The sequence below is a fragment of the Odocoileus virginianus genome, chromosome 23, assembly GCF_023699985.2.
Source record: "Odocoileus virginianus isolate 20LAN1187 ecotype Illinois chromosome 23, Ovbor_1.2, whole genome shotgun sequence".
NCBI classification, from domain to species: domain Eukaryota; kingdom Metazoa; phylum Chordata; class Mammalia; order Artiodactyla; family Cervidae; genus Odocoileus; species Odocoileus virginianus.
Genome location: NC_069696.1, coordinates 38,650,261 through 38,712,664, shown reverse-complemented (window position 1 = coordinate 38,712,664; position 62,404 = coordinate 38,650,261). Strand labels below are relative to the sequence as shown.

General features: G+C 52.8%; 1 protein-coding gene across 1 annotated transcript; it reads left to right on the top strand.

Annotated features, from left to right (window-relative positions):
* Window positions 1-1,742: 1,742 nt before the first annotated feature.
* On the top strand, window positions 1,743-33,402 carry CYTH4 (cytohesin 4). The gene is made up of 13 exons (XM_070453933.1): window positions 1,743-1,882; window positions 11,122-11,204; window positions 13,116-13,180; window positions 14,861-14,927; window positions 16,389-16,507; window positions 18,474-18,554; window positions 20,141-20,253; window positions 22,293-22,441; window positions 27,481-27,592; window positions 28,977-29,053; window positions 29,516-29,587; window positions 30,113-30,267; window positions 31,468-33,402. The coding sequence occupies exons 1-13, from the start codon at window positions 1,864-1,866 to the stop codon at window positions 31,538-31,540; spliced, it is 1,185 nt and encodes a 394-aa protein (XP_070310034.1). The 5' UTR covers window positions 1,743-1,863; the 3' UTR covers window positions 31,541-33,402.
* The last annotated feature ends 29,002 nt before the right edge of the window (window positions 33,403-62,404 follow it).

Genomic DNA, 62,404 nt, shown 5'->3' with positions numbered 1-62,404 from the left:
ATTTTTTTTGTGCCTGAGGCCCAGATTTGTTGAGAAAGTTCTAGCTTACCATGAATATAAATTCAGTAAGTTTCCTAAGAGACAAACTTGAGTTAGGCAAGAGCCAGTGGGCAAGGGGTGGTGGAATGGGGGCAGGTTTGGAGAGTCCTGAGAGTTCTAGACCAGTAGCGAATAGGCCCAGCCACTGGTCCTGAGCTGGCCACTCACTCAAATTCCAACTTGGTCAAGCATCTCCAAGGAGCCCCAGTTTTCTCTTTTCCACATGTCTCCATCCTCAACACGCCACTCAGGGTAGCTGGGCCACAAGGTTTCTCAAAACCTTGCCTTGAAAATCACGTAACATCACTTTTGCCACATTCTAGTGGTTGAAGAAAGACAGCCCAGCCTAGATTCAAGGGGAAGAGAAGCAGACACCACCTCTCAATGGGAAGAATGGCAATGTCACAATGCAAAGGGGTGTGGAGACAGCAAATGGTGGAAATCTTAGCCAGCTTTTGCATCAACCAGGCCATCTCATCCGTGCGCCCTTCACTCATTCATTCATTCATCCATCCCTTCATTGTATACATGACCACCCACTAGGCTCCCAACATTTCCCAGACATGGAACACAGAGGGGACCTTGTCTTCATGGGGCCTCAAGACTGATGGGGAAACAGATAAGCAAGCCAACATGTGCCACAAAGCTACATGGAATGAGTGTTTACAGATCTTTATTTACACCATACTCTTTTCTGATAAAGGATTGAATCAGCCTGCCCAAAAAGGCACAAGCAATAAAATTATGCATTTTAACCCCCAAAGAAAACTGAAACCAAAAGGAGAAAGAAGATGGTGTTTACTGAATAGCCAAGCACCTCACACATATTCTCTCCCTCCATCTTTTTCATAAGCTTGAGGAGAGATTATTATACCCCTTTTATAGTTAAGTAAACTGAGGTTCATGGCAGATAAATAACTCACTCAAGTTCACACAGGTCCTGAATGGCAGGGCTGAGTCTCACTGCTGAGTCTGGCCTCAAAGTCTGTATGCGACAACAGCAGCTGTCAAAGAGCTTTGGATTTGATGGAGCTTCCTAGCAGCCTGGGGGAAAAGGGAAACAACATATTGCCCAGTGGATAACTAGATAAGAAAAAGCTAGGTATTTCATTGAGGGGAAGCAAAGCCCTGCTTAGCATTGAATTAATTTTTCTTTGCTCGAGGAAGAGTTGGTGAAAGAGAATTTATGGGGTGGAATTGATGGGGCTCAGCTTGGACCGTCTAAGTTGGATGATCCCTTAAAAAAAAAGTTATATGTATTTGGCGGTGCTAGGTCTTAGCTGCTGCTCACAAGATCTTTGTTCTTCATTGCGGCATGCAGAATCTTTAGTTGCAGCATGTGGGATCTAGTTCCCTGGCCAGGGATTGAACCCGGGCCCCCTGTGTTGGGACTGTGGAATCTTAGCCACTGGACCACGAGGGAAATCCCCTGAATAGCCCCTAAGTTTATAGGCAGGGAGGTTCTGTCCTCCAGTAACCATTTTCGTCTCTGTGTGTGTGTGTTTCTCTGTGTCACTGTCTTCCTCTTTTTACCCACCCTCTCATCCCTCTGTCTCCTTTGCCTCTATTCCTCCCTTGCCTACACTCGAAATGCAAAGAATCCCCACCACTCAAGCTCTGCTGGTTTTAGGAAGTGCTGCTACGTCAAGAGCCTGCGCACCAGACCCCAGCGCGGCAGGACTTCCTCCCCACGCTGCGCTGGGCGGAGCGAACGGGAAGGGGCCTGGTGTGTCTGAGGTGACACATCCCTGCCTGAGCAGCCCGAGTGGCAGCGGGGTCAGCGGGCTGCGGGATCGCAGGCCACCCTCCCCCGGGGGCTTCAGAATGGACTTGTGCCACCCAGGTAAGCACCTGGGCCGACCTGTCTGGGCCTCACTTTCCTATTCTGTAGAATGGGGGTAATAGTGCCTGCCTCACAGGAAGCAGCATGTATAAATAGGTATAACACAGGTGGGACCTGCAGAAGCAGGCGACAGATATTTATGAGCTCAGCCTAGGCGCCAAGCTGTGTTGTAGGTACTGGGAGTCCAGCAAACCAAGCAGGCATGGCCCCTGCCCTCATGAGCTTACACTCCAGAGAAGGAGACAGACATATATGAATGTGCTATCAGGTGATGACAAGCAGGATGAAGAAGAGTAAAGTGAGATAAGGAAGACGGGAGAGGGTGGCCAAGAAGGCCTCAAGAAGAGGCACTGTTTGAGCAGAGACCTGTAGCAGAGAAGGAGGTGATCCATGTGGGTTTCTGGGGAAAGAACATTCCAGGCAAAGGAATCATCAGTGCAAAGGCCCTGGGGTGGGACTGAGAAAGGTGGTTTGTGTTGAGGATGATGATGTTGGTGAGGATGATAACTGTCTGGGTGACATAACAACCCTGCAGCCCGTTTGGCCTCTGGTGGGTGATGGTTGCCTCTGAGGAGGCTGAGGACTCCAGCTTTCCCAGTGGAGGGAGGCAGGGGATGAGCAGCAGGGGCTGTGGCTGAGAGTCTGCCTGGTAGGCAGGCAAGGAGGCTGAGCAGCTGGTATGAGAGCAGAACCAGGCTGTGTTGTGCTGTGTTTCTGTGACTCAGAAAGGGCTGGGACTAAGCCTCTGTGCCCTGCATCTCAGAATGTTCCAGCATGGCCTGAACTCCAGAAGACATAGGCTGCCTGGAGCTGTCCAGTTCCCCAGGTCCAGATGACATGAACTCTGTTAGCAACAGAGCCGTTTCTTCAAACAAAACCTAAGACAGAGCATTCTGACCCCGCCCCCGGGGCCTCCCCTTGCCCCAAGGGTTCTGGGGAACACAGTTAGAGAACCACTGATCTGTTTCAACAGCCCTCATTTACCTGTGTGCTCAGTTGTTAGGTCGTGTCTGACTCTTTTGTGACCCCATGGACCGTAGCCCGCCAGACTCCTCTCTGTCCATGGGATTTTCCCAGGCAAGAATACTGGAGTGGGCTGCCACTTCCTCCTCCAGGGGATCTTCCCGACCCAGGGATCGAACCCATGTCTCCTGAGTCTCCTGCATTGGCAGGCTCGTTCTTTACCCCTGAGCCACCTGGGAAGCCCTCATTTACAAATGGAACAAAAGGAGGGATGCAGTCTTGCTGAGGCAGGATGACTCCACACCTGCCGGCTGCCTGTTCAGCACTCTCACCACAACCCCTGTGCTTCTCCTGGGGGCTTTTGGGACTAGGTGGCTCACAGACTGCATGTCTTCAGTGAAAACTTCTTAGTGGCAATTAGGGGAGCAAGAGGAGCCCCAGGAGGATCAGTGCCAGGCTCAAGGTCACTCAGCAGATGCGAGGGTGACAGGAGACAGTGAAGTAATTCCCGCCCCCCACCAAGTACCTGTCTTTGCACCATTATTCTTGGGATCTTCAGATACAAAAATCTTTGGGATGGTTTGTCCCCACCATGCAAGAAGGTTGTCCTCAGGAGACTGAAGCTCACAGAGGTGAACTGGAGGACAGGATGGAATTGCCCAAAGTCAGGCAGCCAATAAGTGGCAGAATAGGGACAGGATCTGAGAGGAGCAAGAGCCCCAGTTTAGCCTGGGCTGTGGGGGAGGGGTGGGAGGGGCGGGGCCTCCCAGGGAAGGCCCAGAGGTGAGTCTCTGCTTCAGGCTGGTCCTGGGAGGACAGGGATCCTTCGGAGTCACTGCAGGCCGTCTCTTGGAAGATCTGAGGATTCCACTGATCAGTTCATCTATTCATTCATTCATACAATAAGCAGTCCTTGGGTATGCAGGTCCTGGGCTGTGCGATGCTGGAGACAGCAATGACCAGGCCACAAGCCCAGCCCTGAGGGAGATGCTGGTCTGGGATGTGGGGGAGGGGAAGAAAAATCCTGCAGGACGGTGACCCAGGGCAGATGTGCAGAGGGGCGCAGATCTGCAGCCTGGGACGGAGACACTTTCCACCCAGGGCAAGGGAGATCTGGGAGGACTTCCTGGAGGAAATGAAGGGAAGGAAGGTCATTTCTCTGCTACCCAGACTGGGTCTTTATTGGAGCTCCTTCGCAGCCTGGTGACCTTCCCTCTGTGAGCTCAGGTTTGTCATCTCTAAGTGGGCACCGTCATACCAGCCTCACCTAGGGAAGCGACCTGGTTCAGATTCCCCCCTCTGCACCAACCTGCCAGCGGTCACGATGGGCCTCTTCCTTCTGTGGGTTTCAGTTTCCCCACTCGTACAATGGACGGGATGGTGGCGAAGGGGCTGCCTCCCCACCTCCAGCTGTGGGTGTCTGATACCCGCAGGTCCCCTCCCCCGGGTCTGCTCAAACGCTGAGCGGTCCGGGCAACAAAGCCCCGGTGTGACCAAAAGCAGCCGTGGGGCTGGTGCAGCAAGACTGCAGGTTAAAAATAGAGGCAGCTGGGCTGGGGGAGGAAGCCACACGATGCGATGGGCCCACAGGACCTTGGGGGCTGGGGCGAATGTAGCTCTGCCAGCCGCCCCCCACCCCAGATCCCCTTGCTGGATTCTGAGGAGCCTCTGCCTTCAAGGCCCCTGGATCGCACCCCCTCCTGCCCTAGAAAGGGGAAGCGGGTCCAGCTGTCCTGGAAGTGGGGCTATGAGCAGATTTCTAAAAATATGCTGGGAAAGAGGAAGGACAAAGGGGAAGTAGAGAGGAGCTGGGGAGCTGGCTGGGGCGGCACCTGGGCACACTCAGCCAGCCTGGGCCTGGAACACGAGAGGCGGGGCGGGGGCTGGGGGGACAGCCCAGCTTGGTGAGGGGGAGTCGTTGGTGAGGGTGGCCTCCCGGAGGTGTGGATTTACAGCCCAGTGAGGAGTAAACAGATCTCTTGGCAGCAGCAGTTGTTACTAATATTTTAATGTTCTTGTGTTTTTTATCATTATCATCACTATTTTTATTATTATTAAAAATCCATCTCCCACGAGCCACACCAGTGCCTGAAACTTCATCATCACCTGAATTGGAATCAGCAGTGACCCCTCTCAGGCTGTGCCCTTGTAACCCTCTCTGAACCTCAGTGTTCTCAGCTCTGAAATGGGGAGAAATCCCCACTTTTAAGCAAATAGGTGAAGGGTCAGAAGGCCCCTGTCCACCACGTGAGGACAGCAGCAGGTTCGGGGCGGTCAGCACTGTTTCGGGGTTGGAGGGGGTTTAGATGTACTTGGCCAGCCGCCAGCTGTTGGGGTCAGGACCTGACAGAAGGGGACAGTGGCTTGAGAAAGTTCAGGAACACACCTGCCAAACCATGAAAAGAGCTGCATGAATAAAAAGGCAGGACTTCCTGGCGGTCCAATAGTTAAGACTCTGTACTTCCAAAGCAGGGAGCATGGGTTCAATCCCTGGTCGGGGAACTGAGATCCCACATGCCATGTGGCCAAAAAGTTTAAATCATTAAAACAAAATTGAGCCTTAAAAGAAAAATTTTTTAAATAAATAACCTCTCACTACCCCATGTCATTCCACTCTCCCAGGTGGAAAAAAATAGCACTTTCCCCAGCTCTATGATGTTGGCCTCGTTTTATTTTTTTACCCAAAAAGAGAAGGGGGCTCAGGCTGTAGACATCACCCTGCACCTTGTCTTCATCCTCCTTGGCGGTCAGCAGTTCTGAGTCAGAAGACCCACACTTAGCGTCTTGAGGGGGTTTTGACAATCTGCACAGAGATGCCTGGATGCAGAAGACGGGTGTCAAGATGGGTATCAAAGCTGTGGCCCCAGAGCCCCAGATGGGCTAGGGTGTGAGCCACAACTCTGCCACCTTCCAGCTGTGTCCCCTTGGGCAGGTCACTTAACCTCTCTGAGCCCCCGGTGCCTCATCTATAGAATGAGATTTAGAAATACCCGACTCCAGAGTGGGGGTCAGGATCAAACAAGATAGTGGATGGCAAGAGCCTGGAGTGCCCAGGGCCTGCAACACAGTAGGTGCTCAACCAGCATGTCTTTCCTTTGCCAGCAGCTTGGCTTGTTTGTGGAGCAAGATCCTAGATTTGCTGCAGGGATAGGGGGGTTGGTGGTGCACAGATGGAGCACAGGAGGGCCCCAGAGGAGATGGAAAGAATGAATAGGAGCTGCTAGGCAGGGAGGAGAAGGAAGGGCATTCTTGAACCAAGGAACAGAATGTGCAAAGGCCTGTGGAGGGAAAGAGCAGCCAGGAGGCCCTCAGGCCAAGGGCAGGGGTGGGTGCAGTGTGAGATGAGTGTCGGCCAGGTAAGACGGGGTCTTCTTTTTAATATTGATTTATTTGGCTATGCCAGGTATTGGTTGCTGCATTAGGGATGTTTAGACACAGCATGCGAACTCTTAGTTGAAGCATGTGGGATCTAGTTCCCTTACCAGGGATCAAACCTGGGCTCCCTGCATTGGGAGTGTGGCGTCTTAGCCACTGGACAATGGGACGTCATGGGAGACTGGATGGGAGGGACAGAGTGGAGGCAGGGAGGCTTCAGGAGGCTCTAAGTTATCTGGAGAGAGTAGTCCAGCGTCTGGGTGAGGGTGGAGGTTATGGAAACAGAAAGAAGATAAACAGGGCTTGGTGATGAAGGAGACACGAGGGTGAGAGTGATGTGTGTGTCAAGGTGCTTCCTGGGGTTCTGGCCAGGGTATCTGAGGAGCCATTCCCATAGCTTGAGAACTCAGAAAGAAGGCCAGGTTGAGGGGACATTCTAGGAGTTCTGCTTTAGTTGCAGTGACAAATAAGCTGATGGTCAGGACACAAGAGGGGTGGAAGGGTCTGAAGCTTAGGGCAAGGAGTTGGAGCTGAGGGTATGGGTGTGATTCCTTGGCCCAGGAGGAGAGGGGGTATTAATGAGACCCCATAGGAAGAGAGGAGAAGTCAGCATGGCACCCAGCCACGGGATCCCAGTGGCTCATCCTTGACCATCTACCTTGGGGAGCATCCACAGAAGCGTGGAATTCCTACCTGGCTTCTACCTGACAAGCAGCCAGTCAGGAATTTACTTGGCTTCCATCAGCAGGTGTACCCTGGATGAGAAACGGGCCTTCAGGACACAAGCCCCTGCCAACAGGAAAACAATGAAAAGCAAACAAACAAAACATGAAAGCTTGATCTTTCACCCCAAAGTCAACTAGAAGCGATTGGGTTTTTCCACTGTGGAGCTCAGCCTCCCTCCACTCCTGACAGAGGAGTTCCAGGTCGCAGTCTCTAGCACGGCCTCCCCTGCAGTGACCATGGCCCCGCCCCAGTCTCCATGAAGATGGCCCCTCACTCTGTCCATCCCTGCATGTTTCCAAAGGCATGCAGAATCTACCTCTCCTGGGATGGAGGCTTAGGTGTGGGAAAACTAGGGTTCTGATGCCAGCACCACCACTTCCTGGCTGTGTGACCCAGAGCAAGTCACTTCACCTCTCTGGGTCTCCGTGTCTTAAACTGAGAAAGATCCACTTAGAGGTTAATGAGATGCTTGCTTTGCCACTTGGTGTAAATGCTGCCTCCCCTCACCTCCACCCCACTCCCACTTGCAAACCAGGATCTGTAGACCTCATAGATGCAGGGAGAGAGAGGAAAACTCCCAAGTGGGTCACTAGAAGGACGGTACCACTCCTGGTTCATGAATCCCAGTAGATTACCTCTTGGGGTCAAAGCACCATCTAATGGTCGTTGATTTAGGGTGTGTAGTACATCTTCAAGGATGGTGCCTCATCCGAGTGGTTTAACACCTCCAACTGACAGCTCAGCTGCATCTTCAACAGGCTGCTCTATCACTCCATCAGGCCAGCATCTCCCAGTGATGAAATGTATGAGAGGACCACTGGGTCCTTAGGCCACATGCTCCTCCCCCATCTCCTTCAGTGTAAAGAAGGCTTCTTGGTCCAGTGGGATGTTTCACAGCATTCTGGGTCAGCAGATTGAGCCTTGGATAGCAGTGTTGGTCCATGCTCTGTGGGCAGGAAAAGCCACCATAAGCAGAATGGGGGATCCAGTGTAAAAGATTTGCTGCCAAGTTGCTGGCTGGTCTTGTCGAAAAACAGTGGGTTGCTGGCCGGTCTGATATGGAATAGTGGCAGTAGCTTGGGGACCCTGGATGAGTGGGTCCACACAGAGCCTCCAAAGAGGCCACAAGACTGCTTCATCCATGTACCATGGTACCAGCACTGGGCTAGCCAGGCAGAGACTGGCTGCTGTCAACTGGTTGAGTCATTCTCTCTGCCTGGTGATTTAGTGACTCTTCTGTGGTGGTGGTTTCCTGGGGAACATCAGTGTGTTTACAAAAATCTTCACATTCTGCCCACTGCCATAGGGCCACCCACTTGCCTCTTCCCCAGGCCTTTTTGTTCTCAGTCTTCCTTCTTTCTGACCAGTCAAGGCACCTTCTTCTACTCATGAATGCATGTATATTCTCACGTCACACTGCTTCTCTTTCCACATGAAATAAATGCCTTGCCCAAAGCTCTGCCTACTGGAAGGACTTCTCACCATCGTCCTTCTGGAACACCTTGAGCAGGGTTGTAGTTCATTAGCTATTCAGTTTTACTTGTAACCTGAGCCATCCATCCCAGAACTAAGTGCAGCATGTTTCTCCTTTGGTCACCTAAGGACCCATCCGTGAAGACATAGTATGAGCTGAGGGACCAGGTATAACAGCAGTGGATGGCATGGGGGTCTGGGTCATCTGTCCCTGGGGCTTACTGGATCCTTCTGTCTCTAAGGATTGCTGTTGGGCTCACTTGACTTTATCACTTGGTGGGTCAGACAGATCCATCTTGGCTGCTTGATGAGGGGATCATTACCATATATACTTGCTGCAATGTTGCAGAAGTCTTCCTTCTCGGGGCTTGGCCTCTCCTTCAGTCAACAGGGCTTGGGTCTAAAAACTGGCTTGGTCCACAAACCAGGCAAGAGGCCTTGACTTTTTATATAGTGACTGCCCTATGGGAGCAGTGTATCCGTGGGTGAGGCAGCTCCATTGGGGCTGAGGTAAATTCTGAGGAGGGACTCAGCTGTGAGTCCTCAGCAGGTTACACACACCCACACCCAGCCACTGAGGCAGTGGGTGCCTTGGTCCTGCAAGGGAGAACTGGGAGGCCCAACGTGGCATCCATTATATGTGTGTTGTACCCTTACCATATGTCACATACTCAGAGTGTTTGGCAAAAGTCAGCATTTTTAATCCTGACAACCACCCTCTAGGTTATGGTTCATGTTTCAGAGACAAGGACACTGTATTAGTTATTTCATGTTTGGCTGATGTAACAAAAAGGCTCAGAATAACAGTGACTGAGACATCCTCAAAACTTATCTCTCTCATTGAAAAGTCCAAGGGGTAGCTGGTGGAGGTGAACATGATGACTCTTCTCCATATGGATGCCTGGAGCCCAGATTCCTTCTAGCCTGATGCCGTGCCATCTCGATACCCAGCTGACATCTCAAAGTCCAAAATAGCTGCTCAGTTGACAGAAGGGGGATGTCGGGAAAGGGATCCCTTGATATTCTCTCTGCTTTTATTTGGAAGGGATCACGTCTGTACTTGCAAAACCTTTAAGAAATGTGATCAGGCACTTCCCGAAGTGAAGCCTCGAGAGTCAAGAGGATTTGGATGAACAGACAAGAAGAGGCATCCTAGGGTGGAGAAGCTGTAGAGGCCAAGGCGGGGAAGTAAACTGTTAGACCATCTGGGGGCAGGCTGCACTGGCGGGCTCTTGTTGAGAATGGTGGGGAACAAGGCTGGCTAGAGAGGCCTGGGAGACTGTGGAGGCCCCAGGACCAGGACGAGGATTTTCTCCTCTAAGGAATCAAGATTCCACGGAGATTTTGACCAGGAGAGTGTTATGGGACAGAAAGCAGAGCAGGGTGAATAGAGGTGGGTCAGCTGCCCCAGGTAGGGAAATGGTCATAAGCACCTTGCACGGGACACTGGAGCACCCGTGTCTCCTTTCATTCATTTCCAGGTGAACTGTAGTCATCCCAACCCAAGTCCCACCTTGGCAGCAACTTGCCCCTTTGGAGCCCTGGCCAGCCCACCTCACCTCTCTGAGCTTGAGTGAAATGTCCCCCCAAATCCAGTTTCCTCATTGTTATAGTAATGATATCAGGACCGCCCTACTGAAGGCTCATTACCTAGCCTCTCTTGAAGGTACCTGTGGACATGTGACAACAGCTGGCCAATGGGATATCAGGGAAAATGATTGTCACCTCCTGGTCACATAAATATACGAATAGATGAGAGATACATGATCCGATAAAGAAATAAAGTTACAGCGAAGGATGAATGCCTCTGGCAAGTATGGCACTGAGGACTTGCTATGTCAGGCTCTTTCTAGGTGCTGTGTGTGTGTGCTCAGTCATGTCCAATGTTTTGCGGCCCTGCGGACTATAGCCCACCAGATTCTTCTGCCTGTGGCATGCTCCAGGCTGGACTGGAGTGGGGTGTCATTTCCTCTTCCAAGGGATCTTCCTGACCTGGGAATCGAAACCTCATCTCTTGGGCCTCCTGCTTTGGCCGGTGGATTCTTTTCTTTTTTTTTAATGTGTTTATTTTTTGGCTCGGCTGAGCTTTGTTGCCGTGCAGGCTTTTCACCAGGTGTGATGCTCAGGCTCCTCATTGCGGTGACTTCTCTTGTTGCGGAGCATGGGCTCTAGGGTACAGGCTCAATAATTGTGACACACAGACCTAGCTGTTCCGTGGCATGTGAGATCTTCCCGGATCCAGGATTGAACCCGTGTCTCCTGCAATGGCAAGTGGATTCTGTGCCACTAGCACCACTGAGGAAGCCCCATGCTAGGTGCTGAGGATATGGCAATGAGCAAAATTATTGAAGTGCCCGTTGTCATGGGGTTGAGTGGAATGAGTAGAACACAAGCAATGCAAGTAAACAGAGGGCTGAACGAGTCTGAGCGAGTCTGTACCCAGAGGGGCAAAAGAAACAAAAAGCTTGGTGGAAGGCGAGGGTGGGGCAAGAACTGCTTTAGACAGAGCAGTCAGGGAAGGCCTCGTGGAGGAGGTGGCATCTCAGCCGAGGCCTGGGTGAAGAGGGCAAGCAAGTCATGGGTTTCTGGAGGGAAAAGAGCCCTGGGGAAATGAGAGACAGCTGGGTGGTTCGGGATGGAGCTGAGGGATGGAGGGGAGGGCTGGAAACGAGCCAGGGGACCACCAGTTCTTCTCTCTCCAGACCCAGGGGAGCTGAGCAGCGGGGAGGCGGAGGAGCTGCAGCAGATCAAATGGCACCGGAAGCAGCTTCTGGAGGACATCCAGGTGTGCTCACACTCAGCTCACAATACACACGCTTTTGTCCACACGTGTGTTCATGCCCTTGAACCACGCCCACACATCAGCAAACACTCTTACTTGCTCCTGACCCAGCCAGGACCAAGAGCAGGTCTAGATTCCAGCCCACTCAGAGCTTTGGCCTTGGCCCTTAGGAGTGGGAAGGACAGAATTTGCAAGGGAACTCCCCACTCCTGGCTCAGCTTCCAGGGCCCAGGGAGAGCCAGGAGAGCAGGGCAGAGAAAGGGAGCAATCGATTAAGCACCTACTATGTGCAGAGCCCCACCTGCATGGCCTCCATCTGGTCTCATCCCCACCCTGGGCCTCAGCTTCCACCCTCCTAACATATAGACCATTTAGTCAAGATAACGCCAATAACTGCCTAGCACTTTGCCACCTCATCAGCTCTCAGACATTAGTTCATCTGATTCCCAGAAACTTTCTGAGACAGGCCCTGCTTCTGTTCCTGGAATGAGCCACCCAGCTCAGTCCTGCCCCTGGGCCTTTGCACTCACAGTTCCCTCTGCCTGAGACTCTCCAAGCCCTCCTTAGAGCTCCTCCTTCTCCTAGTTCATTCTTGGCTCAAATGTCTCTCCTCTTAGGGGCCACCCTGTCTACCCTGGCTGTAGTTGCTGGAACCCCACCCTCCACCCCACCACGCATATACCTAGGATTCCAGAGAAAGACAAAGGCATGGGGTCATTCCCTCAGCAAGTACCTACCACCTGACAGGCTCTTTCTAGACCACTGCTCTGACCATGTTCTGTGTGGTCATTTCAATTGTCCCAAGATCCCAACCCCACTCTACCATGAGCTCCATGTAAGGGGAGCCTGGGTCTGTTTCCCACCCCTGCATCCCCAGCCCAATGGTCAGAGCATAGTAGGTGTTCAATTAATAATTTTGCATGGACCCACCCCCCATTTTATTTGTGGAGAATTCACTTAGTGACTGGGCCAAGATCACATGGACAGGAGCTGACTGGGCTTAGAAGCTCTAGGTTCCAGGCTGCCCCTAGGTCCCAGGACAAACCCCTAGGAACCACCCCCCACCCCTTCCAAGGTCTTGGGGGAGGAGAGGGAGGGCTGGGGTGCCTTCAGGGGCTCTTGCCAGGTGCTCATGCTGCTGCCCTGCAGAGGGATGCTGGATGAGCTGCCACAACTCCCCATCTACCCAGTGGTGGTTGTTGGCAGAGTTAGGGGGTCTCCTGGAGATATGTTGGACACGTGATCTCACCACTCTGGGCCTCAGTGTCCTCTTCTGTAAATTCCGCTGGAGTTGCAAAGTCCCCGAGAAGAGAGCCTGGACTGTCTTATGCCGTGGTGCACCCAGAGAATCTGGCTTGTAGTGGCCACAGAGTCTAGGGCGGGGTAAATGGATAGGGGGAGGGAAACTAGAGAGGAGTTGGGCCCTGATCACAGGGCAGGAATTTGTCCTTCCTGACACGGAGGTAGTAGGGAGCCATTGACAGAGTTTGAGCGGAAGAAGGGCAGACACCAAGCTGTGCTTCAGAAAAATGGCAGCTGGGAGGAGGAGGGCTTGTGGGGAAGGTTTGACTCAGGGCAGGACACTTTAGAGCAGCAGAGGCAAAAGATAGGAAGACTGGAAATAGAGTGCGGACTGGGGACTCCCTCACCCTGAGACAGGAGCCCCGGGAGAATTAGATATAAACAGAGGCAGTAACCTTGGCTTTGGATTTTGAAGATAAGAGACATCTGGAAAAGGGATCTTCTTGCGGAGGGAGCCTTAGTGACAGCTCAAGACAGAGGTCTGGGAGTCACGCCCAGGGTGGGAGTGGTTGTGTTGGGGTGGGGGTGTGACGGAGAGGGCTGTGAAGCCCTTTCTGTCCTGGCCTCCACCCCCTGACTCTCACTCTTCATAATGCCCCTGCCACTCCACAGAAGCTGAAGGATGAGATCGCAGATGTGTTTGCCCAAATCGACTGCTTCGAGATAGCAGAGGAGAGGTGAGGGGCCGGCCGGGGACCCAGGGAAGCTGCCACGGTGTTTTCTCAAAGATGTCACATGTCATGAGAGTGAATGAGCCCAGGCCCTGGTGAAATCAGGGATCAGACCCCCAGAGGGGAGGCTCTGGGGTGAAATAGGAACGCGGCAGCTCTGACAGTCCAGCCTCTGGTCTGGTCTGGTCCTTGCTTCCAGACTGTCCCCTCTCTTCAGTATCAATCCCCGTTCTCCTGCCTCCTCCACCCCAAGTCTCTCCCAGCCCACCTGACCCTGCCCCTGACCAATCATTGCCCAGGAGGATTCTAGGGAGGGTCAGGGAGGAGGAAAACTCAGCCCCAAGGATGAGGACTAGGAAGCCAAAGGCCTTATGGGAACAGAAGCCACGCCTATGGTCAGGCCAAAGCTGGTCCACCCCACCCCACCCATGGGTGTCATCCACTCCACCCCTTCTGTGGGAAGACACCCCCTGTCTCTGTAACCTGCGGTTGGTCCTCTCCCTTCTCTGGGCTTCAGTTCCCTACTTGTGCAATGAGAAGTTTGGTCCATTCATAACCCCTAGGGGCCTCAGGGCACTGACTCTATGTTTGGTGTCTCAGAAGATCCCCACCCTGCCCCTGTCAGCCTCATTTCTCTGATGCCTCTGATCTCCACCTTCCAAGCAGGACACACACATGCACACAGATGCACACACACACACACACGCACACAGATGCACACACACATGCACACAGATGCACACATACACACATGCACACAGATGCACACACATGCACACAGATGCACACATACACACATGCACACAGATGCACACACACATGCACACAGATGCACACATACACACATGCACACAGATGCACACACATGCACACAGATGCACACATACACACATGCACACAGATGCACACATACACACATGCACACAGATGCACACACATGCACACAGATGCACACACACATGCACACAGATGCACACACACACATGCACACAGATGCACACACACGTGCACACAGATGCAAACACACACATGCACACAGATGCACGTGCACACACATGCACACACATACACACACATGCACACAGATGCACACAGATGCACACACACACACACACACGTGCACAGCCCCCATGTCTCTAGATCCTCTGCTTCAGCCCCCAACAATGACAAGAACATAATATTTACACAGCTCCTACCACCCGTTGTTTTCAATGCTTTAACCTCTCAACAATGCTTGGGATGCCAGGGGTGGAGTCACACCCCATTTTACAGAAGAGGAAACTGAGTCCCAGAGAGATGAAGTGACTCCCCCTGAGTGGGATTTGCACCAGGAGTCTGGCTCCAGAGCTTATGCTCTCCTCCCCACCCCCCACCCCACCCACCAGCCTCCTTGTTACGTTGCTTCCACTCCAAGCCCTTCTAAATCCTCTCCCCTGGGAGCATCTCTGGCTCCCCAGGTCACAGCTTCAGAACTGGTTAAAATGCTGGCACTGAGCCCTTTGGAAATTGGGTTTCCTGGCTCAGGAAGGGGTCCAGACCCTGCATTTCTCACATTCTCCCAGGTGACTCTGACCCCACTTGGAGGTCCTTAAGGAATGCTGGCTCTAGCCAAGGAAAGCATCCTTGGGGATTGGAAGGGTGCCCTGGGGTCCAGGGGTGTCCAGGCTGATGTCTTTCCATCTACAGCCGCATGGCCCAGAGGGAGAAAGAGCTGTGCATCGGGCGCAAGAAATTCAACATGGACCCCATGAAGGTGGGCAGTGCGGGGCTCGGGTTGGGTGGGTCAAGGGAGCTGCACGCTGGGCATCGCCACAGTGTCTCCTTCTTCCCCTCAACCAACACAATTACCTACTTTCCAGAGGAGGAAACTGAGGCCCCGCTGGGCTCAGCATCTTGTCCAGTGCCCCCACACCATTAGGGCTGGGGGCTCCGCCACCCCACAGCCAAGTAGCCCCGAGGCCTAAGGTGGGAGCCAGGAGGATGATGGGGGCTCTGTGATGTCTTTGAACTTGGGGTCCCATGACTCTGGGCCCCTGTCTCCTAGTCTGTGAGTGGTTGGGCCTTTGGACTCTGGGGCTCAGTCTCTGGAAGTGTCTTTTAGTTGCTCAGCTTAGGCAGCCTGTCCTGAGAGGCTGGCATAGAGCCCTGAATGCTCAGATCTCAGCTATGGTCTAACCCCCACCCCCACTGGCCTCAGAGCAACCGCAGCCCCCACCCCTCGCCCAGCTAGGTGGCAGCTGGGCTCCTTTCCTGCAGGAACCGAGGCAGAGGAAGCCACAGCTGACACGCCGAAGTGGGGTCTGGGCAGCCATAGGGTCCCTGGAAATTTACTGCTCTGGTTTAGAAGGCTGCCTCTTCAGCATCACAGATCTCCTGTGTTCCCAGACACAGAAACGGACCCCTTCTCATCCATGTGGACCACACAGACCACACACACACACACTCACATTCCTGCCTGAGTGCCCCTCAGAGAGGGGCCTCTGAGGGGTCCCCTGGGCCATCTACCTGTCACACAGAGCCTTCCACAGCCTATCCCCACTCTTCCAAGCAGCCTCTTCTCCAAAAGGAACAGGGATGCAAAGGCCTCATCACAGGAAACCAGAGCCCAAACCCTCCAACTCCTAAAATTAGAATGACAGACTTTGAGTGCCTGGGTTGTGAGGTGAGATGTTTTGATATTGTCAAATCCGAAAAGCGGGGCAAGGCACACTCCCATTTTCACACAGCAAGGGGAGGAAAGGCACTGCCGGGGTGTCTACCTCCGAGCCGTAGCAATTTCCTCTCCTTTTGATTGAGCTGGGTTTTTCCCTAATTTTTATACAATGGACATAGATTACTCGTGAGAAAAAAGTGAAACACTGTTTTTAAATAATACAAACATTAAGCTGAATCATTCAATTTTAAAATTATAAATTCACCGAATCATCAAAGCATATGATCAGAGAGTGGCAGACTGAGGGGGGTCTGGGGGAGCAGCTGGCATGAACTTGGTTCATGGCAGGAACACATGTCTGTTTGCACACCTCTGCTGATGGGGAACTCATCACCTTACAAAGGCAGCTTCAGTTAAGGAGGGTCACAAGTTCCCAGAACAAGCTGTGCCAATGCTAGAATTCCAGGCCCCAGGGCTCTGGCCACGGGGGCTCCCTCTCTCTCCCTTCCCAGGCCAGCCGCTGGGTGGGGGCTGCTCACAGGCTCTGTGTACCACCTCCAGGGCATCCAGTATCTCATTGAGCACAAGCTGCTGACCCCCGACGTCCAGGACATCGCCCAGTTCTTGTACAAGGGCGAGGGACTCAACAAGACAGCCATTGGCACCTACTTGGGAGAGAGGTAAGGAGGGTGGGACCTTAGGAAGGCAGGGAATGAGGATGTGCAGGTGTGCACAGGTACGTGTGAGGGGTGGGTCGTGTGTGCAGGTAACTAAGGAATGAAGCATGTTAGGAAAGTCGTAACTCCTGAGGCTTGAGCAGGTTAAGTGACCACTCTCCTTCCAGACCTTGAACCAAAGCATGTCTGCCTTCATTCCTTCCTTCATTCATTTAGAAAACAAGTAGATATTTTTAATATCTACTGTGCTTCCTGCATAGCTCAGTCGGTAAAGCATCTGCCTGCAACGTGGGAGACCTGGGTTCAATTCCTGGGTCAGGAAGTTCCCCTGGAGAAGAAAATGGCAACTCACTCCAGTACTCTTGCCTGGAGAATCCCATGGACAGAAGAGCCTGGCGGGCTACAGTTCATGGGATGGCAAGAGTCGGACACGACTTAGTGCTATCTTTACTAGGTGCACCAGGCAGTGTTCTAAGTCCTGGGTTTATACCAGTGAACAAGACAAAGCTCCAGGGGCGGGGGTGGGGATAAACTGGGAGTGTGGGATTAACAGATGCACAATACCATACATAGCAGATTAACAACAAAGAATTACTGTGTAGCACAGAGAGCTATATTCAATATCTTGTAGTAAACTACAATGGAAAAGAATTGAAAATAAAGAATATATATATGTGTGTGTGTGTGAAAAGTGAAAGTGAAAGTTGAGTCGCTCAGTCGTGTCCGACTTTTTGCGACCCCATGGATTGTAGACTACCAGGCTCCTCCGTCCACAGGATTTTCCAGGCAAGAGTACTGGAGTGGATTGCCATTTCCTTCTCCAGAGGATCTTCCCGACCCAGGGATCAAACCCAGGTCTCTCACTTTGTAGGCAGACTCTTTATCATCTGAGCCCCCAGGGAAGTCCCTATATATTTATGTATATATATGCAAATCATTTTGCTGTACGCCTGAAAATAACACAGTTGTAAATCAACTATACTTCAATTAAAAAGAAGAAAGCTTCTGCCATCAGGGAAGGTACATTCTAATGGGGAAGACAGGTACCAAAATATGTAAAATAAGTTAGAAAAAATTAAAAGTTCTTTGGAATACAAACAAAGCAAGAAAGGGAGATGAGAAAGTTCTGAGAACCGTGCTTCAAAGACTGTGACTTTAAATAGTGTGGACACAAAGGGTCTCACAGAGAAGGTGACCTTTGACTGAAATTTAGAGAAGGTAAGCAGTGTGGCTCTGGAGGAAGAGCATTTCAGGCAGAGGGAACAGCACATGAAAAGGCCCTGGGGCAGAAGCCTGCTGAAGGAACAACAAGCCAGTGAGACAGGAGTAGAAGGATGGAGGGTGGGAGGAAGTAGTCAGTGACAGGTGGGGATCCCTGAGACGGTACTGGGCCGAGGGGTACTCTGAGGGGATCCCTCTGGCTGCTGGGGGAGGGCATAAACCGTAGAGGACAGGTACGGAGCTGGGCCAGCAAGCCAGCACCCCCTCTCCCAGGCATCTCAGATAACACTCTCCTTCTCCTGAGCAAGCCAGGAATGCAGCTGGCAAGAAGGGCAGGGCTTTCTGACTTCAGATCTGAGAAGACAGAGGAAGTAGGGGTGGACATGGTTCTCTCCATTTTACAGATGAGAATACCGGGGCTTGGGGAGGTTGGGTGGTTTGTGAGGGGTCACCCAGACAGAATGTGACTCAACACAGGCCACTCCGAATCCAGAGCCCCCATCCTGACTGAGGTCAGTGCTGGTAAGCCAGGAGGGTGTGGCGGGGTCTGCTGTGAGTGGGAGGACATGGGTGTGCAGATCGTGGTGAGAGGACGGTGATGCGGGGTCAAACATGTGAACAGACCAGAGTGTGGCTGGATTCAGAAGGAGGATGTCTCTCCCCTCCTCAGCCTCCCCCACCTCAACCCCTCTAGAAGGGGGTACAAATGCTCAAATGTGTCCCACCCTCCCTTCTGTCTCCTCTCCAGAGACCCCATCAACCTGCAGGTCCTCCAGGCCTTTGTAGATTGCCATGAGTTTGCTAACCTCAACCTCGTCCAGGCCCTCAGGTGAGTGGTCCAGGGGGCAGGGGCCTGATTCCCAAGGGGTTGGAGGGGTGTTGGGGGAACCATCATCCACATGGCTAACAGCACAAACAAAGCATCAGGCTCAAGAATTAATTAAAGAGGGAATTCCCTGGGGATCCAGTGGTTCAGACTCAGTTCTTTCACTGCTGAGGGCTTGAGTTCAATCCCTGGTCAGGGAACTAAGATCCTGCAAGCTGTGCAGTGCGGCCAAAAAATTGTTTTTAATAAATAAATAGAAGTAATTGATGACAGTATCCCCAAAGAGAGCTGAGGTTAAATGAGATAACAGGCATGGACTGCCTGAATCAGCACCTGGCTTGTTACTACTACTACTACTACTACTAATGATTATATCATTATTATAATAATGTTGAATCATTTTAATCATTATTACTATTATTATGACTGCTATTCCCACTGATTTTTGAATTAGTGCTTATTTTATTTCTTTTATTAATACAGCTTGGTGTGTACTACATTTATTATTACTTATCATTTTCTAATTAGGATATTATTTTTGCTACTCATTTTTATAGTGATGGGAGGCATTAATATATATGGGTAAGGAGCACATACTCTGGAGCTAGACTGCACAGTTCACACCCTATATCTGCTACTCACCCCTGGGGAAAGTGACATACACACAAAAAAACCCTTTCTGTGTCTCAGTTTCTTTATCTGTAAAATGGGGTTAATAACAACACCAACCTCAGGGTGGTGAGGACTAAGTAAGAAAGTGCTTAGAATTGATCCATAGTAAGGGTTTAGTAAGTCTTGCTGCTGCAGATGATGTCTGGAAAATCATCTCCTGAGTAGGGGCATTTGATCTAGGTTTGGACAGATGATTAGGAGTTTGCAAGGCAGAGAAGGAAAAAGCCACCACTATCTAAGCAATGTGGCCTTCCCTCCAACTCTCATGCTTTTTAAAGGAGAGGGGTAGGTTGAAAGTCTCCAAAATTCATTCGTTCATTTATTCATTTTTTTCATTCTCTCACTCATTTAACAAGACTTTACTGAGCAGGCACTGGCTCAGAAAACACAGTCCCAGTGTTCAAGCCTCAGCAGGAGATGTGAGAGGAGCAGGCATGGCCCTTGACCTTGGCGAATTCAGTTGGAAGCTGTGGATATCATTCAGTTCCAAGAAAAGGAAGCTCAGCCAAGGAAAGACAACCTCCCCAGGGTCCCACAGATCCCAGAGCCCAGTGGCCAGGTGGAGAGAGGCCTTAGAACCTGAGAATCCGCATTGGTCCCCTCATGGGCTGGGGTGGACTGGGCCACAAATGGTGCTAGGCCACAGATGGGCAGAGAAGAGTGTCCACTAACCTCCTATATTCTAGAAGAAAAGGCATTTCTTGGATCCTTCCTGCAGACTTGGTGCTCACAGCACAAATTCCACTGACCCTTCCCATTAGTCTAGATGTCAGGTGCAGAGTCTCCCATTTACAGGATAAAGAGACTAAGCATGAGAGAGGCAGAGCAGTTTATTGAAGGGGAGGAATGGGGGGCCCTCTTACCCCCTCTGAGAGCCCTCCACCTCCACTGCCCATGGCTCTGTTCCCTGACCCCAGACAATTCCTGTGGAGCTTCCGGTTGCCAGGTGAGGCCCAGAAGATCGACCGCATGATGGAGACCTTCGCCTCCCGATACTGCCTCTGCAACCCCGGCGTCTTCCAGTCCACAGGTGCCTATGTGGGAGGGGACCCCGCCAGGTGCGAACCTACCTCCTGAGGCACCAGGTCTCTCCCAAGCACCCAGACCCTGGGAGCCCAGATCCTGTCACCAGCCTTCACTGAGCACCATATCTGTGCCAGACCCTCTGCTGGGTGTGTGTCAGGCAGAGCTGCCTACACACACATCTCCCAAGGGCAAGATCCTTGGGAGAGAAGACAGGAAATAGTGGCGTGGGGTGCTAAGGTATCAGTGTCTCATCTGAGGGTGGGGGTGGGGGATTCAGCATGTCCAGGCTGGCTTCCCAGAGGACCTGATGTCTGAATGGGGTTTTGAAGGATGAATAGGAGTTCTTCAGGAGGTCAAGGGGAGAAAGGGTCTTTGGGACTGGGGTTCTAGTCTGAGCAAAGGCATGGAAGCAGAAACAGACTGGGCAGGATGCACGGGGCCAGGGTGGATAAGATGGATATCAGCAAAAGTCAGTCCTCCACACTTCCCAACAGGGTGGGAGAGAAATGATGGCAGGCTTGTCCTGGTCTCTTCTCTGGATCTGAAGGTACCATGGCAATAACCAAGTCCAAGTACTAAGCAGTCCCCAGACACTAAGTGCTTTACCTATGCAAGTCATGTAATCCTTACATCTACTCTGTGAGGTCAGCAGTGTTCTCATCCTTGCACATAAAGACTCAGAGAAGTGAAGGGGGCTTCTTAGCAGTGTGTCTATGGACAAGTCCTACAGAGCATTTGCCCACCTTGTGGTTATACATAAATTAGGGATTTGCTTGCTTATTATCTATCAGCTCCACAATTTTAAACAACCCACAAGTGTGGGGACCATACAGATTTTTTCACCAGTGAATCCCCATTCTGTAGCATTTATTAGTTATTCAATAAATATTTGTAGGAAGGAAGGAATTTTAAAGCACCAGATTTGAATCACCGTTGAACTACTTAATCTTGTGACCTGGGACATGTAATTTACTCTCCCTGTGCCTCAGTTTCCTAATCTGTAAAATGGGTGGGGGCAGTAACAGTGCTGGCCTTGTTAGTGTTATCAGGGGATGCAAAGAGCTTAGCACAGGGCAAGCACCAGCAACATTAAAGCCACTGTTATCAGAGGTAAAATCGTTAATGAACATGAAGCTCTTTCAAAGTTAAACCTTCTAAAATATTGCAGGGACTTCCCGTGTGGCATTAGTGGTAAAGAACCCGCCTACCAATGCAGGTTAGACATAAGAGACACAGGTTCGATCCCTGGGTCAGGAAGACCCCCTGGAGGAGGGCATGGCAACCCACTCCAGTATTCTTGCCTGGAGAATCCCATAGACAGAGGAGTCTGGCGGCCTACAGTCCATGGGGTCACAAAGAGTCAGACACAACTAAAGCGACTTAACACACCTCATATTGCAGATGGGGAAGCTGAGGCTTTAGGAACTCAAGCGCTTTTCAAGGTCAACCGGAGAGCTGGGGTCACAGCTGAACTTTGCTGGCTCAGATTCAGGGATTTAAAACATCACAGAGTAGCGATCATCTCCCTCCCAAACGCTCAACCCAGCCTGGCTCCTGAGCGCAAGCACGTGAAAGTCTGAATAATAGAGCAGGAGCTCGGCTCTGGGAGCCCACAATGCTAGCAAGATTACCAAGCAGCACGTGACCAAGCCCTGAACAGGGTAGCAAACAATAAGCATCCTCTGAGTTCCAAGGAGGCAGAGAACAGAGTGGGCCGGAGGGCAGGAAGGGCTCAGCGGGGAGGAGGGCTGGAGCAGGAGACTAAAGAGCAGGGGGGTTTAAATGGGTAGAAAAGGGGAGAGGAGGTCGTGCCAGGCAGGGGGCCCAGCAGGAGCAGAAGTGCCGGGTGGGAGGCACACAGGGGCCCGGGGAACTGACAGCTGAAGCTTGTTTGCAGCAGGGAGCTCTGGAAGAGTGGGAGGTGAGGTTAGGACGTGAATGCCAAGCCGGGAGGACAGGGTGGACCTTCAGGGCATTGAGACAGCCAACTCTCCGTCCCGGAGTGGTTAGGGCCAGGACTCTGACCGCTGTCGCGTCCCGCAGACACCTGCTACGTCCTGTCCTTCTCCATCATCATGCTCAACACCAGCCTCCACAACCCCAACGTCCGGGACAGGCCACCCTTCGAGCGCTTTGTGTCCATGAACCGTGGCATCAACGACGGCAGTGACCTGCCTGAGGAGCAGCTGCGGGTAAGAGGGGCGTGGCCCCGGCCAGCTGGTCTCCAGGCGTCCAGGAGGAGCCTGCCTTTGGGCGGATGACCCAAGAGGGGCTCATCTAAGAGAGGCCTTTCCAGGAGGGGGCCCTCCCAGGTCAATAACTGTCTTGAGATGTGCTAAGTTGCTTCAGCTGTGTCTGACTCTTTTTCGACACTATGGACTGTTGCCAGCCAGGCTCCTCTGTCCAGGGGATGGACCGTCACAAAAGAGGTTGGTCCTGAAATGGGCTTTCGCAAGCGGTCCCATCTTAAGAAGGAAGTCCAAGACTGAACACCCAGGAGGTCCGCCCGGACCTCAGCCTTTGGGGAGCTCTAGACACCCATCATTCATAACTTCCTCGAAATGGTGCCTCACACCACCTAGTCTATTTCTTGGAATCCCAGAGTCTTAGACTTTCAGTGGGTCAGAGCAGAAAATTCCCAGTCTCTGCTCAAACCCCTCCCTCTTACAGAGAGGAAGAAGCTGGTCTTCCATAGGCTACACATCAGCTCCAGAGTCGAGCGGAACCCAGGCTTCCTATCCCATCCTAAACAGCCCCCACCCCTGCCACACTGCACCAGGCTCTGGCCTGGCATGGGGCATCCAGGGATGAATCAACCCAAGTTCAGTGTCTGGTGGGAAGATAAAAGGACATGTGAATTACAGCCCTGCCTGATTCAAGCTATGCTGATCATAGGAACCTAGCTATGGAGACCCAGCAGACAATACTATCACTCTCCCAGGGGCAGGGAAAGAGTGCCATCCTGGAAGACTTCACAGAGGAGGTGACTTTTGAACTGGCCTTGAAGGTTGAGTGGGAGTTTGCCCAGAGGAGAAGCAGGGGAAGGGCATTCCAGAAAGAGGAAGTGGCCAGCACTTGACTTGGTAGGGAAAGGGAGGGGCATCCGAGGTAGCCATCTGGGTAGAGACAGACAGTGAGGGGCACCAAGGTGGGGCCAGAGTGCCCAGGGCTTTGAACTACAGCCTGCAGAGTTTACCTGCTTCCTGTGGGCAAAGTGGAGCTGGGAACTATCTTAGAAAGACAGGAGTGAGATTCAAAGCCTGGCTCAGCAAAAATGAAATGACAGTTCATTTCTAGGATTAGAGGTGCCCAAAGCTCTATAGAGTTTCAGTTCCCTCTGGGTCAGAGTCTGGCAGGAGGGGAGGAGAGTGTGAACCCCACCCTGGCAGCTTAGCACCCTGTGTATGTTCTGCAGCAGAAGTCTGGTGGGGGTGGGGGAGAGCCTGGATCTGGAATGACTCTGGTGTTCTTCAGGATTTGAAAACAGCTATGCCCTTAGCCCTTCACCCTCCTCGATCCCCAGAGAAAATTTATTTTGGAGGGGGGCATGATATGAAATTGGAGAAGGAAATGGCAACCCACTCCAGTATTCTTGCCTGGAGAATCCCATGGACGGAGGAGCCTGGTAGGCTACAGTCCACGGGGTTGCAAAGAGTCAGACACAACTGAGCGACTTCACTTTCACTTTTTTCACTTTATGATATGAAATGAGGGCTTGAGAGTAGATTAGAGCTCAGGTCAAGTCCCATCTCCCCGTTGTTCGCCTCCTGGATGACCTTAAGTAATGACTCACCCTCTCGGGGCCACCATTTCCTCAACCAGGAGAACGGGAATAATGACGCCTGCGTCACAGAGCTGCTGTGAGTAGTAATTTTTAAAAACGTAAAGGGCATAGCCCATGCCAGGTACATAGCACAAGCTCTAAATGGTAGCTTAGGTCGCTATTAAGAATCATTAATAATTATTTAAAATCCCCAGCCCTTAGTAAACTGCCTGAAATGTGAAAGGCCTTTGAAAACTTATCTCATTGTGGTACTTAGAGCAGGAAGCTGGGCACACCTGGTCTGGCAGGTAATGAGTTAACAGCCTGCCAGCACCAGCCCTGTTGGATCTCCCAGGTGCCACTTTATTGCTTCTGTCCCGGGAGAGCCTCCTTCAGCAGCTCCCTCCTTAGGTATTTTTCCCAATTCAAGTCTTTTGTTAATAACAATGCGCTGCATTTGTATAGAGCTTGTAACTTTCTTCTCATAGGGCTTTTGGGTCTATTATCTCAATTTAGCTTCAAACTCTGCCTGGGAGGTCTGGAAAGGGTTTATTATCCTCCTTGGCAGCCGAGAGGCAGGGAAAAGAACAGAGCGTTGGAGTCACAGCCACATCCAAGTGCTAGCTCCTCCATTTTCTAGTTGTGTGACTTTAGGTAAGAGGCTTGACCTCTCTGAGCTCCCAGCTTATGGGATTAGTGTAGACATGTAAGGTATTTAGCACAGCACCTATGTCTCTGGGCTGGCTAATGAATCCAGAAGCTTTCAGGGCACAAAGAGACCCACACTGGCCTAGTCCTTGCTCTTCAAGGTTTTTACAGAAAGCTGCTGTGGACTGGGGGGTCTTCTTGCTTTCTTTTGGGGCTTCAGCATCCCCATGTGTAAAGCAAGGACTCAGCTTTAAGTATCTTTAAGTATCAGTTTGTGGCTTTGTGGAAGGATTCTCCAGGACAAATAACATTTTTAAGTGACCTGATTTATGAAATTAAATTGACACAGACACATCACCTAAAGAGAGGTCACTCTGTGACCATGAGGATACGCAGGTGGGAAAGGCTTTGGAGAGGTGCCTGATGGGAGCGGGGGCTCAGGCAGGTAAGCGAGTCTTGCCCTGGCCATCCTGATGGGGACAGGGCAGAGTGCCTAAGAGACTCAGGGCAAAGGCATAGGCTGTGGATTCAGAGGACAGGAGATCAAATCCCAGCTCCGCCTTTATGACTGCGTGTCCTTGAGTGTGAGCCCCGGTTTCTCCATCTGCAAAGTGGGCTGATGACACTGACCTTACATTGTTCTCCTGAGAAGCAGACAAAGCACTTCAAGTGCCTGGCTCCACTCACCATGACACAGCTGCCCAGAGAGGGACTTGGGGTGGAGAAGGAAAAGAAAGAGAGGAGAAGGAGGAGAGCTCATCCACCCTCTGGTGTCACAGGTGGAGAAATCAAGGCCCAGCAAAGGAAACAGTCAGTTCAGGGCATCTTTTGCTGTAGGTAGGGCCAGACCTCCTGGGTTCTTGTCCAAGCATCTCCTTCAGAAATGACTGTATATTGGGCTCCTTAAGTTCTCCTGACAACCACAGGCATCAGGTACCATTCCCACCCCACCCCACCCCCAGGTTACAGCAAAGGAAACTGAGCTCCAATAGAGGTAGCTGGCCAGGGGGGCTAAGTCTGTGAGGAGTCTGGGTTCAAACCCACGGCTACCTGAGCCCTCCCCTCTGCAGAGACCAGAAAGGAAGATTTGGGAATGCAGATGTTGACTTGTTTTCCAGCTTCCAGTTTCTTCCTTGGCTGGAGGAATGCTCAACTCATGTCAATGAAAAGATGGGGGACTGATAGTCAGCTTCAGGTTCGGCTAGATCCAGGTGCTTCATTGAGGAGGGCTCAATCTGGTCTCTCCATCTCTGAGCAATCTCCTTTTCCAAATTGACTTCCCTCTTAAACAGGCTTTCCCCCAAGCTCCCCAGAGAGGACCTGGGCAAACTCCAGGTTTCCATCTTGCTTAACAGTTTAGAGTCCCAGAATGAAGGCTTATTGGTTGGTGTGGGTCACAAGTCCCTCTCTGAATCAGTCGCTGTGACCAGTAGGAAGAAATGTTCTAACTAGCCAGATGGGAGTCATTCCCTGTCTCCTGGAGCCGCGAGGGAGTGCTGGGTGGGCAGTGTCAAACCCCTGAGCAACCTGGACAGAAGGTAAGGGGGTGATTCTCCAGAGGAGAACAGAGTGGGTGGGGAAGGGTGGATGCAAGGCCAGCACAACCACTGGTGAGTGGCTGTTGTTTTTCTGATCATGTCTACCCAGCCAGGAGAAGACAGCCTGATTTGGTGGTGGCAGGTGCAAGGGTGTTTTCTTACAGGAGGTGAGGGGAGCCTGGTTTTACAAGGTACAGGAAATGTGGGTGAACAGAGCTTCTTTCCTTGTGGGGGCAGAATGTGTAGGCTGTAGGAGGCCCGCAGAAGCTGCCGGGGGCTCCCCGTGGGTGTCGTGAAGGATGAGGCCTTGTCTGTCCCCCTGCTTGCCCCCTTGGGCCTTCAGAATATTTGTATGGGCTGCCAGCTTTGCTGACAGAGAACAGGTCTTAGAGAACAGAACTCCTTCAACCAGCCGGGGCTACTAGGGAAACCTCAGGGCCAGGCTGGGCCAGAGAGGGAGGGGCAGGGGCTTCCTGGCTGCTCTAGGAATGTGGGGGCTCCAAAAAGGGAAATTGGTCCCTGCCCTTCCCCACTCAACCCACTGCAGCCAGCTGAGTCCTCTCCATCAAACCCAGGAAAACCTGCTACAGGCCAACACCCTCCTCCCCTACTCTCTTACCCTACCACCATCCCTAAGCTCCTGGATCAGAAAAGATGTTTAAAAACCAGCAAACACCATTTCTAAAACTTTGGGGAATCGAACAGTATTTGTGAAATTTTTCATTTAACATTTCAAGGAAACCATCTGAACAGCAGCACACACAAACACAACAGAAGGAAATGATTTCATTATGTCGATGATGGTGACCCACCATTGTGCCTGGTTTTAATCAGCAGAATTAGACAATTTAGAATGTTTTTCCCAAACAGTTGGAAATCTGGGCAGGTTGTCCATGGAAGGCAGTGTCCCACAGCAGGGGGTTCAAAACACAGAGGGATGATCATTGCCAACATCTACAACTCTCCCGCAGGGAATTCTCAGCCTGGCTTACATACCTCTGGTGACAGGGAACCCATTGTCCTACAAAGTTGCTTCTTCCATATTTCAGCAGCTCTAACCTCTAGAAAGTCCTTCACGGAGAACTGAAATCTGCTTTCTGGGAAATTCCCATGCCCCAGAAGAGATCTCTGGTGTCTTCCTAGGAGAGGGGTCTGTAAGAGCCAAGATCAGCTTCCCACCTTGAGGCACATAGAGTCACTGACCTGCCCGAGGCCACATAGGCCAGACCCAGGCCCTGGATAAATGTCACAGCGGGTCTCTCCCTCCCTTCTCTTGGGGCAGAACCTCTTCGACAGCATCAAGAGCGAGCCCTTCTCCATCCCCGAGGACGATGGCAATGACCTCACCCACACCTTCTTCAAACCCGACCGCGAGGGCTGGCTGCTCAAACTGGGTAAGACACACACTCCTGCACTCTGGGGCACATGCACTGATGTGCCTACACAGTCATGCAACACGGCTGACACACACACCCATTTGACTTGAAGCCTCGGGTGGTGGAGTTGAGGACCTCCTGAGCCCCAGGGCAGCAGTCACCTTGTCCGAACCCTCCCTCCGTCTGTCCTGGGGATGAGGGGACAGTGGGGGAGGGAACAATGAGCAAGAAGGGAGACGAAAAGCTGACAGATTCAGAGATAAGCCCTTCAACCGCAGATCTTTCTTCCTGAAGTGATTCTGAGGAAGCCCAGGCCCAGTGAGGTTAAAGGACCAGCCCAAAGCCACATAGCCAGCCAGTGGCAGAATTTGGTGGGCAGATGGTTGGGTGTCCTGAAAGACGGGGGGAGGGAGTGTGAGAGGATGTGGCTTGGGGAACCTCTCCTCAACAGGACTGGGGGCAGGGAGGGCCTTGGGCCTGCAGAGGGGAGCTGTGGTGGGTGCCATGGCAGCAGCTGCTGTAAGTTCTAGCAGCGGAACTGTAGGACCTGGCCATCTGAGCCTGCCACCCCCACACATGCTGGGCACCTCTGGGCAAGGGCAGCCAGCCAGGCACAGAGGCTTTCTAAGTCAAGGGAGGACAGACGCCGTATGTGGGAGCAGGGCCCTGGCCTGAGGGCCCACCCAGACCCTCCATCTCTCCAGGCCCACCTCCCAGTCCATCCACCTGCAGACTGCAACCTCCTTTTCTTGCCCAGCTGACAGTTTTCAGCCCCAGGGCAGCTCCCAGCTCCTCCATCCATCCTTGGCCTCAGTTGCCATAGCTGTGGAATGGTAACAGTCATCCTTGGGAGGATTAAACATGTGGGGAAATGACCATACACCTGGGCTCTGGGGCTCAGACACTGGGGTTCAATTCCCAGCTCTGCTGCCAGACCTTGAGCAGATGACGTACCCTCTCTGCCCTGCGGTCTCCTCATCTGTAAAACAGGGTTAATAACGGTCCGCTCCTCATAGGCAGTCATAGGGATTAATAAGTGAATGTTTCTTGAATCCTCTAGAACATTGCCTGGCAAGTGAAAGATGAAAGGCTTAGCATAGCACCAGGCAGGGAGCGGGCCAAGAGATGAACAGAGTGGTGGGGACAGGAGGAAAGTGCAGGAATGGCCAGCCTGCCCCTGGGGCCAGACTAGAGAGGAGCGCTGGGGCAGCCTGGAGGTGATGGAACCCCTCAGGTTTTAAGTGGGGGAGAGATAGATGAGGGGGAGGTGTGGCAAGCTAGGGGTTAGGGGGCCAGGGTGGGGGCCCAGAGGTGGGCATCAGAGGCCCTGCTCTTCCGTGGAGAGAAGTGCTGGAGCCCAGGGCAGAGGAGGGCTCACTAGCTCCATCGCTGGCTCTTGCAGGCGGCCGCGTGAAGACCTGGAAGCGACGCTGGTTCATCCTGACGGACAGCTGCCTCTACTACTTCGAGTTCACCACTGTGAGCTTCACACTACCCTGTCCCTCCCCTCAGACCCTTTCCAGATTCTCACTAAGCAGTCCATTGTAGAGCTGGGGCCTCTTTGAGATCATTCGGTCCTCCCCCATACCCATCTTACTGAGCGGGGAAACAGCTACAAAGAGGAGAAGGGGCTGGACCAAGGTGCAAGGCAGAGCTGGGGCTTAAAGTCAGGCCTCCTAACTCCCAGCCAGGGCTCTTCCCACGCTGCTCCCCTGCCCTCTCCAGGGCTGGTCAGAGTCTGGGGAAGATGGGCACACTCCTCTTTGAGGTCTGGGGTGCCACCGAGTTCAGACAGAGGAGGCTGGCAGGCTATAGTCCATAAGGTCACAGAGTTAAAGGCGACTTAGTGACTAAACAACAACAAAACTTCCAAGTTCACTCCCTGCCCTTGACTCCAGACTCCCTTTGCTGATCCTGATCTTCCTTCTTATTCTCCTGCAGGACAAGGAGCCCCGGGGAATCATACCCCTTGAGAATCTCTCAGTGCAGAAGGTGGACGACCCCAAGAAGCCAGTAGGTGTCAGTGAGGTGGCCTCAGGCCAGAGCAGCTGCAAGAATTTCCAAAATAGAGTGCAGGCTGGGCTGGGCTCTCAGGAGGCGAGGCCATGCCTGTGACACCTCCCAGCAGCTCAGGCTTGCCTCAGCCTCCCTCTTAGGGACGGGAATCCTGGCGTCAAGAGGCATCAAGAAGGCCTGGCCACACTGTCTCTCAGAGCCTGGCCCCTGATACTGGCTCTGGGACCTTCAATAATTCTCTGCTCCTTTCTGAGCCTCCATTTTCCCATCTGTCAACTGGGGATTTTAAGAGGAATCATGGATTTAAGTCAAGTCAGGCACATAGTAAATTTTCAACATGAGGAGCCGTAGCCCCTGCCCGTTTTCTTCTCACAGGAAGGCCTGGCAGTCAGGTGTATCCTGCTGCTCTTCTAGATGCTGGTCTTGCCCAAGTGTCTAGGCCTCTCCGAGCCTCCCCGAGAGCCCACAAGCTGCCCTTTCCTCCCACCCCTGCCCTGCCCTCACCTGGCCACTTGCCCACAGTTCTGCCTGGAGCTCTGCAACCCCAGCTGCCGGGGCCAGAAGATCAAGGCCTGCAAGACCGATGGCGACGGAAAAGTGGTGGAGGGCAAGCATGAGTCTTACCGGATCTCAGCCTCCAGCGCCGAGGAGCGGGACCAATGGATCGAAGCTATTCGGTAATGGGTGGCTGGGCTGGTGGGGAGGGGTCTCTGGTCACCTTCCAGAAGCCCCTGCTCCTCTCAGGGTCCTGTTTCCTTGTCCGTAAAGAGGGCTAACTCCAGAATTTCCCTCCTGTTTCTGGCATGCAAATCCCTTCCACCATGTTCCGTGGGCATCCTCTCTGGCCCAGAACACAGAGGAGCAAGGCACTGAATTCATGGGGATGGTGGAGGATTATGGGAGATGTTACGAGTAAAGCTCTTTGCCCGGTGCCTGTTAGCATCAGGATCCTAAGTGGTCCTGGAAAGACCTGGTGTAGGTGGGGAGGAGGACTTTCTAGGTGGAAGGAGCAAGGCAGACCAAAACAAAAGGGCAGGTCGGGCATAGGGATGCCTGGACATCTTCCTGGATAGCTGGTGCTGGACAGTGTGGGACTGGGCAATGCCGGGCAGTGCAGGGGGTAGGGCTATGCGGGGACCAGGCAGCTTGGGGGCTGAGCAGTGGGAAATGAGGCTGCAGAGGATGGCGAGGCCTTGGTGGCCATGGCAGAGAGCTCAGGTTTCTCCTGAGAGTGCTGGAGAGCCACAGACAGGTGTGGCCAGCGGAGAAAGACCACTGTGCAGGGGCTGGAATGTGACAGGTGTGATGGGCAGTGGAGGGACAGGAGGAGGGGCAGGATAGCACCTTGACTCTGAGTCCATGGGGGGATACCAGTGGGGGTGACAGAGGAAGACATGGAAGTGGTCAATGGGCCGGGGACAATGTATGTCCCAGAGACTTGTAGGGTCTTTTCCCTCCGACCTTGCAGCAGCCCTGTGAGCCTGCCAGGCCAAACCCACTCTCATCTTCATTTTACAGATGAGGACTGAGGTCCAGAGAGGGAAAGGACCTGCCCAGGGCCACACAGCCAGAGAGGGGCAGAGCTAGGACTGGCAAGCAGGTCTGCTGGTTCCACCTGGGCTCTTGTCACCTCCTTCCAAGTCTGACAGGGCCTGGGGAGGTGTCCAAAGATACGTGGGGGCAGAATTCCAGAGGCTCTCAGGCCTGTCTGTGTCATACCCTGGCTCGGTCCTTGGTGGGGTCATCAGGCTTTTCCCCTGCAGTGGGGCAGGCCAAGCCCGCCCTGGGAGAAGCATACCCTTATTACAAGCCCTGGGAGATGAGACCCCTTTGCCAGCCCATTCAGCCCTGAAACCTTTTCCCTACCCTCACTCCAGAGCCAGCATCACTCGTGTCCCCTTCTATGACCTGGTCTCTGCTCGGAAGAAGAAGATCGCCAGCAAGCAGTGAGCTTCCTTGGAGGTGGTGCCTCGTGTCCTGCGAAGCCCATGACCTGTGGTACCTGGAGACCCACTCCCACCCCAGGGCCTGCAGACATCCTCCCTCAACCCCCTTCACTTTGACCTGACAGTGGAGGGCAAGGGTGGGGGAGGCAGGGCTCAAGAGCCGGGGTGGGTGGGAACCACCAAGGTCTCAGAGCCCGATCATGAGGCTGCTGGCCCTGGGCATCCAGGAAAGGCCCCACCCCTGCCCCAAGTCCACTACAGGAAGGGGTAAGGAAAGCGGCCACAGCCTGGCACCCTGCCCTCTCTCTGGGCCTCAGTTTCCTCTTTTGTTAGAAGTCTCCTTGCCCTCTGAAATGCCATCAGCCTTCAAAGCAGGAGGGGCCTGAGTGCTTCCTACCCTCCACCATGGCGACGCCTCCTCCTTCTGCTCAGGGGGTTCTCAGCCCGCCCCTCCCCATCCTCAGTGGGAGCTTGGCCCTCCCTGCTCAAGGGACACAGGAGACACATCTCAGATCCATGGACATGACCTCTGGGAGACCCAAGAGCACTGGACTAGGAGCCTGGACATCACAGTCTCAGTCCTAGCTCCGTCTCAACTTGCTGTGTGCCCTCGGCGGAGTCACATTCCTTCTCTGGTTCCTGGAAAACTGTGGTGCTTGGATAGGAATGTGCCTATCCTTCTGGCTTCTGGCTGTGTGCACTCTACCCCTCAACCTGCCAGCAATGACACCTCTCAGACTGCTTCCTGTCCGTGGAAGGACAGGATTGTGCCGGGTCTCCCAAGGAGCTTCTGGCTGGAGATGTCTACACCTGTTTACTGAGCTGGAAGGGGCTCTGGACTGAAGACTGCTGAGAGGCGGAGAGCAGAGTGGGCCCATCCTCAAGGATGTTCATTTCAGAGAAGGAACAGGTGGGACTCCTCAAGCAAATGGCAGAGAGCATCTCAAACAGACGTACTCAAGCAGAAACGGTGGTACAACCAAGAAGCCAAGAGAGCTTTGTGATCTGTGGTTACCAGGAGGGCTGCCTGGAGGCAGCAACCATGCCATGAGTGATGTACACCCTGTAGCAGAGTCTCTGCCACAGTTTCCCTGCTGGACTACTGCCCAGGGCTCCTGAGGTGATGAGCAGCTGCCCCAGAAGGGTCCTAGCATTCTGAGACTCTCTGGCACAACACCATCAAGAATGAAGCTGGCTTCACTACCCACAGGCAGGCAGTTCCGTCTCCAGGGAGGCCACAGCCTGGAGGAGCATTCCACAGACAGGTTTCCTCTCAGTAGCATGACTTACCCTGCCACTCAGGCCCTGGGGGAGTCCCTAGAGGGAAGTTCCTGGCAGGAAACCAGGAGATGGGGTTACCTCTGCTCGACTGTCAGCCTGCATAGGTGAGCCGGACAAGGTGAATTCCCCCAGGGAGGGGAGGCAACTTCTCTTCCCCCACCTCACAACACACACACACATGCACACTTTCTGTGGGGTCAGGACAGAGTAGCTGCCTTGCAAGTCGTGAGACCACTGTCTCTGGAGGTGTGTAAGCACCTCGTAATGATACTGCACTGAGGAGGATCTGTTTGGGTGTGACAAGAAGAAGATTTATAGGACATTTGAGGTCTTCCACAGGCCCCATGGCAGCATGGGAGCTGAGTGCCACATCTGCTGCCTTTTTTGGCCCCTGAAGGGGCAGCCAGGGATCATGGGCTCTGAGGTCCTCTCCTGCCACTGGCTGTGCAATCTTAGTCCACTTTCTTCCCCTCTCTGGTCCTTGGGTTCCTCCCCTGTCACTGAGAGGGTGGAATGAGGGATTTTTTGGGCATGAGTGGCTGTTCTCGGAATCACTCAGAATAGAGAATAAAGCTCATGAGTCAACTCGTGGGTGGGGCTCTGTCCTCTCCGTGACCACATCTGCCATCCTGTAGGCCAATGAGGACCCTTCACACTCATCCCTTTCCCAGCTGGAGAGCAGGAGGGTCAGATGGAGAAGAGTGGACTCTCAGCAGACCCTGGACCCTCATCCTCTGGCCACTGGGGGCTGCCACCTGGACAGAAATCTCCAGGGGCTAAATTTGAAGCAAGGGTCCCTCTGAGCAGGGGCAAGAGTGCACTGGTTCTGCCAAGGCCAGGGGAAAGCAAAAGAACTTCCCAATAGCCCGTGCTGTCTGAAGAGAGAAAGGATGCTGCTCAGGAGATAAGTAGTGAGTTCCCTGTCTGATAAGGGATACAAGTACAGATTGGATACAATGATCACTTGGGGAGTCACAGAGGGTCTTGAATTTGTTACTCTTCATTCATATTTTCCACACTCTTTATTAAGTGCCTTGTTTCAAGCACTGGTAGAACAAGACAAAAGCCATGCCTGCATGGGACTGACGTTCTGGTGGTCCTGAGTTCTAGGCAGCCCCTTCAGATGTGTAGGGCACTGAAATGGTCCCCACACCTTAATCCAGCCCCTTGTCTGAAATGCCACCATTGAGTCACTCCTTGAAGACCTTAAGGCGTTGAATTGATCAACTTTCATTCGGCCCAGGTTTTTGAAGCACCTACTATGTGCCAGGCTCCACACACAGAACCAAGGATCCAAAGATGATCAAGGCAAAGCCCTTGCCCTCCAAAGGAACTCGAGTCTAGTGGGGAAAGACAGCCCATTTCAACTCCTGCTGTTACACAGAGTGGAGCACAATGGGCCAGTGGAGGGCTGAGCTGGGCAGAGAGGCAATCCTGGGGACTTCTCGAAGGAGCCATACTTGAGTTTTGGCAGCCAGGTAGGAGAAAAGACACGCACCTGATACTGCAGGGAGCTCACTTCAAGTCTGCCCCTCCCCATCACACACATCCTGACTGCGAACTCCTCACAGGCCAGACTGCCACTCCTCGATGCCTGGCACACAGGATGTACGATAATTTTTTGACTGAAGTCAACTGAAAAGACTCTCTGTGCCTCAGCATTAACTAGCACAAATATCTAGAGGCGCAGGGAACTGTGGGAACAGTGAAGCGGCTAGGTGGGGGTGTGGCTAGGGAGGTGGGCGGGGCCACATCGCAATCTGGTCCAGCTCTGCCTTGCTGGCCCAGGACTCCCCAGCTCCGCTGGCTTCTGCCCACCTTCCTGTCCTTCTGACACTCCTCGCTCTGGGCAGCAGGGGGCTCCCACCACTCGTGGATGAGAGGTTCCACGACGTAGCCAGAGGGGAGCTGAACTGGCTGCCCCGTGGAGGGATGAGGCCTCGGCCCAGAGTAGAGCCTTGACGTCGGCCTCATGGAGAAGGATGCACCCGGTCAACTAGGACCTGTGGGCTCCAGCAGCCCCAAGCATCTGAGGGCACAGATGCTCATCAGCCGCCCCGCTACCTTCACGTGGGGCACAGTCACCCCTTCTAAGCCTAGGAGTCGGGATACCCTGTCTCTCTGGCTTTCTGGTTGTGTGACCGTGAACTAGTAGCTTGCCCTCTCTACTACTTACTTCCTCTCTAGGAAGATGTGATCTTTCTTCCTGCAGGGTCCAGACAGGTGAGTTTCTGGACATAAAAGTTTAACGGGGACTTCCTTATAAGTCTCAGACACGGGTACCAGGTGGCCCCTGCCCTGAGATGAATTGAGACTGGTGTATGGGGCAGGGGGGTTGGGTGGCAAGTGAGAAGGTGCCACAAAAGCCCCTTACTGTAATAGGTCAGGGGGCAGTAGTGAGGCCATCCGGAGGACATGGGTTCAAAGCCCAACTCTACCCTGTGTCTTAAGCAAGTTTCCTAGGCATTAGAGCCTCAGATTTCCCACCTATAAAATGAAAATAATAGAAATACTTAGAACAGTGTTGAATACCTACTCAGGGTTAAGTGCCATTATTATTATTATCACTTAAAGGCAAAATATACATGCTTTGATGAAGATACAAAACAGGCTAGACCATTGGAGGAGGAAAGATTCATGCAGGGGTTGAGGGACTGGTAGATCTGGGAAAGCTTCTTGGCAGAGATGCCCATGAAAGATAAAATAGCTGGAGGCCTGGCTCTTCTAGCCAGGAGGAGCCAAAATAAGGATGCTTGATAAAGCTATGTATCTCTGGGACTCCCTTGAGTGTCCCAGAACAAGACCCCAAAGCAAGAAGGTGAAAAGTTGAGTGGAGGCTGAGCTGTGTGCCCCAGGCTGTAGTCCCTTGTGTCTCCAAGGCTATTTTGCCCTTTGTCATGAAACTCTAACTGGGGATCCAGTAACATGGCTGCTGACTGAGGCCATCACAGAAAGAGAGAGAACAAGCTTGGCACAGGATGGCCTGAGGTGGAGTAGGAGTGGGTAAGAAGGACCCCTGCCCAGTGCCTGGAAGCATAGAGCTGGTCCTGGGGCCCTGTGCCCAGATGCCTGGGGCCAGGAAATGAGGAGGGGGCGGACAGCCAGGAGTCGAGTGGCAGGTGTGAGAGACCTGGAGAAATTGATTTATTAGAGACTATGAAAGGAGCTAAATATGTTTGCCAGCTCAGCGATGACTCAGGCATTCCCCAGGGGTCCACAAAGTGTGAGCATCACGGAATCAAAGTCAGGCCTCCTCCCACCCTGGCTCTGCCAGCCTGGAGCCTGTCCTTTGTAATGGAAGGACCACCCAGAGTGCCCTGAGAGCAGGGTCCTGGGGGGGGGGGGGGGGCGGGCAGCAGAGACCTTGCCCCTCCAGCCAGCATCCCCTGCCTGCCCCCTTACCAGCCAGACTTCTCCAGAATGGCTGAAGAATGAAGCTTCAGAGTGGACATATCTGGGTCGAAGTCCTGGCCTGGCCCCAAATTGCTGCGTGATCTTAGACAAATGACTGACCCTCTCTGGTCCTGCATTCACCAGGGAGGACAGATCCCCACCAAGTCAGGGCCCTTCCTCTGTCTCCATGTCTGACAGTGTCATTCCTACCCAATTTGGCTTCTTTCAGACAGCTGTGAACACAGCCGCCTCTGCCTAAAATCTACCAACTTCCCTCCAGGAGACAAGCCAGATTCCACAGGGCCTTATTTCCAGAGAACTTGCTCTTCCGGTGCCGGGTTCCTGGCTGGTGCTGGGCTCTGGGAGAAACAAGAATGAATCAGAGTCAGAGGCTGGAGGCGGGGCAGACAAAAGAGGGAAGATTGATCTCCTCGTGGGGCAAAGGGCTGGGGGGCTGCAGTAAGGGGGTAAAAAAGGGACCTGGGAGGACCAAAGGAAGAGGGGCTCTCAGGGAAAAAGAAAGGCAGTTGAGGGGGCACTGCAGGGACTGCTGAGGGAAAGGTGTGGATCCCCTGCCCAGCAGTGAGCATGGATGGGGCAGACCAGGTGCAGTGAACTGTTCACCCAGCATGGAGGGGCCTGGAACCCCAGCACTAGGGAGCCAAACAGAAGCGGGAATGAGACTGGCCAAGGAGCTGTTAGCACCAGGGGCTGGGGAAGGGGTCACGGCAGGAGACAGGGGAGCTAGAGGTTGTTTCCAGGTGGTCCCTCTGGCTGCTGGTAGGGACAGATTAAGGAGGTACATGAAGGCAGGGGCATGGGATGCTGGGGGACATGAATAAGGGACAGCTTGGAACCAAGACCATCTGACCTGAGACCTATGCAGATTTTAGTCATCAAATTACCAACCAAAATGGGCCCCTTCTGAGAGTGCTAGGATGCGAAATGAGAGGGGATGCTGGGACAACAAGAGCAAATGAGGACTGTCCCAGGCTTCTAAGACATATGATCACCCTGGATACTGAACATATCTACTAGGGACCAGCAAAGAAGTGGGGACATGCTAGGTGGACCCATGGGCTGGAAGGGACGTGACCCAGGGTTGCTTAATCATGGACAAGCAAAAGCAGCTGTTTTATCTAAAGCAGATGGGGCTCTACCACCACCTAATTCCAAGAAACACTTCCCCCTTATGAGTCTTCCCAAGTCCTGCCCCAAAGAGGTGTTATATGGAAGGATCATGAATGTAGCAAGGCTGCATTTGTATACCAGACACCCTCTGCAGAAATTTGCGGCCACTGTTGTATGAGAGTGGGGTCTTTCTTGCAAGACTGAGAATGGGGACTCTGGACAGAACTGCCACAGGTGCCAGAGGCTGCCCATCCCATCCTTCCCAGCCCAGCTGAAAACCCCCCTCCAGCAGAAAGTTGTCCCTGACTACTCCAGCCTTTAGGGCTCCTTCAAGACTCCCAGAAGTTTCAGAACACAGGCCCCCTAGCCCCAGGACCCACTAAGGGGACTCAGTACCTACTTCGGTCTCAATCTTAAATATTCACAGTTGTGGCTTTGGGAGAGCTGGCTCCATGATCTGGTTCTTTCAGGCTCAAGGAAAGGCATAAGATTTGATTCTGCTGCTGGACTCGAAGGCCCACAAGCCCCTTCTCCCCATCTCTCTACTGCTACACAGAGAGCCTCCAGCTTCATTCACAAATGCCTTGGCCTATAAAACCATCCTTCTTCCTCATGAGGAAACTGAGGCTCACAGAGGTCAAAGGGCATGTGCTAAGGGGTCACCTGCCATGGAGGCTCCATGAGGAAGACAGAGGCAGAAAGTACCAGTATTTATTGAGTATCCTTCATCTCATCTGATCTGATAGCTCACAGGGTAGACAGGATTATTTCCATTTAACAGATGAGAATCCGGAAGCTCAGTGAGTCTGTGACTTGCCCAGAGTAACATGGCCAGGAAGCAGCATCTGATCAGCTTGTTTTTGTTGAGCTATTGAGGCCGGAAGGATCCAGGAACCTGCAGGGAGCTTCCAGCAGAAGTAGAGGATTAACTCTGTGACCTTTACAGTCCCCTTGATCCTCTGAAACTAACGCTTAACTTTCTTCTCTTCCTGCCTCCTCCAAAAGATCTTCATTTAATAAACCAGAGCCCAGAAAGGACCCAGCTTTGACCCAAGGAAATTATGTTTTGAATAAAATGTCTCCTATGAGAAAGGAATAAAACATGCTCATTGGAGAAAATTGGAAAATGCAATGATCAAGAAGAAAAAAGCTTAGACCAAGAATTCTTCAACCTGATATCATAAACATTTCAGATTATTTCCAACACACTTATATACTTTATGTGTCACATCTCTGCAATGCTTCTACTGCATAGACAAGTTTGTAAAAGTCCTTAACATGACAGAAGCAATATTCCCCCAGTTGTATCAGTCAGCTCAGGCTAGGTTATGCTGTAATAACAAATAACCCCTAAATCTCAGCACCTTCACACATAAGAGTTTTTGCCTTGCTCACACTGTATGCTTAGTGGGGGTTGGACAGGGGCTCTGTTTATCACAGTCACTCAGGGGTGAGTGCCATCCTAACACATCCAGAGTGCTGTCTGGACATGATGTCACTTCTGCCTACGTTTCAACGGCCAAAGCAAATCACATAGCCAGCTAACTTCAAGGAGCCAGTGAGCTACCCTCTACCACCAGCCTACCAAGAAAGGAGAACAGAAATACTTGAATGGCAGCACGAATGCCCATTATAATTAGGATGACCAACTGTCCTCATTTGTCAGGACCAAGGGCTTTCCTGGAATGCAGGACTCTCAGAGCCACAACTGAAAAAGTCCAGGGCAAACCAGGACAAGCTGTTCACCCTTCCTGTACCGTGTTACATATTCGTTACAAACTCATTTCTCAGTGACTGCACAACAGTCCACCTAGTAGATGAGTCATGCTTTTTCTCCCTAATCCCCTATTGTTGGAGACTTAGATTGTTTCCAGTTTTACACGTTTATAAATCCACTGTCTTAATAGCTTCATGAATAAAATCTTGTTCATATAGCTTCTCAGAAGTGCAATTACTGGCCAATTTTCAGGCTCAGAATGCTCACTGTCCCTCCATATTTCAAAAGAGTTTGGAACAACATGACTTGCCTTCTACAGCAGAACCAAGGTCCACTCCTGAACACTCACCTGGAGCCCTGGGCAGTCATTCTCCAATCTTTGCAGCAGAATCCCCTTCTTGTTAAGGAGGGCTTGTTAAAACAGACTGCTGGGCCCCACCCCGAGGGTTTCTGATTCAGTAGTTCTGAGGTGGGCCCAAGAACTTGTATTTCTAGCAAGTTCCCAGGCGATGGGTAATGGGGCTCTAAGACCACACTTTGAGAACCACTGCGCTAGTGGTTCAGTGTCCCTGCTTTGTAATCTGACAGGTGATGCTACTCAACTACACACCATCTGTGAATTGGGAAAATTGTGTAACTCATCTCTCTCAGCTCAGTTTCCTCATCTGTGAATTGGAGCCATTGTGAGGATGAGCATAAGCAACATTTGGAGAGCTTTTAAAAAGCATATCAGGGACTTCCCAGTGCCAGTGGTCAAGACTACAAGCTTCCAATGCAGGAGGCATGGGTTTGATCCCTGGTTGGGGAACAAAGATCCTGCGTGCCACTCCACAAGGCCAAAAAAAAAAAAAAAAGCAAATTCATGTCACAAGAGCTCTGTTAAAGATGGTTATAGTTTTCAGCAATAGATTGAATAACTTCATGTTTTAAAATATTTGTTAATTTGAATAGAATTGCAGTTATTAAAGTTTTTGTGCCTTTTATGTCTTGAGTGGGAATGAATTTTTTTCCATGCGGTGATGTAGCATTTGTATTTCCTTTTGAATGTGAATTGTCAGCTCCTTTCCTTTGCCCACTTACCCTCAGCTTTCTCTGTCTTTCCTCATGGTCTGCCCTAGCTCATTATAGAGCAAAGATAACAGACAGACCCCAAGGCTGGGCTTGTTTGCTACAAAAAATTCTCCAAGGTTGCTGCTTGCCTTTCTACTGAGGTCATTTTTCTGGTCATTTTACAGAGTGGCCAAATCCATTTGACTTTTCCGTTTTTATTTCCTCTCTCACTTTTAAGCTGAAATTGTCTCCCTTCCCCTGAATGTGAAAAATATAAAGGAACTGGATTTTGAATGATGGAATTTGGTGCATGCTGACAGTTGGGGGTGGGGTGGGGAGTGAGAAGAGGGTGCCCTCCTGGCCCATCTCAGACCCCCTGGTTTATGCCTCTGGGCATATTCAGAAATCCAGGGCCTCTCAGCAACACCCACCACCGTGCACCCTCAGCTCTGCCCCAGACATAGCCATGTTGTCTGTCTGCCCAATGCCCCCCTTAGAGAGGAACTGGACAGTTCAGGTTTGGATGGGGCCACTGTAAAACTGTAAACTGGCCAAAGGCCTTAGACAGCTTCGGGTTCAGATCTCTCAAGTGTTTGCCCTGTAGCTTCGCCTGAGTCTCTATTTTCTCACCTTTAAAATGGGAATGATAATACCTGAAATTGACGGTAAATTTCAAATAGGTCATCAGCCACGGCGCGCTTAGCACACTGCTGGGTGCAAAGAAAGCGCTCAAATAAATGGGACTGTTTCCAGGGCGGGGGCATGAGCCCCACAGCCTTTCCTCTGTGTGGACTGAAAATACCCAACACTGCGAGCCGCAAGTCCCCAGGTCTCCGCAGAAACGAACCTCAGTGCCTCAAGGCAATCGCGCGCCCAGGCTTCCAAGCGCGACCCCAGACCCTCAGCTCATCAGCCCTGCCGGCGCCCCCCGGGCTCCTGGGCTCGGATAGGCCCGGCCGGTGCGGGGAGCGCAGAGACGGCTGCGCGCCCACCCCTATCTCCCCCGGGCGGCTGAGCGGGTCTCGGGCCCAGCAGCACGCAGAGGAGCCTCGCGCGCCTCCCGCTCCCGCGCCACCGCCACCAGGCGCGCTGCTGGGGCCTGATTTCCATAATAATCAGCCGCAGATCTTCCGAAAAGGCCGGGAGCCGCAGCCGCCGCCCACCAGGAATGCTCGGGCCGGCGGGCGCCCCCTTCCCGACCACAACCCCCGCCGCCCCGCCCAGGAGGGAGCCTCATTTTTAAAAGCTTGGAAGAAACCGTGGGCGCGGGAGGCAACTGCGATACACCAGGGTCGGCACTCTCTCCATTAAAGGGGGTCGGGGTGGGGGACAGCAGAGAGGACGTCGAGCTAGTGTAGACCAGCCCCAGGGACAGGAGCAGAGTGGGGAAACTGGGGAGCCAAGGGCGGAGGCAAATCTTCACTGTGGCCTCACAGAGCCTCTAAGAGTGGGTTCTCTGCTGCTGCTGCTGCTGCTAAGTCACTTCAGCCGTGTCCGACTCTGTGCGACCCCATAGACAGCAGCCCACCAGGCTCTCCCGTCCCCGGGATTCTCCAGGCAAGAACACTGGAGTGGGGTGCCATTTCCTTCTCCAAAGCATGAAAGTGAAAGTGAAGTCGCTCAGTCGTGTACGACTCTTCGCGACCCCATGGACTGCAGCCCACCAGGCTCCTCTGTCCATGGGATTTTCCAGGCAAAAGGACTGGAGTGGGGTGCCATTGCCTTCTCTGGGGTTCTCTGCTAAGACCCACTTTACAGATGGGGAGACTGAGGCCTGGAGAGATTTCAGGTCTTCCCTTTGATGAGTGGCTGAGCAAGGACCCCCCGGTTCTGGGCTGGCGGATCCAGAACTCGAGACCTACCCTGCGGCCTCCTCCAGAGCAGGGTGCACGCGCTTCCCAAGATGAGCAGACCTTGGAGACAGACTGCACAGAGCCCACAAAAGGAATGCCGCGGTCCTGCACGGCACCTGGAGTTGATCTGGTCTGGAAGTCCATGGGCTTGCCGAGCTGAATTCGAACCTCAGCTCTACCACATGCCAAGCAGGGGTAGCAAACTGCAACCCGCCAGCCAAATCCTGTCCACCAAGCTGCCAGGAACCAAGCATGATATTTACATATTTTAATATTTTAAAAAATCAAAAGAAGAATAAGATTTCCTGACACATGAAAATTATATGAAATCCAAACTTCAGTGTTCATATATACAGTGTTATTAGAACACAGCTATCCCCATTAATATTAGCCACTGAAATCACTGCTTTCCACTACCATGGCACAGTTGAATTGTTCTGATGGAGAGACATGGCCCTCCAAGTCAAAAATATTTACAACCTCACCCTTTTCAGGAAAAGTTTGCCCATCCTTCTACTAATGGGACAAGTGATGAAGTCTCTGAGCCTCAGTTTCCTTGTCTGAACAAATGAGAACAACATTAAATGAGGATTAAATGAAAAGATATCATTAAATGTAAAGCATCAGGCAATTAGCTCCTTTCTAGGCCCACCTTAGAAATACTGGTTTAGCCAAAAAGTTTGTACATTCAAAGTCTTCCATAACATGAAAAACCTGAATGAACCTTCTGGCTAACCCAATATCTTTCATTTCCTTCTAGCTGCTCCCATCCCAAATCTCAGCTACTTGGATGAAGTGAAAGTTGCTCAGTTATGTCCAACTCTTTGCGACCCCATGAACTATACAGTCCATGGAACTCTCCAGACCAGAATACTGGAGCGGGTAGACTTTCCCTTCTCCAGGAATCTTCCCAACCCAGGGATCAAACCCAGGTCTCTCGCATTGCAGGCAGATTCTTTACCAGCTGAGCCACCAAAGAAGCCCAAGAATTCTGGAGTGGGTAGCCTATCCCTTCTCCAGGGGATCTTCCTGACTCAGGAATTGAACCCGGATCTCCTGCATTGCAGGAGGATTCTTTTCTTGCTGAGCTACCAGATCAATGCACCTTGAACTCAAAGTGTTCACCACCCACTGCCTAACCCTGCCTTCCCTCTTTCCTTTTGTACCAACTGAGCCCCCAGCCCTCATCCAATCAGTGATCAAGCCTGACTGGCTTCCTCTCAGCTCCCAGCACAGTCCCTGGCTCACAGTAGATGCTCAGCAAACACAGTCTAGATAAATGGATGGGCAGTCTTTCCCTTTTTTCCATCCCCTCTGTTCTGACCTCCATCATCTCCTGCCAAGTCCCCCGACCCCTTCACGCTCTCTCCGGTGTCACACCTCCCCCTGGCTCCTCACTGCTCCCTCTATTCAAGCCATGCTCCCAGGGCAACACACAAGGTGCTAAGTTACCAGCCTTGTTCAGTCTTACCAAGCTTCTAAACTGCTACTACTTCCCAGAACCCCAAAGGTTGGATCTGGCCTCCAGGTAGTTACTCATGCTATTCACTCTCACCTGGATTCTTCTTCCTTACTTTCAGTCCAGTGGGCCTGGCATCCTCTACTCGACCCCTCCCCAAGACTCAGTTCAGTCCCAAACTCCTCCTGGAAACTTTTCAGATCTTTCACCCACCTCCATGGCCTCAGTTTACAAAACTATTCGGGCACCAGTGGGATTTCAGTGACATTATGAATATGCATACACATGAATGCATGAATATGCATGCTCTTCATGAGCCCTCGAGTCCTCTGAGGTCTGAGACTACGACTGGCATTTCTGTATCATCAGTCCTAGCAAAGGCATGGATGGCCCAGAGAAAGTTCTTAGTAAAATTTTTAGTAAATGCAACAAGGCAGGCAGGAAGCAATTAAGACATATGGGATCTTGCCCTTCCCTTGCTCAACAACTTTCAGTGGCTCCCCAGTTCTCCTCTATAAAGGCCAGGCACCCAGCCTAGTCTTCAAGCCTTATAGGCAGTGACTCTGATCACACACCCCAGTGAGGGACGGGAAAGGGGGTGGGGGAAGCAGGCAGGAACAGAACTGGATCCCCCAGGTCTGTCTTCCCTAAACAGCTCCAGGATCCAAGCATTTGCCGTGCATTTCCTGCTCCCTGTACATCCTCTTGACTCACCCCCATTTGTGCCTATGGGAGCCCAGGCTTCTGGGACGCAGAGGCACCCGAAGTAGGGAAGCCAACTACCGTCACATTGCCCAGATCTCACAGCAAAAGACAGTGAGCAGGAGGCCTTGGGTCCAGGGTGAATCTTGCCATTTACTATGAGGACATCGCCTCACCTCTTGCAATAAAATGGAGAATAACATTTGCCATGTAGGGTTGCTGGAAGGTTAGACATGTTATGGTTTAAAGATTCTGGCACACAGTAGGTGTTCAATAAACAGCAGCTCTTCCAGGCCTTGTGGGAGCTTTTCTGCCAGAGAAAAGGCTGGGGGAGCAGACATAGAGCTCCCCACAGTCTGCAGACCCAACCTCTCTCTTCCCCTCTCTCCTTCACCCCCGACAGCGCCTGCAGCCAGCGACTGATGCTACCGTGGACGGAATGACAATGAGGCCAAGGCCTAAGCAAGCCCATCTGGGAACTCAAGGCTCAAGGATGAAGACAAGGCAGGGACAGGCAGGGGCAGGAGAGGGGCAGCCAGTGGGGAAGGAGTTCTGGATGAAGGTGGGGCAGAGGCTGCATAGCAGAGGGCAGAGCAGAGCAGGGCCAGGCAGGGCAGGGGCTGCCAGAAGCACGGGATGGGGCTGGGATGAGGCAGGCCTGGGACAGGAACCAGAATGGCTGGAGCAGGGGTTGGGCTCACTGGAGAGAAGAGGCTGGAACAGGGATCCAAACAAAAATCACACCACACCCATGGGGCAGACTGTGAGAGAGTCAGGGGTCCTCCCAGGTCAGGAGTGAGAAGAAAGCAATCTGAGAGAGTTGGAGGAAAAAAGGAAACTGAGAGGGGAGTGTGAGCAGGGAGGGAACAGGAGGAAGCCACCAGCACTTGAGTCCTGGGCACAGCCCCACTTGTGCCAACTTCCTCCCTTGCCAGGTGGGGCCAGTACAGCCAGAGAGGGCCAGGGACTCACCTAACGCCCCACTCCACACACACACTCAGAGGAAGCTGAATAGATGTAAATCCATGGCTAATTCATTTCAATGTATGACAAAAACCACTGCAATGTTGTAAAGTAATTAGCCTCCAACTAATAAAAATAAATGGAAAAAAAATAAAAAATAAAAAAAAAAGAGAGAGAGATCAGCTTACCTCCAGACTCAGAGAGGAGGCAGAGGGAGTGGGTGGGGCTGAAATAGCGGGCAGGGTGGGACCAGCACAGACTTCTGGGGCTAACAAACCAGAGAGACCCCTGCCATTCCTCTCAGCCCGCATTGCAGAAGGCTGGTCCAATTCCTGCCACCTGCCCTGCTCATCCCACCTCCCCACTTCTGCTTAAGTCAGTGCTCCCCCAATCCTCTGCCCCAGGGGCGCCTTTATCTCCTCCACTCCAAACACTTCATTCCCTCCAGTCTCAACTCACCATCCCTGTCCATGCACCTTGACTCTTCAGGCCCTCAGACAGTGCAGCCCTGATCTCCCTCAACAATGCCTTTCTCTCCCTCACCCTCAGGACTTGATGCTACTGGGGTTACATTCTGGTGATCCAAAGTGCACGTTGGTCCCCCATAAGTGTGCTTTAGTCCTCACAAACAGTTTGAGATTCCACCTGGCCAGGTTCAAGTTCCAGCAGCTTCATTTTCTAATTTAATTTGTATTTTGTATTGGAAGCATAGTTGAATTACAATGTTGTGTTAGCTTCAGGTGTATAGCAAAGTGATCCAGTTATGCATATGTGCTCAGTTGCTCAGTCATGTCTGACTCTTTGTGACCCCATGGACTGTAGCCCTCCAGGCTCCTTTGTCCATGGAATTTTTCAGTAAAGTATAATGGAGCAGGTTGCCATTTCCTCCTCCAGTGGATCTTCCAAACCCAGGGATCAAACCCCTGTCTCCTGCATTGGCAGGTGGATTCTTTACCATTGTGCTGCCTGGGAAGCCCTGATATGCATATATCCATTCTTTTTCAGATTCTTTTCCCACATAGTTATTACAGAATATTGAGTAGAGTTCTCTGTGCTGTACAGTAGGTATTTGTTGATTATCTATTTTAGATATAGTAGTATGTATATGTTAATCCCAAACTCCTAGTTTATCCCTACCCTCCACATTTCCCCTTTGCTAACCATAAGCTTGTTTTCTAAGTCTGTGAGTCTGTTTTGAAAATAAGTTCATTTGTATCTTTTCTTTAGACTCTACATATAAGTGATATCATATGTTATTTGTCCAGCAGCTTCATTTTTGTATAGTAGCTGCTTCATAAGCACCTACTCCCAGCCCATTGATAGCTCAGGACACACACACCCACACACAGCATGTGACCAGTAGCAGATCCTGGACTGAGCCTAGGCACCCTTCTGTTCCCAGTGGGTGTCTCCCCTGCCTTGGCCTCTCAGCCCAAGCCTAAACTGTCCAGCTTGGGAGAAAGGCCCATTGCTCATTCCCCTTGAGTTTCTGCAGCTCGGGCAATCAATCGGTCGCCATAGCAACCAGTGCTCCAATCAGAAGCAGACACTTCACTGGCTGAGCTAGAACCACCCACCCTCTCACCCACTCAGGCCAGGCAGTGCAGGTCCCTTACCTAGGACTACCTGGGCTCTGGCACAGTCTGGGGACACCTGCCAGCATCCTCAAGACCCTGGGATCTCCAAAGAAAGTGCATTTTCTTGGGGGGAGGGGAGAGTGACAGAATGACCACTCCATCTGACCTCTTGATTTTCACATGCTTGGCTCCCATGTTACTGCTCTGAGTGCTCAGAAGAGGCCTGAGAGGTGGGCATCATCAGCAACCTGGACAGACAGGAAAACTGAGCCCAACTAGAGAGATAGTGGTGAAACTGGGTATATATTCCCTCCTTAAGACCCTACCTTCAACCCTCTCCTTCCTGGCCAGAATGGGAGTAGGAAAGCAGAAAACAGAGAAACTCTTGGCCCCACTACAGGCTGCACCTGCCTTCCCACTAAATCTGTGCCTGATACTACCAGTGCCCACTAGCACCAGGCCCACCAGGGATCATTAGCCAAGATCTACCGGCTCGCCCACCCACACTCGGCTGTGGCCTCCAGCCCCGATCACCCACCTTTCCCATGGTGCCAGCCAGATGGGACAGAGCCCAGACTGAGCCAGAAAGGCCCACATTTGACAACTGACTCCTTGTTGGTGAGCCTAAGCAAGCCATGTAACCTCTCTGAGCCTCAGTTCCTCTGTTGGGAAAGGAGGAATAACTATCCCTGTCTTACAGGGGAGTGGTGGAGTCAAATGAAGTGTGCAGAGACCTCAGCACAGAGCCTGGCATGTGGCTTGTACTCAGTGAGTGGAGAGAAGACCCTCTCTCCATCCCCATTGCCCCTTTCAGTGCCCAAAACCATCCCTTGGAGCTGACCTAGGTCTCCTCCAGGACACCCTCACTAGGAGGAGGCAGGAGGCAACTGCTGTCATTATTAATAACCAGCCCAGGAAAATGTAAGTTACAGAGGAGATTTAGAAAAGGCAGTGCAAATGCAATCAGAAAGAGGCGGGATTCAAACCTAGGTCTGCCCAGTTGAGACCTGAGCCCTCTCTTCTGCAGCCCAGACTCTCCTGGTCCATGCAGCTGCAGCCAGAGCCCAGCGCCCTGTGGCCCTGCTGCCCAGTTCTCCCCAGTGTTCAACACTGATTGAGGACCTGTGGTATGCTTGGCTCACTAGGTACCCACCATGACTCACAGGGCTACAGAAGCGAAGTCAAGGGGATGCTAAGATGCACTGGGGGATCCAACCTGTTTTAGGGTGATGGGAAAGACTTCTGGGAGTAGCACCACACAGCTTGTTCCTGCTACCCACTGTTTGGAGTTTTTGCCCTCTGCCTAGAAGTTTCCCATTACTGTGCTTGTCTTCCAGAACCCAAAAGGTGCTGCCCAGAGAGCCATCTGGCCCACCATCACAAGCCCAGCTGCAAGGGTCACTTGTCTCAGCCCCATCCAACCTGGCTCCAGCTTCCTTCTCCATCCTTGCCCATTGGACTTCAAACCCAAGGTTGCCTCTTGTCCCCTTTCCTGAGCACCTACTATGTGCAGACATATTTACAAATGTTAGCCCAGCCACCCTGCTGGGCTGTCACCCTCATGAAGAAGAGGAAATAGAGGCAAAGAGAGGTAAAGTGGGTCACTTCTCAGGGTCACATAGCTGACACAGTCCTGAACCAGGATTTGAACTCAGGTCTGTGAGACTTCAAAGGTCTATACATCAGTGCAAATAGCTGAAAGAAGACGACCCCACCTTTTGGATCTGCCTCTTTTCCCTGCTCCCCTTCCTAAAGACTCCTGTAGGACAGGATGGAGCAACTTGATTCAAGTTATCATATTTCTGCTTCCCTCTTTCCTCCTCCAGAAAACAAACTGATTCATCAAATTACACCTTTAATCTGTCCTGGGGAAGGTGAGGGATGAGCCTCAGACTCCCCAGGAGGAAGCACGGCTGATTGTCAGCCCACCCATCCATGTGCTGGGAACGTTTCCCCACGCTCTACCCTCCCATGATTAAACACTAATTGCCACCATGCTCTCAAACTGAGAACTTTAATTTCCCCAAACGAGAAGTACATTTCAATCAGTTCCTCTCTAAACCATCCTTCCTAAGAGGAGCCAGGACCAGAATACAGGCTCCTCAAGGCCACAGACAGATGAACCTACTTCCTATATGCCTGTTTTCCCCTTCCCCCACCAGAGCCACATCTGTCCTTCCCAGGTACCACCCAAGTGTGAGTGCATGCTAAATCGCCTCAGTCATGTCTGACTTTTTGTGACCCCATGGACTATAGCCTACCAGGCTCCTCTATTCATGGGATTCTCCAGGCAAGAATACTGGGATGGGTTGCCATGCCCTCCTCTAGAGGGTCTTCCTGACGCAGGGATCAAACCTGTACCTCTTATGTCTCTTCCATCGGCAGGTGGGTTTTTTACCACTAGCATCACCCAGGTACCACCCAAGAGATTCCTATAATTGTGGGTTCAAAAAAATGAGGCAGGGCCCCCAGCGCTGAGGTCAGAACCAGATGACAGGGGCAAAGGAGGGTCAGCCACAGGCAGGGTGGTGGCTGCTCTCTCCGCTCTCACTCCCCCTCAGATGCCTCAGCTCAGCCCAAGAGAATGGAATGAAGGCTGGACAGGGGGCCCAGTAGAAGAGAGACTGGGAGGAGGGCAGAAGACCTCCCTTCTCTGGGTCTCACAGTCTTCATCTGTCCTGGAGAGACTGGGGAGGGGCTGAATCAAGAGCTAGAAGGCTCTGGTCTGTGTCTCCTAGGGACCAGGACTCAGCTTGCTGCAAATTCTCTCACATGGATCCTGAGGTACTGGCACACCAGGTCTGGAAAGGGGTCCAGGAGCTGACATGTTTTTTAAAAAATTCTTCAAAAGATGCTAATATGCTGCTGGAGGATGTGGGTACTGCCAACTGAGGATAGTCCAGCCGGATCAGTTGACAGATGTAAATGTGGGCTCAGAGAGGAGGAGTGTCTAGCTCATCGTCACACAACAAACTAGAGGATTAGACCACGTGACCTAATAACTCTTCCAGTTTATCCATTTCAAATAAAGTGGCAAAGACAGAGTGAACGGGGCTCAGATGTGGCACCAATGCCATGGAGAGGAAGGGTTGAGGAGGGGTCCAGGGCTGAGAACCCTCGAATTTCCACTTGGAACCACATCCCTTCCCCAGTGTTGGCTGTGATCCTGAGCAAGTCACTCATCCATCCCTAAATGTAGAGGGGGCTGGGGATTCACGTGAGGTCTCTCCAAAGTCCATTTTGGCTCCAGGCTCCTCCGGTCAGGCCAGCTGGAGTCATCATCACCACCATCACGGTCATCACCACCAATCCTGGTCATCAACCTGGCAGACATGTATTGAGCATTTCCTGAGTCCAGGCACTGAGCGAAGCCATCTGCATGGCATGGAGTTGTCTATCCTTCCCACCATCCTAAGAGGTGTTCTTTTACTCTCCAGCCTCTCCCTGCCCCCGCCAGCCCTTAGAGAGCAGCAAAGTGAGACTCAGAGAGGGGTCCTTCACAACAGAGCAAGCAGGGAGGATCGGTCCTGTCGGGATTCGAACCCCGTGCCAGTCAGCGGCGTCAGCGCTTCAGGCGGCGCAAGGAAGACCGGGCCGGACAGCGCGCACCCCGGGCCCCAGAGCTCATTAGCCGGGCTGCATGCGGGCCTTCGTTCAAGCTCAGCTACGCGGAGGATGCCCGCTGGGGCCCCGCCCAGGCGCTCCCGGCACCCAGGGCGGGAGAACAGCTGGGAGGGGAGCGCGGGGTGGGAGGTGGAGCAGGGTCCCCTACCCTCGGGGACCGCCCCTCCAACAAGCCGGGGAGGGGGCCGGAAGGTGGCAAGTGCACTGCGGGAAGAAGAGAGGGTTGCTTCAAATTGGGGGGCAATGCCAACACAGAGAGAAGCCCTGGAACGTCCACTTTCCCCCATCCCCTTTCACTCGCTCCGGCAGCCACCCACCCACCCCCTCAAAACACCCATTTTACAGGTGGTTCGCCCGAGGTCGCGAGCGGGAACGAAGTCGCTCTCCGCCCATCTCCAGACCAGCTCAAGAGCCTAGGGATGAGGGGAGGAGGCGAGGACCTGACCCGCACTCATTAGAGGGTTTGGAAGGGGCGTGGGAGGACATGCAGGAAGGCGCCCGCACCCGCCAGAGCGGAAGCGGCAGGAAACCAAACCTCTCGGGCCGCAGCGCCGCAGCCGCTCCCTCTCCCGCCCCGGCTCGCCTCCGTCAGCCTCCCCCTTCCTGGAGCGCTCCCCTCCTCCTCCAGACTCTCCTGCCGGAAACAAGTCCTCTCCCCGCCCCCATCCCCACCCGGCTGGTTTACCGCAGTCTCGGCCCACTTCTGCGTCCTGCTGTGTGACCCTAGATGAGTATCTTAACCCCTCTGAGCTTTAGTAGTATCCTCCGTTATAGATTTAAGTGGGGGGAAAAAATCGGAAGACCCCAGTGATGAAATGCCATCCTTTAATGGGTTAAAAAGGGGAAAGTGTACATGTTTGCATATCTCTGGGCGGACACCCTGGGAGGAAAGCTGGCTGTCTGCCTCCAGGGGCAGGAGCCTGGCCTTCTTTGGGAAGGGATGGAAACACAGAGACCCGGCATTGCACACATGCGTCTTTTAAATTTTGATATATAAATGCATTAGCAATTCCAATGACTAGGTTAAATAAAAGGCAAACATTTACAAAATTGAACTTCAGAAATAATACTGGTACCGGAGGTGTTGTGAGATGTGTGTATGTGTGAAGCAGACAGACACACGGAAATTTCAATGAACCATCTCTATTTTGGTTGTCACTGCCGGCTCACTAGCCCACTCCTGCTCTCAATTTCTGTTCTTTTCTCCCCCACCTTCTCCTGGCCTCTTGTCGTCTCCCTCCCTTCCTCTTCTTCTCCCCCCAAGCCTTTCCAGTGCAAAGCACCTTGCTGCACACCCCAGCTTATCTCAGCTAAGCGCCAGGGACGTTTCACAGTCGAGCCAGGGGGCGAGATAGAGACCCGTCCCACCAGCCCGTCGCCTCATCATGGGGACCCTCGGGCAGCACACTGCGGAGCCTGGGGCCCCTCGCACTCCCTCTTCTCCTAGGCTTCTCCTCCCCTCCCCTCCCCAGCCTCCTCCAGCTCTCCTCTTGGCAATACAGGCAAGACTGTACCCAGAAATGGCAACAAGTAATCAGCAGGTGGGCCCAGTCTGAGGTGTGCCAGTATGGCTTCAACCCACAGCAGGGTGAGGCTGGTCCAGGAACTGGGAACCTTCCCAGAATCCCAGCAGCAGCATTTCCCAGGTGCTGGGGGCAAGGGAACAGGGATCACCCTCACAGCCCCAGGAAGGCAGGGTGGGGATGGCTGGGGACCCCTAGGAAGACCTTCCTCCCTAGTCTCCCTGTCTCCAGCCTCACTGTCTCCAGGCCACCTCCTGCAGTGCAGGTCTTACCTCTTTCATAGATGAAGAGACTGAGGCTCAGAGAGGTTAAGAGACTTGTTCAAGATCACATAAACTGTGTTTCCTGGGCTCCCATCGCAGTTGGCTTCCATTGGATTTGGCCAATGGCTGGGAGCCTGGAGTATGGGAGGAAGGAAGAAGTCTGGGTCTTTCTGACTCCCTGTCTGCCTTGGGCATGGCTGTGTCTCCTCCAAGGCTCCAGCTCTGCTGGAAATGCTCAGCCTCATCCTAAGGTCCTTGTCGTCATTGTTGCTAAGTCATGTCTGACTCTTTGCAACTCCATGGACTGCAGCACACCAGGCTTCCCTGTCCTTCGTTGTCTCCTGGAGTTTGCTCAAATTCATGTATATTGAATCAGTGATGCCATCCAATCATCTTATCCTCTGTCGCCCCCCTTCTCCTGCCCTCAATCTTTTTTAACATCAAGGTCTTTCCCAATGAGTTGACTTCTCATCAGGTGGCCAAAGTGTTGGAGCTTCAGCATCAGTCCTTCCAAATGAATATTCAGGGTTGATTTCCTTTAGGATTGACTGATTTGATCTTGCAGTCCATGGGACTCTCAAGAATCTTTTCCAACACCACAATTGGAAAGCGTCAATTCTTGGATGCTCAGCCTTCTTTATGGTGCAACTTTCACATCCATACAAGCCCTTAAACTGCAGTAATTCTACCCCTCCTGTGTCCCCCTGGCCTAGGGGGATCTCTTCTTGTCATCCTCTAACTCTTCTAGTCACCCTGTGTAAGCAGGCCCTTATGATGGGTCCTGTGTGTCTAGACCTCAACCCCATTGCCCGCACGCTTTCTCTCTATGGTTGCTGCTCCAGCACCTCATGTAGGTTCCCCAGTCTCTCACCAGGTGCCTCTGGGCCCTTTCACATGCTGTTCCCTCTGCCTAGAACAGTCTTCCTGAAGCTCTTTGCCTCACTGGTCCATCCATCCCTCTGCTTAGCATTTGCTTAAGGAAGCCCCCTCCACCTCCCAGGCTTGCTTCTTTTTCCCTCACAAGGCCCCATCTTCTCCTTCAAAGCCCTGGGTGCTGCCTGTGGTTACACATCATCTGATTGTTTCCTAAATGTTGGGTTTAGCCCCTGGACCACAGGCTCAGGAACTCCTAGTGAGAAGGCATGTTTGCCTTCTCACAGCTGTGGCCATGGCCCCAGTGTCTGTTACTGTTTCTGGGCATAGCCATCCTCAGTCAGTAATTGCTGAATGAATGAATGAATGAATCTATGAAAGGGTCAGTGTAAAGTAGGATTTGCAGATGGACACAGAGGCCAGGCCAGATCACCAAAGGCTTTAAGTGTTAGACTACACTTAGAAGGAGAGTGGGACCTGAGGAAAATCTTTCCACTTCCTCTTTTTCTCATCAGATGCCTGACTTGGCTGATGTCCCCAAGCTCACATAAGAGCACAGTAAATGGGTTTCCCAATTCTTAAAAACTCTCCAGCCACCCTGACCCTTTCCAAGCACATACATACTGAGCGTGGGAGGCCCGAGAGGGAGGCATGGGGGACTGCGTCAGGCAGCGTGGGTCACCCAGAGCCCAGAGCCCTGATCACTCTCTTCTCTGCTTAGAGCGGCCCCTCAGGCCATGTTGCTCTGCTAGCTTGTCCCCTTCTTTACCCTGAGAGCCCCAGGGAGGGGTGATGTCAGCACAGCCCAAGGCAACCCACAGGGTCTGATCAGCGGGTCAGTCTCAGGGAAAAGAGCCGTTGAGACCTGAAAGAGACAAGGCATGATCCCCATCAAGCCCTGGGAGTGATCCAGCCCCTGGCCCCTCCTGAGGAGAGCTTGGTGGCTTCCCTAACTGTGTGAACACTGTACTTGGAGTCACTCAACCCAGGGATTCTTAGCCCCTTGGGGCCTCAGACCTCATAGTGTCTCTTCCTCCGTGAAATGGGGGCATGCCAGGTGAACTGGGCCACTGCCAGGGCTGTGAGGGAAAAGAAAAGAGGTGGCAGAGAGGGCACGGGATAGAGCCCAGCCTGGGAAGGCCCATGGTCTCCCTATGCTTCGGTTTTCTCTTTTAAAAGAGGCCTTACCATCTGCCTGGAGAAACAGTTGTGGAAAGTTTTGCCTACAGGGGTCATCATCCTCTGCTTAGAATGTAAGGAAGCTCTCAGGATTGGCTTCTGTTCCCTACAAGGCATTGTGATCTCCTTCAAAGCCATGGAACCCTGTTTAACATCATCGATGGTTTTAAATTTTTTTAACCTGTGAACAATTATGAAGCATTAGTTAGAAGGTAATGTTTGCTTTACAGCTTTCATCCCATTTTTTTTTTGTTTTTGGAATCCATTCATCATATTTGAAGAAAAATCAGAAAGCCGTCATTTTGGATTTCGATGACCGTTAGACCACAATCACCAAGCTAAGTTAACACACTGAAGAGATGGGATGGAAAATCTCCACTTCTCTGTTCCTCATTCCATCCTACTTGGCTGATGTCCAGCTCACTACACGTCCCCAATCCTTTCCACACGATTACACAGAAATTCACTGTGCTGTGGGAGCCAGGGGGAGCTGTAGTTAATGCATTTGTATTTAGTCTTGGGCATCATCCCCCCATGATCACTCTCTTCTTTGCTTAGAGCGGCACGTGCCTTTCTCTGCTAGCTTGTCTCACCAGACCCCAGGATGGAATAGTGAGCAATCTCCACAGGAGTAATTTAGTGAGGGGGTGGTGCCAGGCGGAGTAACCGTCTGCGTGCTGCACTCGGTATCACATAGGAGGAGAAATAGAAGTGAGGCAAGCTGCAAGTGGGAGTCCCCATCAAGTGGGGGGATTCCCGCCCCGGTCTGAGAGAGCTATGTGCCAAAGTTTAACATATTGAGTCATCAACCAGGATCTAGCCCTTTCAACCTCATTGTGTTTTCACTCTGTCACCATGAACTGGGCCATTGCAGTAGCTTAGAAAGGAAGAGGTGGCAGAGAGGGCACGGGATAGAGCCCAGCCTGGGAAGGCCCATGGTCTCCCTATGCTTCGGTTTTCTCTTTTAAAAGAGGCCATCTGAATACGCTAAGTGAAATAAGCCAGACCCCAAAGGATAAATATTGCCTAATTCCACTTACATGAAGTATCTCAAATAGGTGAATTCATACAGAAAGAAAGCAGATGGTGGTTACCAGGGCCTGGAGGAGAGACGAATGGGGAGGTATGTCTAATGGGTAGAATTTCTGTTTGGAAAGTAAGGAAGTTCTGAGGATGGATGCTGGTGATGGCTGTGTAGCATTGTGAATGTGCTCAGTACCATGGAACTCTGCATTTTAACAAGGTTAAGATGGTTAAATTATTTTTTAATTTAACAATTTATTAAGTATTATGATTAAAGATGGTTAAGTTTTATGTTACTTCTTTCTATCACATTTTTTAAAAAATACAAAACAAAGAAAGCGATCAGCCCTTATCCCGAAGGGCTGGCTGGGCCCCTGCTGGGAAAGGGTGTGGGATCTGAGTTGTGAGGGGCTGTGTTGAGCCCAGGGCAGTGGAAGAGCTGCTGGGACCTCTCCTCTGCCTTCTTCCTCAGGCCTGAGGCAGGCAGGCCCTGAGCCCAGGGTGGGTGGAGAGCAGGAGCCCAGGGACCCTGGGATGAGCCAGGGAGATCCTGAGTGCTCCACCAGCCAAGTCCTTGCTGTCTGCACCTCCATTTGCAACTGGGCAAAACTCTATCCCTTTCCCAGGGAGGCAGGGCATGGGTCATCAGGCCCATTTTCCAGGAGAGAAGACTGAGGCCTCAGCAGACTCAGAGACCCTCCCACAGTCCAACAACCTGGGCTAGGGTCGGTGGAAACTGCAACCTGACTCCAGAGCCTACCCAGCCTGGTACCTGGGAGCTTTTCTGAAACAGGCACTGCCTGGTATATATCCTGCCCAGACCAGGTCCCCCTCCCATCCCAAAGTGCCTGCCTTAGTCAGCAAATGCCTCCAGAGTCTCCCCTCCTCCCCTTCCACTGCAGCCCACCCTGGAAATATACTCACAGTGTAGAAATAGGCAAAGGAGACTCTGAAAAGAGCCAAACAGCCCCGTGAGAAACTGCTATTAACCTCCTGGGAGGCTCCAGGGGAGAAACAGCAGGAGTAGGGCACTTGTCCAGCCTCCCCCGCTATGGTGGAGAGACGGAGAGAGGCGGGTGTCAGTGTCAGGTGGTGGGTAGGCGGCGAGGCGCTTGGAGTCCAGTGAATTCTACCACAGATCCCATCACCGTCTGGCGGCTACTGCAGAGTGAGCACCTGCTGAATGCTCAGGGGCTTCTGTAGGAACGGTGAGCCTGAAGAGGCTGGCACCAGGGGTATTAACCCCATTGTACAGATGAGAAAAGTGAGGCCCGGGCAAGGCCATGGACAGATGGGCCTGCTTCCACAAAGATCGTACAGATGAAAAACACCTGAGCTTGGGCTGGGCCTGGGAAAAGCACATCCCTCTGAAGCTGAAATCTGAGAGAGACAAGGGCAGATGGATAGAGAGAAGGAGGGAGGAAGAGAGGGAGGAGGAAGGGACAGAGAGAAATGGAGAGATGGGGGAAAGGTCAAGCAAGAAGTGTCATGAGGAGAGCAGTCCACTGTCCTCACCAGCGGCCCTGGGAGCAGCCGCATAAATGGAAATGGAGGGCTTGAGTTGGCCAAGCCTGCCTCTGAGGGCTCTGACTTGGGGGGCCCAGGAGCTGACGGGGGCTCAGTGCCTCCCCCACCACTGCTGTCGACTTTGTAACCCGCTACCCATCCCTTGGCTGGTTACTGTGGCACTCGCCCTTCCTCGCTGTTCCTCCTGGGCCCACCCATCCAGCCACAGAGCCAGGGAGCTGTCATCGCAGCAGGGCAGTGCCCGCCTTTCCTGCCCAGCTCAGAGTCAGGGAGCAGAGGAGTCTGAAGACCTGAATCTTGGTCCCTCCTCTGCTACTGTGCAGCCTCAAGCAAGTCACTCTCCTTCTCTGGGCCATGTTTCCAAGACGGTTGAACGTTTCCCAGCTGGTTCTGTTTCTGGGGTTTTCATGCTAGCTGACAACATTGCCAGCTCAGAGACAGCTCTTTGGTGCCATCAGAAGAGCAGTGATTCTGGAGTCCAGAGGAGAAGTTTCAAATCCTGCCTCTCATCCATCCCTTAAGCACATACTATGTGCCAAGGACTGGTTCAGAAAGACTGGAAATACTGAAATATTGCTTTCTTTCTCGACCTCTGAAAGTGAAAGTGAAAGTCGATCAGTCATGTCCGACTCTTTCTCTTCTCCAGGGGATCTTCTCAACCCAGGAATCGAACTGGAGTCCCCTGAATTGCAGGCAGATTTTTTACTGATTGAGCTATCGGGGAAGCAATTCTGAACCTCGGCTTCCTCATCTATAAAATAGACCAGTAATGGAGAACTCCTCCCGCAGAACAAGAAGGAGGCACAAGTGAGACCATGTATGGGACTTGCCCCTAGACAGACCTCTGCTGTGATCCTCTTCCTGCTTGGGCTCTATTCCCTCAGACCTCCGCTCAGAGTCAGGCTGGGTCACTTACCACTTGTGTCACCCTTGGGGGATCCCCGAGATAATCCAGTCTGATATGCGTTGAGTAGGTGCCTCCCCCCAAACTCCCTCCCCCAACCCACTTGCTCCATGAACTCCCCAACCCCCACCCCATCCCCAGAGGATTTGGACTTGGGTCCTTGGAGGCCTTCCCAGGAAGGTCCCAAATCTGAAAGGGTACAGAGCAGTCAGGCAAAATACAGCTTTCTTCACACCTGTTTCTCTCCCCTGCTCCAAAACCTTCTGTGGCCCCTCACTGTCCTCCAAATGAGCTTTCCTTCTCTGGGTTTTCAGGCCCTTCAGAACAGAAGCCCACCTCCTTTCTGTCTTGATCTCCCACCATCACTTCCCTGGTTCTACCCTCCCTTCCAGTCAGGCCTGCCTTCCCCCTCCCCATCCTCAGAGCACACCCACCATGTCACCCTGGTTTATTTTGGCCATTCCAGCTGGAAGGGACCAGCCAGTGTAAAGGCTTCCGGTGGCGATGAGACTTGCACTCAGCACACTGTTCACTGTGGCCAGCCCCCTATTCCTCCATCCCATAGTCGCCCCTAATTTTTTTCCACCCTGCTCCTCTGAAAATCCATTGACATTTCTCTGGGGGCCTGGGAGCCTCTGGGCTTCACTGTTGATTTTTCACAAGTGATTATTGGCGGCAGAACTTGTCACCTGCACAATGAAAGGAAAATGAACCTTTCATCAGAGCCAGCCTTGGGCCCCTGCAGGGGCTTTGAGAGCTGGAGTGAGGGGTGTGGGGGAGGGGAAGGAAAGCGAAAGCCAGCCCCATCCTGGTCCGTTTTAAGTCCCTCCTCCGTTGGAGCAAGGGGAAACTGAGAAATAGAAAGCTTGAGAGAATTGCCCAAGGTTCCACAGCAGCTAAGGGACAGTCTTGGTTAGAGAGCCTAACTGTGCCTACCCAGCGCCCCATTAATGCTGGCAAGATGGATCTCATGGGGTTCATGTCACAAAAGCTGAAAGAAACATGGCAGACAGTCTGGTCCAAGGCCTCCTCCATTTCACAGATGTGGAAATCGAGTCCCACAGAGGGGCAGGGACCTGCCAAGAGCACACAGTGAGGCCCTGGCAGGGGAGGCTAGGACTAAGGGCTCCTGCCCTCGGGCCAGCCTCCTTCCTCCATCCAGGGATCCCCAGTGGGGAGGCCTTGGTGTCCCCAACCCAAAGGTCTGGACCACACATACCCGCCCCCTCCCGTCACGCTTCCTCCTCCCATGAAACCCTGGGATCTGAGATCCCAGCTCCGACCGGAGGGTTGCCAGACCAGCCATCTTCTCCAAGCCTCAGTTCCCCCAGGGAAACTGGGCACCACACCAGCCCATTTCTTGGCCTGTGGTGTGGGCCTGGCACAGAGAGGCGCCCGCCTCCCCCCCCCCAGGCCGCCCGCAGTCTGAGAAGCCTGTCTGTCTCTCGCTCGGCCCGCTGTGTGTGCCTCCTGCCTCCTCCACCTCCACCTTGGCGGGCTGCCCTCCTGGCAGCTCACCCGCCTTGCCCCCTCCCAGTGCTCCCAGCGCTGTGAAGATGATCAAAACCCCAGCTGCCAGGCAGGGAGGGCGGGAGCGCGGCGGAGAGCAGCCTGGCTGGCACTTAGGATCTAGGCTCAGAAATCTCCGTGGTCCCCACCCACTCAGCCTCCCATCTCCAGCCTTCTGCTCTCACCATCCCCCTTCCAAGTCCCCAGACCCTTCCAGGCCCCTGACTCTGTCAGTTCCCAGTCTCCTCCAGCCAGCCCCTAGCCCCTTCCCAAATTCCAAGAGCCCTCCAGCTCTGCAGCCCCCCACCCTTTCTAGATCTCCATCCTCAGACCCTTCCAGCCCCTCAGCCCTCTCCAGACCCTTCCAGATGTCCCCGACCCTCTGCCCCCTAGCCATCCCATTCTCCTCTAGTCCCCCCGCCTCAGGCCTCTGATCCACGGGCTCCCCCAAACAGAGGGGTGGGCAGAGCAGTGGGGAGGGATCTAAAGGGTGGAGAGGCTGAGCGCTGGTCGCCCACCTATCTGGTAGACCAACAGAACCTGGAGGTTCTGAGAGCCACACTGGGCTCCTACGCTGAAGTGATACCAGCTGCCCCCAGTTGCCCAGCCCTCAGGGCCTGACCTCGGTGATCTTGGCCTGAAGCAGGATTTAGGTTCCCACCAGAGACTGAAGTCAGGTCATGACACTGAGCATGCTCAATCCTAGCCATTAGGCCTTGACCTGTGTAGAAATGAACTTTCACGTAGAGATGGAAAGTAGTGAAGCAAGTCAAGTGTTTATTAGGAGGAGAACGGGTACATGTGCACAGACACCTGGGTGGGCTCAGAGAGAGAGTCACACGCCCTCGTGGTGGTTTGAATCGCTTACATGGGGCATTTCTTGTTTCCTTTGGCCAGTCATCTTGCTTGGCCTCTCTCTGAGTCTGTATCGGTACATCTCAGGGTCCTCCCATGGGTGCGTGGACATCTCTTAGCCAAGATGGATTCTACTGAAGAGGCTTTTGGGTAGGTTGGCACCACTTGCTATGAGGTGACGCCCCCTCCCTTTTGACCTCCAAGGAGCCTTTCTGCACATGTGTAGCTGGAAAGGTCTCCTTGACTTCAAGAGTGAGGAAAATGTGGTCTTTCATCTCTTATCAGGGCAAGGTTCAGCTTCTCCTCCCTTCTGCTATTTTGGAGAATCTGTCCACAGGGGACGAGCTCTGCACAAGCTGGGGTCCATCTATCTCCTGCCTCAGGCCCACCACCCTCTCCCAACTCTGAGTGACAGACACATCCTGCCCTGGGCCCACTGTGCCGTGTCCACACCTACCTCTGCCACCTCCAGCAGCGCACACACACACACACACCGGGGAGCTCTAAGCCCCCCCACAGAAGTCCCTGGCGCTCCCCACTCTCAGGGGCCAGGCAGACAGAGCCCTGGGAGAGACACGGCCTGGTCACACACTAGGAAATTCTGCCTCAGAGCCCACCTCTGCGGCCACCCGACAGGCTGCCTGTGTCTCCCGGTCCGCCCCACACTGCCTCTGCCGGTGGCAGGGGAGGGGATAATGTGACAGTGGCCCTGGCCATCTTGCCACCCCAGCTCCTTTCCTGAAGACTCGCATGCACCCAGCCTCTAGGGGAAGCCCAAACTCCTCAGCATGGCCTTCACAGGTCCTCACACACTGGTCTCTTTCTCCTCTCCCTGCCCACACGGGTTTCCTCGGCCAGTGGGCACCCTGCCCTCCCTACCCCGCCACTCTCTCCAGAAGCACAACAGCGGGCAGTGAGGGGCAAACTTGTGTGCAGTGCCCAGCTTGGCCACTTCTTAGCTCTGCCTTAACTTCTCTGGGCCTCAGTTTCCTCACCTGGAAAGTGGGCAGTCATGGTACCCACCTCATCAGGTTATTGGACACCTAGCACAGAGTAAGTGTTCAATAAGCAATCACCACTCCGCCCCCACCTCCATGTGCTCCGCCAGATGCCCACCCTCCCAGGTTTCCCTTCTCTGCCCACTGAGCACCACTCTTCCATCAGGCAGGACCTGGCCCAGGTGCATCTCCCCAGGGCCCTGGACCTCCTCCACCTCAGCACTAACGCCCCCCACCATCATCCACAGGGGTTCAGTGGGCCTGTTCCCTGCCTGTGCCCCCTCCAGACTGTGAGCCTCTTCCTAGTCATCCCCACTTTCCCCACCCTCTTCGCCTGTCACCGTGAAGTGTCCTCTGCCAGGAACAGCCTCTCTGCTCTTCCCTCCCCAGCATCCTTATAAGCCACCTCCCCCAGGAAGCCCTCCCTGTGCTCTCCATGGTGGCCCTGGGTGGTGTACAGGCTTTAGACCTGGGCTGATCTGGGTTCTCTCCCTGTCTATGAGACCTCAGGCAAGTTGCTCCTTCTCTCCAAGTCTGAGTTCCTTGTGTGTAAAATGGATTCATAAATGCCAATGGCACACAGTAGGTACTCAGCAAACCCTGAGGCACACACCTGTCCCCCATGAGGGGGACTCTTCTGTGACTGTCCATGGTACGAGACTCCCCCACCCCCCACGCCTTTGACCCTCATACTGAGCCTAGGTGCAGTGCTAAGCACTTCTCACCTGTTCTCACTGTTCTCACCTGAATCCTCTCCACTACCCTCTCACAAAACTCCACAAGCCACAGTTTCTTTGTCATTAAAACAGAATGATAATATGGACCAGAATTTATATGAGGGTGAAATGAAAATAGGGCGGCCGTGGTTATTTCTGGGTTTGTTGTTGAAACCCATTTCCACCCCCAGAAGACCTCAGACCTGAACATGAGGTGGACCCTTCCAACCAGGCCGCTTGCAAAGGGTTGGAACGGAGGGGCTGGGGAGGAACAAGCAACCCAGCCCAGGGTCCAGAGTGTCCTGGGGCCTTTGCATCTCGGAGAGCCACAGCCACGTCCAGGGACCGCCTTTCATGGGGGACGGGTGTGTGCCTCAGGGTTTGCTGAGTACCTACTGTGTGCCCTTGGCATTCAGGCATCCATTTTACACACAAGGAACTCAGGCTCCCAGAGGCAGAGCAACTTGCCTGAGGTCTCACAGGCAGGGAGAGAACGCAGATAACGTGGGGCCAAAGCCCCCGCACCACCCCCTGCCTGCAGAGGCGCTGGCAACGGCTCTGACCCCACGCTGTGGCCTCCCCACCTTCCTCCTCTTATTTCCCTTTGGAATCGCTTCTCCAAAAGTTCATTTTGAGACAAATCGATTTCCAAGCTGCTTGGAGATGCAATTGGGTTTTTCATTTTGAAGAAATGATGGTTAAGGAGAAGTTCGGACCCTTAATCACTGTGGAAGGCCATGGAAATAAA

What these genes read in the sequence shown, in the direction of transcription:
- CYTH4 (XM_070453933.1), top strand. An exon ending in AACCTCGTCCAGGCCCTCAG is followed by an intron (nt 18,555 to 20,140) that starts GTGAGTGGTCCA and finishes CCCTGACCCCAG; the next exon opens with ACAATTCCTGTGGAGCTTCC. An exon ending in CGGCGTCTTCCAGTCCACAG is followed by an intron (nt 20,254 to 22,292) that starts GTGCCTATGTGG and finishes CGCGTCCCGCAG; the next exon opens with ACACCTGCTACGTCCTGTCC.